Genomic DNA, 72,089 nt, shown 5'->3' with positions numbered 1-72,089 from the left:
CTTCAGAGCCATCGTCCAAAAGCAATGATGGAGGTAAAGATGTGACACGCCGTGGAGACGTCATTTCCGGAGTAATATGCCTTTTTTTTAGAGAGATACAGAGGACTGGAGTTGTTGACGACGTCGTTGACGGAGTCGTCGTCGATGGTAAAAGTCTTGTCGACGATGTCGTAGACGGAGTCGTCAACAAAGAGACTGCGCTCGTCGACGAAGGTTGGCTCGTCGACGGTGAGATGACTCTCGTCGACGAAGGTTGGATCGTCGTCGACGAGCTCGCCGCCATGATCATGGCAGCTGTCGACGTCGTCGACGTCGTTCTGGTCGTCATCATTGCCGTCGACACCAGCCTCTTCGTCATCATCGTTGACGTGGATGATGTAAGCTTCGTCGACGATGAACAAGAAGCAGGCACTTTAAACGTCGACGACGGTTTAGATGCCGTCGACGTAACCATCGTCGACGAGCCCGTCGACGAGGTTATTTTCAGAGATAAGTCTTTCCTGACAGGAATTGTCGACGTACCTGTGGTTTTCACAGTCGACGGACGCTGTTTTTTGTCCAAAGCAGTGTCCTGAGGAGCAGTAGAAGGCTTTTTGCCATTCTTTCCTTTCTGAAGGCGGAGAAGACCCAGAGACTACCTTCTTAGCTTTCTTTGCTGCCTGTGACTCCTCAAGCTGTCCCTGCCTCTCCCTTTCACCGCGGTGAGGAGATTTTAGGGAAGCAGGCCTATCAGACCTATCAGAGGTCCCAAGCAAGGCCTTAACAGGGGGCTCAGTAGACGTAGGAGCCCTCACTGTCAGAAGACAAACCTCCCTCTTGAATCTTCATTTTTTGTAACCAGGTCAGAAGGCGGCCTTCTCTGTCCCTCAAGGTTTTAGTGGAGAAGTTCCTGCAAATCTTGCACTCTGAGGCCTTGTGGTCCGGGTACAAACAATATATGGAATCTTGATGTTTGTCCTCCACAAACAGCCTCTTCTTCGAACAGGTAGCACAAGCTCTAAACAGAGCCTTCTTTTCTTTGTCAGACATAGTGTATAAACGAAGTAAAGTTGAGTTAAAGTGAAGAAAATTGAGCAGAGCTCAATGGAGACTCCCTAGCACAACGTGCAGTAGAAAATCTGAGGCTCTGAGGCTCTCTCAGGAAGGTTCTTTGTGGTGAGGCTGCTCTGATTGACTATTGCAAGAATTTGGTCTCTTTAACAAAAAGAGGTGGATAAGCTACAAAATGAGATGAGGCCTAGGCCTTTTTTTCACTTTTGTGCTTACTACTATGGTATTTTTTATTTACCGAGGCTCCCATTCCGACGACGGGGAATGATACAAAGCATGGGAATCTATGAAAGTTCCAATACTGGGGCAAGCATAATCATTGTGTTCACGTAATACATTAAGTGTTAACAACCTTGTATCAATGTGTGTTATGCTTATGTTTTACGTCTTACTTATGGAGAAATTTACATGTTATGATTCATGTCTTGTTAATGCAGAAATATGCGAAAGAATATTGGTTTCGGAGACACTTTAGAATTGAGGAGCATGAGCATTCGTGTTCACTGGCACAAGAAACTGCTGACCCTGGCTTCGTTGCACGTTGAGAGACGAATGCGTTCATATTTACTCAGGTGTGACCGGGCTATAAATAGCCACACGCGAGTTCTAGAAGGCGCTTGGCCTTCCGCCTTCATCTGGAAGATACGCCCGCTTACCTGCTAAATCACCGTGGCTCCGATCTGGTTTCTTAAAAGTCGGTTTCCCTGAAACCACACCCTGGAACTGCAAAGGTCATCTCGCCACTCCTAGAAGAAAGAAAAGAAAGCTAAGTGAACAATTTCTTTTTTTTTTTGAAAGTCAAAGAATTTTATTGGTTACTTTTTCAAACATAAAATAAATAAAAGACAGTACAAAGAATTGAGGTACATCAAGTCATCCATGTCACCATTGCTAGAGGACAGTGAAAGCTGTTTCAGGTTTTACATTGTAGACGGAAAGATGCATGAATATCCATTTAGTAAGGGTACATATTCTATAGTAATCGAACCATAGTGTCCAAGTCATCAAGGTATTAGCATGTTTGACACTGGTAGATCCGTGGTAGCCCAGAGGAAGAGAAGTTAGTTTGAAAAATGCATTTCTCGAATATGAATGGCTATGTCATATTGTCCTGGGTGTTATTGAAAGTCCATATTCTAGCATGGCTTGAGTCAAGAGAGATATAGAGACAAAAGTAAAAGGGGTAGAGGTGAGAGTAGGTAGGTAGAGAGTAGTAGTGGTACAAAAGGATTGAGAATAAGAAGAGAGAAGCTAGAGCTTGGGGTCACAGGAAAAGTCTAAACGTGGAGAAAGCTACTTTAAAAAGGGAACCTTGATTTAATCCCAAAGGGTCGGATTCATAAGTGATGGGGACCATGAGGAGGCGTGAAATGGGAGCCTCTGTGGCTGGTAACTCAGATGGGTCTAAAGACTTTAGATGTAGAATCAAGTGCTTTCCACAGTCTCCTTTGTCTGGGCTTCCAAGGGGAGGTATTTAAGGCGATATTGTCTGCACCTCTTAAAAAAGCTAGCCAGGTACCTCCTGTACACTTTCTTCCTTTTTCTCTGTTTGTTTCTCTCCTTTTCCTCTTTCTCTTCTTTCCTTTCCTTCTTCCTTCGCTCGGTGGTCAATGGGCTCCTAGGTTCCACCTATTCAAAAGGCAACTCATACATGATTCTACCTCCTTGCTACTAGATTTTTTAATGTGGAAGTCTATGCTAATACACCGTGGTGTATTTCAAGTATCAGAAATGAGGAAGACCATTCGATACCCTGCGATAGATTCCCACGAGATACTCTAAGAAACCCTAGACACACAATAATGAATTCCTGAATCAAACAGATTAAAACAGTCTCTCTAAGCCACCCAGTAAAAAGGAGGAAAATGATGGACTACATTGGCAAGCAAATAGCGGACATCGTTCTCCTGCAGGAGACAAAACTGGACAATAAGTTAGCAGACTCATTGAAAAGCAATCAATATACAGAGGTTCTTAGTTCCAGCGTGGTGGGGAAGAAGAATAGGGTAATAACTATGATCACAAAGAACTCTAGACTAGAATTAATTTCTCACACTACTGATAATCAAGGAAAGTGGATAATCGCAAAAAAATAGCTTGTTCTGGGAGGACCTAGAAAATAACTTTAGCACAATCCCAGACTCTGCATTCTTCATAGTTGCGGGAGACTTTAACCTGCTGATGGACCCTTGCCTAGACAGGAACTCCTCCTGTAAATTTAAAGTAAACAAATCACACATGGCACTTATTCACCTAGGTAAAAGATTCAACTTACTTGGTGCTTGGAGGTTGCAGAACCCCACTGAGAGGGAGTACACATTTTACTCGATTCCCCACAACTCATACTCACGGATAGATTACTTATTGATCTCAGGGATAGTCATTAGTAGGGTTGATCAATCAAACATTGAGCCAAGAGTAGTTTCCGACAACTCATGTATAACTTTAACCCTTACAGACTCATCCGCACAAAAAAAAGATGCTCTCTGGAGATTCAATGATGAATTCCTAGCCTCCCCAGAACACAAAAAAACTATAGAAGACGCTATCACTAAATACCTAACTGACAACAAAGAGAATGACTCCTCCCACCATATTAGATCGGAAGCTCTAAAATCTACTGTGAGAGGAGTACTTATAAAAATTAAATCTAAAATAAATAAAGAGACAAACTCAGAATTACAGAAACTAGAGGAAGATATATCAAAACTGGAAAAAACACATATCGTTAATAACGACTCTGATATGCTGACAGAAATCCTAAATAAAAAATATGGATACTACAAAATTATTAGCACGAGAGCGGGTATCTGGATACACACACACAAAAACCTTCGCCTATGTGAAGCAATCAAAGCTGGGAAATCGTGGCATCTTATTTAAAATTCAAAGCCCAGAGATACGCAATCAATGCAATCAAGGATGAAAAAGGATCGGTCCACACAAACGCTAATAAAATTGTAGAAACATTTAAGGGATTTTACAAAAATGTATATAGTCGTAACCCTGAGGTGAAATTCCACAAAATACAAGAGTATCTGGATAGGGTAAGATTGAAGTCACTAATTGTCCAAGAAAGAGACTCCATTATTGGACCAATTATGATGGATGAATTTAAAACGGCCATTAAAAATCTTAAAACTGGTAAGGCCCCGGGCCCTGACAGGTACAATGCATCCTTTTATAAGTCCTTTGAAGAACATCTCTTTGACCCTCTATTACTCCTCTATCATCAGTTCGCATCCACGGGACAAATAACTGGCACTCCATCTGAAGCTATAATTACTGTTATCCCAAAAGATGGGACAGACAATACACTGACAAAAAACTACTGGCCAATCTCTTTAATAAACCTAGATTGCAAATTATATGCGATGATTCTATCCTCCAGATTACAAAAACATATTATTAAACTCATACATTCATCACAAACTGGATTTCTAAAACATAGGCTGTTCGAGTGCTGAGAGGACGCCGACCTTTTACTCTCCACCGTTATTGAATTAAAGGGAGAAAAGGACCACGCTCACCTTTGGGGGCTGAGTTCCGGATTTTAAAGTTCTCCTCACTGGTATGAGAGGCGAGGCTGCTGGAAGGCACTCGAGATACAGTGTCTCTTGCAGTGGCATTTAAATTAAGTTGCCCTGAAGAAATTGCCTGATAAAAAACCATGGCAATGAAACATGTCGGCTGTAAGCAGGGTGTGAATCGATAGGTAGTATTCACACTTTCCTTTTTTAATGTATATGTGTTTACTGTTTGAAACATAGAAAGGAACGCGAGTAAAGTTGATTGTCCTGGTTGCACAGTAACTTGTATGTTAAGTGTTTAATGTTGTGAGTTTTGTCACATATAAGTTGTGTTCACTGCACCAATCACTGTCCTTTTCATTTTGGGTTAGAGACACGTTTACGTTATAGCTTGATGGCACCAATGATGAGAACAGGGCCAACCGGGTGAGTACCAGCCAGGGGTCCCATTGGTGGTGCGCCCGTGAGGTGCCATCTCGCTTTTCACACATTTTTTTGTCTTGTGAAAATCATTGTTAGTCTTGTGCTGTTATATATGTATAGATCAGAGAGGTTGTTTTTTTAAAGAGGCAATAGATCGAAACATTTGGGATTATCTCAAGATTAAAGGGACTCCCTGGGTGACTAAGTCTTTATCACTGATGTGTACAGATCAATACGTAAATATTGCCACGAGAACTAGGACTGTTGTTGTTTAATGACTTATAGAGTGGAGGGCGTCCTAGTTCTGTCTTCCCCTCTAGACTCCTATTTTTCGTTGTGTCCAGTGACAACACCAGAATCTTCTATCAAACATTTGGGAAAGCAAAACTAATAAAGTCCCCAACAGTTGCAATAACGCTTGACACAGAAAAAGCGTTTGACAAAGTCGACTGGTCATTCTTAAGAGCGTCACTTAGAAAATACAACCCTGGAGAGAATTTGATCACGATGATCATGGCACTACACTATGAACCTAGGGCTAGGGTGAGAGCCGGAGAAGCTCTTTCTGAATTTTTCCCGTTAAAACAGGGCACCAGGCAGGGTTGCCCATAATCCCTGCCTCTATTTATACTAGCCATTGAAGCTCTGCTCCAACACTTATGGGCCAACAAGGACATTCAGGGAATATAATTCAGGAAGAATATATTTAAAGTAGCAGCATATGCGGATGACATACTGATGGTGTCCAAAGAGACAAACATATCCATTCCAGCCCTTATTGAATTGATTCACGATTATGCGGAAGTCTCAGGTTACACACTCGACAGGGACAAGACTGAGGTAAAACTACTCAACAGTTGTGGCTCCAAGGAGAGCTTAGGCGATTCAGGACTGTCATGGCAACCGGGCTCAATAAAATACCTGGGCCTAGGATTCACGAACGATCTCATTTCTACTTTAGAAGAAAATGTAACCATTACATATAAAAAAATCTCTGACCTACTACAAGGTTGGTCACCCAAATTTTTATCGTGGTGGGGGAGAGTTGAAATGGTTAAGATGATGATCTCGCCTCTCATAAATTATCCCAATAGCATGCTGCCCATGATGCTCTCGGATAACTTTAAAAAAAAGGTAGATAAAGCTATTAGCAATTTCATATGGCAGGGGAGGAAAGCAAGGATCTCCACAAGTAAGTTGAGGCTAGGAAAAAACAATGGAGGGGTGGGCCCACCTAGGCCCACCTATCTTCAGAATTTATCAAATAGCATATCTTTGCAAACAAGGAACTGCATGGTTTATGAAAATTATAACCCCAACGGGTGAATGTAGAAATAAACCTCATTAAAGGGATTCCCCTCCAAGCAATCATGACAATGCAGACCACTAAACTGGATCACTCCAAATACATCATAGCAAACACTAAAAAAGCATTAACGCGTCTGGATACCCTCTCTACAACAAAAATGGGTGCCTTTGATTTACAAGCGATCTGGTACAACCCTGCTGTAAAAATAAACAAAGAAACCATTTTTTTGGAAAAAGTGGTCACACAAGGGTATTAACTTCTTCAAGGACTTATATAACAAGACTGCACCTATACCTTTCTCCATACTTAAAAATTATAAAGGTTTAACTGAATTAGACTTCTATGTAAATGTGTTTGTATTTATATAGCGCACTTCTACCCTGAGGTCTCGTAGCGCTGTATTCATACCCCTGTGGAACCCTTCCTGGCTTTCCTGTGAAATGTCCACTCCTGGGCACCCCCAAGGTGAAGCCAGGCCTCCAAGCGCTGCTGGGGCCGTTGTGGAGATTAAGCAAGCTATTGCCCAGAGTCACAGAGTGTGACCCATGATTATAGTAGGCACCAAGGCGAGAATTATCAGGTCAAGGGAGATTGAGTCCAAGAGCAGCCGAGGCGGGAATTGAACCCTGGTCCCAGGCCTGACCTCTGCATCAGGGTCTGCCGCTCTAACCATTGAGCCACGCTTCTCCATGACTTTCTGAAATTGAAAGTCCAGATCTCAAAGCTTAAATCTATTGTTAACCACTCCCCTCAAGACTCGCCCAACTAATGAGTACTGGTCACACAGTCTCAAAGATATACAAATTACTGCTCTCCTTACCGGGTAAGCAACATTTGAGTAATGTGACAAAGTGGGAGGCAGAACCAAAACAGCTAAATAATTTCTTTGGACTGGCAGTGAATTCATACAATGCCCTTCAAACACAAAATCTCCCCTACTCTGTCACAAACAAAACTCATGATCATAAACAGGACATACTGGACCCCTGCAAGACTATTTAAACTAAAGCTAACACAATCCCCACTGTGCTGAAACTGCAACTCTGATACAGGTGATTTAACACATATGCTTCTGTTATGTCCTATACTACAAAAGTTTTGGAATCAGATCTTTAGATTCATCTCACAGACATTCAACATCACATCAGTTAAAGAGCTATCATATGTATCAGCAGGCTTCTTAGATCCCGACCTGTCAGGGGAGAATTACCTTTTTTCTTGACTTAATGCTTACACTTGCGTGAACAATTTATTTTCTGATGTTATTTCAGAGATAAGGCGCCTATCCAAGAAAGCATCTCAGAACTAAAGACAATTTTGGGAACATTTTTTATTTATTTATTACATTTATAAAGCGCCTGACTCACCCCAAATGGGGTATCTCCGCGCTGAGGACAGATTTACATATAACACAAGGGGAGAGAAAGATTAGAAGAGCTGAGTCTTAAGTTTTTTTCTGAAAGACAGGTAGTTGACTTCCTGACGAAGATCTAATGACAGTTGATTCCATAATTTAGGAGCCAAATAAGAAAAAGATTTGCCTCCTAATCTAGTCTGCTTAATGCGGGAAATAGTGAGCAGGCATTTGCCTTCAGATCGAAGTGAGCGCATAGGGGTATATTTAACTAGTTTTTCTGTCAAATATGTTGGACCCATAGAGTTAAGGCCCTTAAACACCAAGCAACACACTTTGAAATGAATTCTCTTGTGGATTGGGAGCCAATGTAGGCTGTGCAAGAGAGGAAGGGAAGGGGCGCGATAAGGAGCACTAGTCACCAGGCGGGCAGCAGTATTCTGCACCACCTGTAGGCTTTGTAAGTCAGAGTCTTTAGTAACAGCAAAGCGTTGCTATAGTCCAATCGACTCAGGACCAGAGCATGAATTAGCGTGTTGCGTGTGCTCATCAGGAGAAAGTGAAAAATCTTCCAAATCAGACTCAAAGCATAGAAACAAGATCTTTTAACTGCTGCAATGTGACCCTCCAGGTTAAGGTCTCTGTTGACTAGCACTCCTAAGTTTTTGACCTCAGTCTTTGGGGTAGGAACTACACCCAATTCTTCAGGCCAACACCCAGGAGACCATCTCGAGATAGCATCCTTAAACAGCATAATCTCAGTTTTCCCTGTGTTTAATTGCAGAAAGTTTCTCTTCATCCAGAGGGTTATAGTTTTCATAACTTCAGAGAACACTTTCAGGACATCAGGGGTAAATTTGTTGTAAGTGAAGATCAGCTGTGTTTCATGTGCGTAGGAAATTGGGAAGAACCCAACTTTCCTAAGCAGAGCAGCCAATGGGGGGACGTCGACATTAAATAGAGATGGGCTAAGACAGGAGCCCTGTGGTACACCCTTCGTAACATGACTAAATTTTGATTGAAAAGGGCCTAGATTTACTATTTGGGTCCTGTCAGTTAGAAAGTCCTGTATCCAGTTCAAGGCTGAGTCCTGAACTCCTGTGAGACGAAGTCTGTCTACTAGGATTTGGTGAGATATAGTGTCGAACGCGGCGGACAGGTCAAGCAGTACCAAAATTACTGCCTGACCTGCATCCGCCAGCATTCTTATACCATCGGTTACCTTCACCAAGGCCAATCCAGTACTGTACTTTGGACAAAAGCCTGATTGAGAATAGTCCAGACAATTGGAGGATTCCAAAAAGGCCGACAGATGACTATTAACGTGTCTCTCCAAAAGTTTACTATATAGGGGTAGCAAAGAGATAGGGCGTTAGTTAGTAATAACATCAGAGGCTAGTTTTGCGTTTTTACGGATTGGCATGATTTGGGCAACCTTCCAAGCTTTACATTTTAGCAAGAAGTATTGTTAAAAGGAGAAAAAACTGCAACCAAGAAAAATATGTAAACAGAATATACAGAACTCTAGTAGTTGTATAGTTATAACTGTTTAGGATCAAAATTTCATATGTGTATATGTACCTTTACAATCTTCAAAAAGAGTATGTGATGGAGGAGACAGTCAGTGGAAATTCAAGTAAGTGATTGTTGAACCTTAAGGTGAATGTAAAGAAAACAAGCTGTTTATAGGTATAAGAAATGTAGTAACTTATTCAGGTTTATTCTAATTACCTCACAGAACTAAACCATCAAAATCACACATCAACATCTACACACCAATCAACCCGTCCACAATGACTGGTCGCCATCATGAGACTCCAAGGACGCTACGCTATGTTCCTAAATATCGCAGGTAGGAAATAATAGGAAAAAAGGTTGTCTTAAAGGTGAACAACACTTGTTGTAGAAACTAGTTTCAGTGCATCACTAGAGATTAAAGAATAGGGTACTAAATCTTAATCTTGTTGCCGCCCAGGTCGACAACAAGGAGACGTCAGTGTCCTGTATCCAGCCCTCCTCCCTAAACCTCACCCTGTAGCCTTAGTGAATTATTGAAAGCTCAGGTTATAAGGTAGGGTATTGGGAAGTTGGCTCATAGCGTCTCTGCGAAACTACTAGCAAGCATCCTATAGGTAAGAGTGCTTGTTTGATCCTTGACAACTTTAATGTCCCAGTAACCTTTCGTTTTTTCAGTGAATTTCTATGGTTTTTAATAATTCTATTTCCTAACTGTAACAGCCTTGTAACCTTTGTTTCTTTTAGTGAATTTCAAAGTTATTTTGAAAAACTATTTCCTAACTACAACTTCCCTGTAGCCCTTGGGTTTTAAAGTGGATTTCTATGTTTTTTTAGCCACTAGATGCATTGACAGAGTGGTAGAGAAAGGGATCGGGCTTCTGATGAGCTCTAAGCAATACTACTGGGTGGGACTTACTGGAGGTAACAGGAGGGGGTTCTGGCCCCCAAGAACCCTCAGCAGCCAAGGGGACTTCACCCCCAACCAGTAGAGTGCCAGGAGGTACGCTTGCAGAGTGGTGGAGATAAGGGGATGGGGGCTTCCGTGAGCTCCCAGCAATCCCACTGTGTGGAACTTTCTGGAAGTAACAGGAGGGATTGTTGTACCCCAGGGATGCTCAGCAGCCAAGGGGACTTCATCCCCCAACCAGTAGTACACCAGAAGACACGTTTGCAGAGTGTGTGAGAGAGAGGGCAGGGTCTCCCACAAACTCTGAGCAATCCTGCTCTGTGGGTCGTACTGGAGGTAACAAGAGGGGTTGTTGACCTGCAATGACCCTCATCAGCGAAGAGGACTTCTTCTCCCAAACAGTAGTGCACCAGGAGGTGCATTTGAAGAGTGGTGGAGAAAGGGGGCAGGCCTCCCACAAGCTCTCAGAAATCCTGTTGTGTGGGACTTTTTGACTGTAACAGGAAGGGTTGTTGGCCCCCAAGGACCCTCAGAAGCCAAGGGACTTCCCCCAACAAGGTGTGCACCAGGAGACCCCTTTGCAGAGTGTTTCAGAAAAGGGGGCGAGTGAGCATATTTTTATTACTTTTTTTATTAGGGGAGGGAGACCACTGGACCCCATTCTCCGGGCCGAATATATGACGTTACAACACATGTATTTACATCACAGTCTTTACATCCCAAATACCATTACATCGCATGATTTTACAATGCATGCAAATACAACACATTTTTATAAACTATCATTACAACGTATTCCATTACAACACATACCATTACAATGCATAAAACTTTTAGGGCAACAGTAGGGTCAGTGTTGGATAGTGTAGGGGTAAAAATTACCATTCCCACTCTAATGAGTGCAACCGTAGGGTAAGTGTTGAATAGTGTAGGGGTAAAAACTACTAAGTGTTGGATAGTGTAGGGGTAAAATTTACCATTCCCACTCCAGTGAGTGCAACAGTAGGGAAAGTGTTGGATAGTGGAGGAGTAAAAATGACTATTCCCATGTACCCCAAAACCCCACCCTAATACTAAAATATTCTCCAATACTTAACATTTAATGCGTTATGAAGGCATGCGTTGTAATGGTATGCGTTGTAATGGCATGTGTTGTAGTGACATGCATTGTAATGACATGCATTGTAATGGCATGCAATGTAAAGACAGCTGCATTGTAACAGTTGCGTTGTAAAGGTAGGTGATTGTACTGCGTTGTAATGGATGTTTCCCCCCGGGCCTAGCCTTTTAGCAAGGGAGGTGGGCGTGCGACTCCCCTTCCAGGTCTATTTTTGCCCCTGGGGACCCCAATCCCTGGGGCCTGCCATTACCTTTTCTTTTTTGTCCTTTATTTATAATGGAGAAGAGGGGCCGAGTGACCCCACCACCAGTCAATTTCAGCCCTGGGGACACTATCCCCTGGGGCCCGAACTACAGTGTGAGTGCCCTGGTCCCACCCATGGCACCCAGTGATGTCCGTTGGGGACCATGGGGGTACCTCCAGGCCTTCGAGCTCCCTGCCGGCTCCCCACCTCCTGCAGGGGCTGGTATTATTTTCAGAAACAGGGAGCTCCTAAGCATGCAGCTCTTTGTGTCTGAAAGTCTGAAAGCAATTTGTCTGTTTCCCTGCCCACTTGACAGCAGGCAGGGAAACTTCTACCAAATGAGATAATTTCTCCTTTCTCCCTTGCTGGAAGTGGAGTTTTGCTGTGACTTGGCGGAAGCAGTAAAGCTCCCGCCAAGCCATGGCTAACCACCGTGTCCTGGGGGTGGGCACTACCGGACATAGCAGGAACCAGCATTGGAGTGTGGCAGTACCCAGGGCCATGTATGGCTCCAGGAGGGGGAGCACATAGCCCCCTCCTTTGTTGTAGTAGGGCCTGCCCCATGAAGATGGTGTCTCTAGGGTCGAGAAAGGCCCTGGAGAGGGGCGGCGTGGCCCCCTCCTTTTTACAAACTGCATTCAGCCCTGGGGAGGTAGTGGTCCCCAGGGTCCGAGGGGGTTCATGAGGCCCCCATAACAAATAAATTAGCCCCAGGGAGGTTGCGGTACCCAGGGAACAAGGAGGGATCCCCGTGCACCCCCACCTTACTTTAATTTAAGCCTGATTGCCCAGTGGAAAAGCGTGGCTCAATGGTTAGAGCGGCAGACTCTGATGCAGAGGTCTGGCCTGGGACCAGGATTCAATTCCTGCCTCAGCGGCTCTTGGGCTCAATCTCCCTGGACCTGATAATTCTTGCCGCAGTGCCTAGTCTAATCATGGGTCCCACTCTGTGACTCTGGGCAATAGCTTGCTCAATTTCCACAACGTCCCCAGCAGTGCTTGGGTGCCTGGCTTCACCTTGGGGTGCCCAGGAGTGGACATCTCACAGGAAAGCCAGAAAGGGTTCCACAGCGGTATGAATACAGCGCTACGAGACCTCTGGGTAGAAGGCACTATATAAATACAAACACATTTACATTCACATTTACTTGGCCCACCCGGGGGCTATAAAATAGAAATGCGCTGGAGCCCACGCTTCTCTTTTTATTTTTCATCAGGAGCCGCAGCCAACGCACGGCTCCCATCAAAATATTTGTCTGTCCTGGTGGGGTCCCTCTAGGACCCCCCCCCAAGAGGCTTAGGGGGTCAGGATATTCCTACCCTTTCCCTTTTCCCCTTCTCATTTTTTAATGTTTTTTGTGAGACTGTCTCAAGCCGAGTACCAAGATGGCTGCCAACACTTTCAGTTTATATATATATATATATATATTGATTAAAAAAACAAAGGTTGCAGGGACATTATAGTTAGGGTCAGATTTTACATAAAGCCATAGAAATTCAGCAGTTATAGTTAGCGTTCTCAAGAAATCATAACTCATGCCCTAAGGTAATGATGACTCACACCCCCATCATACACAATTTTTTCATCAATAATTTTATTGAAAATGTTGCAGTGATATTATCTATGATGTCATGACTGATGTAATCTGTGGGGTACTTAGCAATGCATGGTCAGTGCACACGTTATAGTTACCTTAGGTCACAATTTGTAGGGTCTTGAGATAACTATAACTGCTGAATGTCTATGGTTTTGTCTGAACCTAACTATAACGTCCTTGAAACCTCTTTTTTTTTTTGGCAAATGTCTAAGGTTTTTTTAAGTCTATTTCCCAACTATAATGTCTGTGCAACCTTTGCTTTTTTAGTGAACTTTGACGTTTTTTAATGCTATTTCTTAACTAAAACACCCTTGTAAGTTTGTTTTTTTCAGTGAATTTCGAGTTTTTTTTACATAAAGTAATATTTACTAACCACATGTTATTCCAACTGCCACCACACAGGTCCTAGCCTGCAGCTAGGCCCTGCACCAAACTCATTGCATGCAGCCAACCGGTGTAGGCCCTCTCCATGGGCCAATTTTAGCCCAGGGACCCATCCCCCGGGGCCCAGCACATTTTATGGGGTATTTGTCCCTCTCCCTATGTTGGCACCGGGACCCCATCCCCTGGGAATGAGTGTATTTTATTTGGGGAGGGTCTACCTGGCCCCCCCCACCCGCCTGTTCTGGCCCCAGGTACCCCATACCCATACCCTGGGTCTCACCACTGTATTTATGGGGGAGGGGGGCGTGCATCCCCCTCCACAGGAATTTGGCTGCGGGGCCCAGCACCCTTTGTAAATGAGAGTTGGGCAAGCAGCCCTCCTCCTCGGACCAATTCAGGCTCCAGGGACCCCATACACCGGGTTCTGGCCAATTAGTAAATGGAGACTGAGGCATGCAGCCCACCTCCCAGGGAATTCCATCTCCTGGAGCCTGGCACTTTTTAATTGGGGAGGGGGCATGGAACCCCCAACCAGGTAGATTTTGGCCCCAGGGACCCCATTCCCCTGGGGTCCAGCCAATCATTAAGGGGGATCAGGCTAGTCACCCAGCCTAACTGGGCCTGTTTGGCCCAGGGAAAATACCCTGGGGTCAGGCCACTAAGGGACGGTGCCTTGGTGCCCACTCAGGGCACCCAACAAGTTCTTATTGGGATTCATGGGCCCCATTACCATTACTAATCTGGCCTGGCCTTGGGGGATGTGGTCCCAAGTGCCGAATTGGCCCTGGAGGGGTCTGCATGCCCCGTCCCAATTAACTATAAGGCTGGTCCCCAGGGCTGAAATCAGCTTAGGAGGGGGGCCACGACCCCCTCCCAATAAAATATACGGCCAGGTCCCCAGGGCCAAAATTGACCAGGAGAGGGGTGCCTGTTCCACCTTCCCTTATGAATTTGGTCTGGGCCCCAGGGGATTGAGTACCCTGGGTCAAGATCAGTCCAGGGAGGGAGGCCACCTGCACCACCCTCCCCCAATTGTACTGCCAACTATCCCACTGGGACATTTCCCACCTAGGCAGCATTAAAAAAAAACAAGCGCGGGAGCCTACATTTTTGGTTTTTTATTTTACCATGAATTTTTGGAACATCTGTGTATTTGTGGTAAAAAAACTTTTAAAATGTTTTTGGCCCTAGGTGGGGTCCCTGTAAGACCCCACCACCAGGTTTAGGGGGTCAGGGTATTCCTACCCTGCCCCCTTCTGTTTTTTTGTCCTGTTTTTTTGGGACTCAGGCTGACTACTGAGTCCCAAGATGACTGCCACCACTTCCTGGTTGAAGTGGTGGAAGCCAATCAGATCGCTTTCCTAGATATACATCAATCTTATTTCGTAAATAACTCCAAAACTACTGAATGGATGTACATCAAAATAATAAAAAGGGATCTTTCTGGACCAAGATCTACCTTTCTGCCAAATTTGGTGTAATTCTGTTCTCTAGTTTGGGCTGTAGTCATGTCTAAAATCACTATGGGAAATTGCATGGGGAAAAAGTAATTTTGGACCCACACTTTTTATCACCCCCGCTTTGTGAATGATCCCAAACCTTTCCAGACAGCAGCTGAAGTGAGTGGCAAACTTGTTTTGGAAATGTTGTGAAGATTTGTCAAAAAGCACCAAAGTTATTAATAAACAAAAAAGCTTTTATTATTGAAACTAGGTCCTAACTATAACGACCTACTGGTGACCGATCAGTGATGTCATTTGAGATATCATTAGTGATGTCATCAATGAAGTCACTGACCATGTCATCGGTGATATAATAGGCAAGATCATAAGCAGTTCATTGCGTCGACATAAGCTATAGTTAGCTCAGGAAAATATAACTGCAGAATTTCACTAGTTTTGTACACATGAAATGTGACTTTAACTATAATGTCTCTGTAACCTTTGCTTTTCTCAGTGAATTCTTAACGTTTTTTTTTAATTCTATTTCCTAACTATAACGTCTCTGTAACCTTTGGTTTTAGTATTGAATGAATATATATAATTATATAAACATATAACTTGCCTATATCTTGGGCGTCATATGACCAATCTTCATGAAATATTCCCAAAAAAGGTGTCAAAGTAGGTTCTGTGTGTCATGGAAAGTTTGGGTGTGATCTGTGCAGTGGAGACCAAAAATAGGGGTGCGAAATAAGGGTGCATTTTTAATGTTAATTCCCATAGGAACGAGTTGTCAAACCTATAGTACAAATCGCTTGATGGAATTACACCAAATGTGGCAGAAAGGTAGATGTTGTTACGCATATTGTGTTTTTGTTATTTGGTGCAAATCCATTCAGTAGTTTTTGAGAAATTAGAACTAAACAATTCAGTGATATCTCTGGTTGTGGATATTTCGCAGCGGTTTCACAGTGATCGCAGTTAAATTGTGATGATTCTGCATTATATCGCTAATTTGTGCACTAGCGGGAATGCTGCGATTGGCTTGATGCAACCTGAATAGAAAGTTGTGGCCACTATTTTATTGATCGAAAATGGGTCTTGGGGCTGACAATTCCTTTCAAAGCTAACATAAGGGGTCAGGGTGGAGGAAGTCTAATCCCATGTTTGAGAAATGTAGGTGTTAGTGACACAAGTTATGTGTTCAAAATGTACTTTTTTTAATTGTGCCTGATATTTGCGACAATGCTGCGATCGCCAGAGCACCCCCTGTGTATCATTGTGGGGACATCGCGACTATCAGGGCAACAGTGCAAATATTGGTGGAAATATAAAACAAAAAGTATCTAGAGCCATATACACACCTTCGCTTGTCACTGTCACAGACTCATGTCTGCACTCTCAAACTCCCTCAGACATGTATACAACCATTCACATACCCATTCACACACTTATCCATTCAGTCACATACCCAGGCAGATACTCATGCACCCACTCACATACCCATTCAAGTACTTATACACCCACTTACAGACTCACTTGGAGAGTGACACACATCTACAGACCCAATCAGAGACTCACACACCTACTTAGAGACTCACTCATAGACATATGCGCACAGTCTCATACCCATTTAAAGACTCTTACAACTGCTCAGAGACCCACCTGGGCACCCATGCACCCACTCAGATACTCATGCACCCACTTCCAGATTTACTTGGATAGTCAGGCACCCATGTACAGACACACTTAGAGATCCACACACCAACTTACAGACCCATTCACACACTCACATATGTACTCACACACCCACTGAGACACTCACACACCCACTGAGACACTCATAGGTCCACTCAGACACTTATGCACCTACTCACACACCCATACAGATACTCATACACTCAGTCACAGACCCTCTTAGAGACTTATGCACTTAGTCACTCACTCATACACTCAGAGACTCACAAATGCACTCAAGGACTCAGTCAGATATACACACGCCCACTCACTCATCCATTCAAAGACTCATGCATTCACTCACAGACCCACCCAGAGCTCACCCTTTCAGTCACAGACCCATTCAGACACTCAAGCATGCACCCATTCACCCACCCACACGGAGACTTATGCTATCACTCTCGGACCCATTGACACAGTCATATACCTACTCACAGATACACTCAGATACTCACATACCTCTACAGACTCTCACACACCCACTCACAGAACCACTCAGAGACCTATGCACCCAGTCACTGATACACTCAAGAGACTCATACACCCACTCACAGTCTCACTCAGAGACCTATGCACCCACTCACAGAACCATTCGAACACTCATGTTTCCAGTCAATGACCAACTGAGCGACTCATGTACTCTCTCACAGACCCACTCAGACAGTCATGCACCCACTTACTCACCTACTCAGACACCCACTTAGACACTCATGTATCCACTCTCAGACCAAGTCAGACAGACATATACTTACTTTCAAATGCACAAAGGCAGTCATGCACCTACTCATTGATCGACTGAGAGACCCATGCAACCAATCACAGACCCATTGAGACACTGATGCACCCAGTCATAGATGCACTGAGACAGTCACATAGTTCATTACAGACCCACTGATGCACTGTCTCACAGATCCACTGAAATCCTTATACAGTGAATGAGAGACCTACTGATAAAATGATGTATGCAGTCACATGTTCCACTGAAAAAGTTATACACTGTGTTATAGAGGTATTAAGGGAGTTATACATTCAATTATAGAGTCTTTTAGAAAGTAAAGTGTTTAGTGTGTTGGTTATAATCTATTTTGCAGTTATAAGTTTTGCATGTGGTGGTGGCTATTGAATGTCTGCTGTTGTTTTGTCATTTTGCGACATATTCACAGTGATCTTAATTACTGGCATAATAGTGATGCCCTATGTCACCACAAAAACAGAAAATCAGTTTAAAAGATTGTGTTTCTACAGACTCCTATAAAAAAATATGGCTTTAAACAACGCAGTAATAAACCCCTAATGTCTAAAATAGTATAAAATGTGTGCATATATGTGTTTACACCTCATAAAAAAGGCGCGATTGTCGCACGTATTAAAGTCATAGCGACTATTGGCGTCATTGCGAAGACGGAAAGTAGGGCTCAAACACAGTTCTTTAAAACACTTACTAGAAAAATATGTGTACAAACAAGTTTTTAAGCAATAATGAAGTTAGTAATAAGTGTATTGTAATACTAAGAATGAATTTGTAATTTTTTTTATGTGGTGGTAGTTGAATGTCTGCTTTTATTTTGCGACGTGATCACGAACATCGCGACGTCATCACAAATTTCAGAAATTCTAAAAAAACTATTGTTTAACAAGAAAATAAACAACATTTTGGGCTCTTCTGACAAGAACCTTTGTGTTGTGAGTGTATATAAGACAGTTACAGATAAGACTACATGCAGAGTTTCAGGTTGCTTAGAAACACCATGTTCTCTTCGTCTCTAAAGTGAACTCCATCACTTCCATACATTCCACGCATGTTAAAACACAGGTTGTTGTTGTAGATTGAGGCCATGTTATGGTCTCTTATGAAAGCAGAAACAGTTTTATTAACATGGTTCCTGGGTTTTTCAATCAGTGGACAGAACTGATTAGACCACTCATTTCTGTCTTTGGCATATGTTAGAGTACCAAAAAGGACCTAGACTTTATAGGCACTTGTAAATTTATCTTTATTTGGGGTATAACATTTGTTGCAATATCTTTGCAAACCTTACTCCCCTTCCACTGATTAATGGGGTAGTTAGTATATCCTAAGATTGTGCCTCCTTTGAACAATCGCCTGGTTCCCAATAAATAAAAATCAGTTGTGGGACAACACATAACACACACACTTTAGTGTCAAATTGTGATGTGCAAAAATGAAAAAAGTGTGTGAGAGCAAGATGACACCTCACGGGCGCACCATCAACGGGAACCTGGCAGGTACTCACCAGGATAGACCTGTTCTCATCATTGGCACCAGGCGAAAGTTAGCTGAGATAGCTATAACTCATGCCCCCACAATGCACTGCTTATGACCTCACATATTACGTCACTCATAACATAGTCAGTGACATCACTGGTGACATCTCACATGACATCACTGATGACATCATCCACAGAATCTCTGACTCTCCCACTCACATCCCCATATAATCTTTCATATACCAGCTCCAACTTCCACACTACCATTCACAAACCCATTCACAGACCCATACCAGTACTTACATAACCACTCCCTGATTTGTAGCTTTGTACACACATCCACTCACTCATCCATACAGCCAATCATACACCCATTCCCTTACTAATATAGCCACTGACATATCCACTCATACACCCATACAGCCACTCACACATTGAGTTAGTCACCCATAGAGCTACTCACACTCCAAGTCACTCACCCATACAGTCAATTACACAGCCACTTACTCACCCATACAGTTACACACACTCCCACGTACTTAGTCATGCATATACTAACACATACTCACTCATCTATATAGTCACTGGAACAAGCACACCCTCACCTGTACAGCCATTCTCATTCACTCCCTCACCCATACAGTCACTCATATACCCCATCACTCACCTAAACTGCCTTTCACATACCCAGTCACTCACCCATATACCACTGACACATCCACTCACTCACTCACTCACTCACACAGCCATACACACACATTGATTCACCCATACAGCCCCTCACACACTCACTAACCCATGCAGAAACTGACTCATCTATTCACAAATTCCTACAGGCCTTCACACATCCCCTCACCAACCCAAACAGATACACAGACACCCATGCAGGTACTCAGACAACCAATCAATCACTCATACAGCCAATCACGTACTCACTTACACAACCATACAGCCACTTAGACACCAACTGACAGACTGATACTAGCATTCACTCAACAAGCCACTCACCCATACATCCACTGAGACACATAATCACTCACTTATATTGTCAGTCACTCACCCACTGAATCATCTATACAGGCACTCATATACCCACTAATTCACCAATACACCTTGGTATATATATTTAACAAATGCAAAAGAAACAATTGATGGACGGATTGCTGAACAATGCAAACATTCACCCCCAGTCCCAAGGATCTGGGTTTAATCCATCATTCTTTTGCTCAACGCGCCACCCCTGTTTGGACTAAGCCATATGCAAATCAGTCTTGACCCTGTTCCTTATGGGAACAGTCCAGCCCATACTGCTAAGCCATGTCTTCCCAGGACCCGAAATAAGCATCCTGGGACAAGTTTTGGGGTATCACCCCTCATCAGCCAGGCTTGCTTGAATCCAGTGGCGCAGTGAGCACGGGACACACGTCTAGGCATACCCTTCCCACTTAGGGCGGCAAATGCAAAAGAAACAATTGATGGACGGAATGCTAAAGAATGCAAACATTCACCCCGTCACAAGGATCTGGGTTTAATCCGTCATTCTTTTGGTTCACCACGCCACCCCAGTAAGGACCCGCCATATGCAAATTAGTCTTGACCCTATTCCTTATGGAGCAGTCCAGCCCGAACTGCCAATCCAGGTCATTCCTGGACTGGAAACAAGCATCCTGGGACCGGTTTTGAGGCATCAGCCAGGATAGCTTGAATCCAGTGGTGCAGTGAGCATTGGACCCATATCTGGGCATACCCTTCTCACTTAGAGTGACAAATGCATAAGAAACAATTGTTGGACGCAATGCTGAACAATGCAAACGTTCACCCCAGTCACAAAGATCTGTGGTTAATCCATCATTCTTTTGCTCACCACGCCACATAAATATTTAACACACATCAACTTTTTTTTAAACAGTCACAGTCACTAGATGATGTCATCAGTGATGTCATTTGAGATGTCATTAGGGATGTCACTGACCATGTTATGAGTGATGTAATATGTGAGGTCATCAGCAGTGCATTGTTGGGGTATGAGTTAAAGTTAGCTCAGATAATTATAACTGCGAAATATCTCTGGTTTTGGACGAGTGAAATGTCGGCCTATCTGTAAAGTCCCTGTAACCTTTGCTTTTTTCATTGAGTATATATCGAATGGTTGAGATATAAGATATATCCAATGTCACTCCAAGATGGCGCGCACTTTGAGTAATGTGATGCTAGTCCTTTGTCAATGTTCATGAGCATTGGAAAACTTTAATAGATTGACGGTGATGCTAATTGTGTAACACACACTGCTGAAGGCAGTACACCGAAACACGTCTGTGTGAGCCCTTTCCGCAAAATAAATCTAGCGTTACTGACAAGTACCCTTCGAATGCTGTTTTGTCTTCTTCGTGAATGAGGGGGAATTGGAGCGTAATATATATATATATATATGCTTGCAATCTTCAATCCAGCCACTGGATCCCTCGTCACCGTATCCCAATCGTAGAAAAGAGCGGAATACCCAATTTGCAGGTGAGCATTCAATTTTATTGTTTAGTGGAAGCGCACCTATATATCAACACAGCAGCTTCAGTTATCAGGATTGCGCCAAGCCAGCTCACGGGCGGTCCGAGGTAGGACCACCGGTCACCCAAATATATCCAGAAAATACTCCGTTACCAGAAACAGATGTACTCGGACACCTCCAGTTGCTAGTGTGCAAGATAATTTATTAGCAGGAAACAACGCGTTTCACCTTACGGCTTGATCAGGTTTCAGCCATTGTAATGTTATGTGCCCATATTTATCCTACATCAGAAATCGACATAGGACTTTCCCCCAATACGTGTGGATATAGTCAGTAATCATGGTGGCCCTTTTACAAAGATCTGATAACCATAAATACATACAGCAATTCGAACTCAATATGAACTAATACATATTGTACATCGATATTATATGTTGTATTGAATTAATTCAAAATATCATCTAATTAGAGTTAGCATATATGCGCAAACTCCACCAGACTTATAAAATTTCATGGCTAAAAAAAAATAATGCAAATCATATATTTTCGCCAATGGATATAAATGGCAATTCGTATCTCACATTGGTTTAGCAATATAAACACCAAAGGACATCAGAAATATTCTGAGGTTTTCCGCCTTCTATTAAATGAAGTTCTCACATTTTGAACAGTATTGGAAGTGAAGCATCCGTATGCCCCAACATATAATTCAATCTATTATTGCAAAATGCCAAAAAATTAGAAAGCGAAAGAATGTCCAAGCCTAAGTGGGCTTATACACGAAGACATCCATTTTACAAACTACCCAATCCTGCCCAAGTGGGCCATAGTTCATGATTTCAGCCTTCCAAATCAACGCTGTATATTCAAATAATTTCCATGATTAGACTTTTGCCAGATTTAACCTAAAAATAAAAAACAATAAAATCAGAAAGCAAACCATAGATAACTTCACATGATAAATATTTTCATTCAATGAGGTGCACTGCCAATTCCTCACTTGAATTTAAACCATTAGGGGTCATGCAGTCAAAGTCAATTATATATCGTGACTCCATTTTACACAAAGCTAACTCTCCGTTACCCCCTCTGATTCCCATGTCAACCATATCTATGACCACCATCCTCAGTAAGTTCTCATTATGGAAATGGCAGTCAAAGAAATGACGTGCCACAGGGTACTGTTGATTGTTCTTTTTAATTGCATGTACATGCTCCATCACTTGTTTCTTTGCTCGATGTATTGTGCTGCCACGTACCATTTGTTACATGGACAGATCAATACATAGACGCAATACATGGTGTTACAAGTCAGTGATTTGCGAATTACAAACTCTCTGCCGGATTTAGGGATACTCAAGATTTCACAATCTACACTCTTGGGGCATGCTTTGCAGCTTCTACAGCACTTGAAGCCCGCTTTGCCTTTGCTTTTGTTTTTGCTGGTCACAAGATTACAGCTCAGATCATCTCTCAAAGATTTACATTTTCGGAAAGTGATCTGTGGATTTTCATTTATTTATGGTTTCAAATGTTCATCTATCAAAAGAACATGCCAATGTTTATTTAAAATCCTTCTAATTTGATGGGCTTGTCCTGAGAAAGTGGTTATAAACCTTACCTTTTCATCATTTTCTTCTATTTTGTTTAGATTAAGCAGCTCATTGCTGACAGTAGCATCTACTCTATTACATGCCTGTTTGATTGTGATGTTTTATACCCTCGCTCCCTGAAGCGAGTATACATCACTTATTTTTCATGTTCATAGGCAGATTCAGTGCTACAGTTCCTCTTGGCCCATAACAACTTCCCATAAGGTATGCTTTCTAACAGGTTACGAGGATGAGCACTTTTTGCACTTAAAATGCTATTGTCTGATGTTTTTTACGGAATAAGCTAGCTGTTACCACCTGTCTCTGGATTTCCACTTGGACATCAGGAAATTCAATTGATTTTTTATGGATATGCTTAGTAAATACCAAGTTAAAGTTGTTCTTCTTCAGTTAAACCACAAATTTCTTCGCTGTCACTATGCTGCCATTCCAAACCATAAAAACATCATTGATGTACCTAAGCCTCGTTGTTAAACGCCTTCATTTGCATGGACACCTGCCCCTCCCACCAGCCCATAAATAAGTTGACATAACTGGGGGCGAAGCCGTTGCCCATCGCAGTGCACTGTGACTGTTGGTACACTGTATCATCAAAGATGAAAAAATTATTGGTAAGACAGAACTGAATCATTTCTACCAACATTTTAGAGTGGTGAAGTAATGAAATGGATCTGGTTTTCAAATAATGCTCTACTGCATGTATCCCGAATTCATGGCGAATACTTGTGTATAAGCTACTCACGTCTAACGTGACTAGCGTATATGTAGTTTCCCACTGGATACCATCAATGATGGTTAAAGAATTAGTGGTATCCTTGAGATAGGCAGGGAGAGAAAATACAAATGGTCTTAAATAATTATCTGTGAAGTGTTTTCTAACAGGGAACCCATTGATGACACTATGGGTCTTCCTGGAGGATCTACAGCATTTTTGTGGAGCTTAGGTAAGAGATATAAGATAGGTATTTTGGGATGTGTACACTTCAAATAATTGTACTCCTCCCATTCAAGTAAACCTTTGTCTTTGCATTCCATTAGCAAATTACCAAATTTAGTGTTGGATTCTTTGATCTCAATAAAGGTCGAGACACAGTAACAGGTGGTAATCAATCAATCAATCAATCATCGTATTTATATAGCACACTACTTACCCAGAGGGACTCAATGCGCTGGGGGGGGTCGCTACTGCTCGAACAACCAGGTCTTGAGTTGCTTCCTAAAGGCAAGGTGGACCAGGGTCAGGCGGAGGTGGGTGGGGAGGGAGTTCCATGTCTTGGCGGCGAGGTAGGAGAAGGACCGTCCCCCTGTAGTGGCTCTGCGGATGCGGGGGACGGCGGCGAGGGCGTGGCTGGTCAAACGAAGCTGGCGTTTGGGAGCGTAGAAGTTGAGGTATCTCCCAATTGTCTCATACCTTCTGCTAGATACTTCTCCTTGTCTAGCACCACCACATTTCCACCCTTATATGAGTGGTGTATCACTATTTGGTTATCATTTTTCAAATCCTCTATAGCCTGTATTTGCTCAGAGGAAAGATTTTTCTTTTTGCCTGGAATTTTCTTGTTCCTTAGTTTTTTAACATCACCCAACACTCCCTTTTCAAATATTTCAACTGGCTCACACATGATATTGGGCAGAATCTGGATTTTGGTTTGAAATTACTTCCTGGATTTGATTCCACATTAATGCCACATTCATCAAGTAACTCATCTCCCACAACATCGCCTGAAGAGATAATCTCAAGTAGTTGCACATCATTAGTGTTAAGGTTGCTAATAACATCTGACCTTCTATTAGTCACTGCATTTTTTGGATGCAATTCAAACCATTTCTTTAATTTCAACTTCCTAGCAATATAAAACAAATCAATTCTGGTCTGAGTGTAGTTAAGGTTCATCGAGGAACAAAAGGATAAACCTAATGCATGTACATCAGTCTCTGAACGGAAAGTGATCTTTGTGAGAGATTAATTACCGCCATACTCGGGGCTTGCTGCCCCTTGTAATCACTAGGGGTGGGCGGACATCTCTGTTCCGCCCACGGAATGTGCGGAGATTTGCCCTTCCGCCCTTGAGCAAAGAAGGCGGAAATTTGCGGCTCTGTGACGCTTACTGGAGGTACCTAGTGGGCTAGTTGGACCCTAGGGACCCTCAGGATTCAAGGGGACTTAATCTCCCAAATTAAAACGGCCACAGAGCGTGTTTACACAGTGGTGAAGAGAGGGGACGAGGCTTGAGGTTACTTGGGCAAACACGCCCTGTGGCGCACTTTAAGGTGGGAAAATATTTACCTTCAATCTTGAGGGCCCCTGGGAGCCAACTAACCCACCAGGTGCTTCCAGCAAGCGCCACTGCGCTGCGTTGCAGAGAGGTGGTCTAGGCTGTGCCCCTTTTTACACCTCTCTGCAACACAGCTCTTTGGCGTTTATTAGAGGTACCTAGTGTGCTAGTTAGACCCTTGGGACCCTCAGGTCTCCCAAATTATAATGGCCACAGAGGGTGTTTACACAGTGGTGAAGGGAGGGGACGGTGCCTGAGTTGATGTGTGTAGACACACCCTGTGGCTCATTTTAAGTTGGGCTAAGTCCTGTTTATTCCAGAGAGTTCCTGGGTCCAACTAGTCCACCATGTACCTCCAGTAAGCACCACAGACCTGCGTTGCAGAGAGGTGGTCCGAGGCCATGCCCCATTTTACACCTCTCTGCAATGCAAGTCCGAGGCACTTATTGGACATACCTGGTGGGTTAGTTGGCCCCCAGAGACTCTTAGGATTCACGGGGACTTTATCCCCAACTTAAAACGCCCACAGGTGGTGTTTGCACACATGTCATCTCAGGCCCCCCCTTCCCTTCACCAGTGTGCTAATGCGCCCGTGGTGCATTTTAGGAGGTAGTTTTAATCCCCCTGTCCTATTATATACTAGGGGCTTACAGAGGAGGTCATGCTAATCACAGGGGAACCCCAACGCATAGTGTTCCCTAGTGTATGTAGGTGTTTTCACTGTATTCTAAGTGTCTTTTAACATAGCACTGGCTCTAGCACTATTTAGTCAGACTCAGTTACCACCAGTACCCATCTGAAAAAGTTGAGGGTAGAGGATGATTTTGCAAGAAGGCTTCTTTCTGCTCCTCTGTATGTTCTTTCTGCACGTCTTGTTTCTTCCTGCACTTTTCTTCATCTTTGAGGACTTCTTTTGCTTCTTTCTAAATTTCATTTGCTTCTTTCTGTGTGTTTTTTCTTCTTTCTTCACATGTCCTACCTCTGTAGGCAAAGTTAAAAACTAGCATTTAAAAAACCTTTGAAATTCACTGAATTAAACAAAGGTTTCAGACACGTTATAGTTAGGAATTAGCATTTAAAAAACCTTAGAACTTCACTGAAAACAACATAGGTTTCAGGGGCGTTATAGTTAGCTGGACATTTCACTCCTACAAAACCATAGAAATTCCCCCATTATAGTTAGTTCAGCTAACTATAACTCGCGCACTCGCAATGCACTGCCGATGACGTCACATATTACATCACTCATGACATGGGCAGTGACATCACTCATGACATCACTGATGACATCTCAAATGACATCACTGATGACATCATCCTTGTGATAGAGTGACAGACCTCCTCTCACCCTAATATAACCTTTGATACACACATTCAAAAATAGAAACTAACATTTTCAAAAAATATACCAGTACTAGTTACAACAACCTATTCAGTAATTCCAAGATCTACATATACATCCACTCATTCACCAACAGTCCTATATAGTCACTCATGCATGTACTCACTCATCATATGTACTCATACACCTATACATCCTGTTACACATCACCACTCATTCGTAGAGTTACTCACACACATAGTCACTCATGCTAATAAAGAATCAAACATCCATTTACTTGCATACACAGTTATACACACAACCACACTTCTACAGAAACTTACACATACTTACTCTCTTAAGCAATCACTTATAGAAACACATACTAACTTATACAGAAACTCTTCCAATCTCTCACTCTCAAGTATACTCACTTTAAATACACTGATACTCACATATACTAGGTTACAACATATGTAGCTACTCATAAAGACACTAGTGAGACAGTCATTCACTCACTAACACACCCATAGACACACTCATCTACCCATACAGTCCTGCACATAAGCTGTCTTCAACACATACAAACAGTGAGTCACTCATTCATGCATCTATGCACTACGTAATACCCACACCGAACCATACAGACACTCAGACACTCATACTGATACTTAAAAAACCAAGTAATAACCCATTTAGACACTCATGTAGCTACTCACCAACCCATGCAGTCACTTAAACACAATGTGAGAGACTGATACAGATATCTACGTATTTAAACATTACTCACTAACACATGTATTCACTACAATACACTTAATCAGTGAGTTATACAATCAATTTTTCATTAAAAAAACAACCATTTCGACACTTATATACCCATTTATTCTTCCATCGACGAGATATACATATATAAAACATATTTAATTTTCAGAAAAAACATACATTCACTGGATTATGTCATCAATGATGTCATTTGAGATGACATCATTGATGTCATGAGTGATGTCACTGACCATGTCATGAGTGATGTAATATGCGGTGTCATCAGCAGTGCATTGCGGGCGCATGAGTTATAGTTAGCTGACCTAATGGGGGAATTTCTATGGTTTTGTACGAGTGAAATGTCCAGTTAACTATAACGCCCCTGAAACCTAAGTCTTTTTCAGTGAATATATATATATATATATATATATATATATATATATATATATATATATGTATGTATGTATATATATATATATATATATATATATATATATATATATATATATATATATATATATATATATACATATATATATATGTCGCTCAAAGCCCTCCTCAGTTATACAGGAAAGAGGCAGCACTCGCAGACCAAGAGTTTATCCAGGTGATTTATTCTTGTGGGAACAGAAAAAGCACAGACGCGTTTCGGCGTTAGCCTTCGTCAGTGTGTCACTTGTTGATTAACAAACATCCCATTAAATGAAAAAGTGATTAGGCATTAACACAAACATAGGACTTCACCCCTGTGTGCCACAATGGGCGCCATCTTGGAAAGGTGTTATGTCCAAGCAGGGATATAATGTAATACATTCGTAGGGATTTCACGTTTGAATTTAGCCGTGGATCGGCTAGTGTCCTATGATAAACTGTGCAATGCCATACATACACACAAATATAAATGAACAGCAAAAGCTCAAGGACATGGACTAAGAGTAATTTGACATAACTTCAAAATGCATCAAGCAATTCATCCTATATATTCTTCGAAATTAGGCGAGAAAACTCATTCCATAAGAAAAAATCTATCAAATGTCAAGAGATTAGTCCAAATTTTACTCTAGCAAGGGGATAGCCCTTCTAAAGAAAAGAAAAGGAAAAAGAAAAGAGGAAGGGAGGGGGAAGGAAAGGAAAAGAGGGAGGATAGGGTTAGAGGAAGGGGAGGAAGGAGAGGGGAGGGAATGGAACATGACGTGTAGCATATGTCGATGGAATGTCCAAATCAGACATATATATGAAAACCAGACGCTCACTTACATCAAAATGAGCCCGACCCACTAGGAAAATTCAAAATTGGATTTATTTCAGAGAGTCTTAGCAGCACGTGGTTGTAGGTATTTAGAAACGCTGTGGCAGACGCGTTTCAACATAAGCTTTCTTCAGTGCCTCGTTTCTGTTGCAGTTCTCACACCACGGGCTTTGCATCATTTCAGAATGGTTCCTTAGCCACTCCCACGGCAAGATTATTATCAGGTGCGCTGCATGCGTTCTCACGCTGGCCTGGGTTTCGTTGCATTCTGGTGACCGTAGTGCAATGTGGTAACCCATACAGTGAAGGGTATTACCAAACACCCAGTGGCATTATCACAACTTCTTTCACCTTCGGCTCGGGTCCCAGGAGAACAGTTTTTAGCTTGAAGCCAGTTGTTTTCCACAGTAGACAATCTACATCACTCTCTCCCCAAAGTAGGCGACGACGCACAGTGGCTATGTCTCCGCTTGGGGGGGTGACACGCTGTACCTTCTAAGTACGCAGTCCACAGAGTTGCTGGTTGGCTGTGTCACTCCAGACCGAGAGGGGGTGTCGGTGACCAAGAATCCAGCTACTTGGTCTAAACATGAACACCAGACGCTCACTTACATCAAAATGAGCCCGACACACCAGGAAAATTCAAAACTGGATTTATTTCAGAGAGTCTTAGCAGCGCGTGGTTGCAGGTATTTAGAAACGCTGTGGCAGATGCGTTTCAGCATAGGCTTTCTTCAGTGCCTCGTTTCTGTTGCATTCTCACACCACAGGCTTTGCATCTTTTCAGAATGGTTCCTTAGCCACTCCCACGGCAAGATTATTATCAGGTGCGCTGCATGCGTTCTCGCGCTGGCCTGGGTTCCGTTGCATTCTGGTGACCGTAGTGCAATGTGGTAACCCATACAGTGAAGGGTATTACCAAACACCCAGTGGCATTATCACAACTTCTTTCACCTTCAGCTTCGGGTCCCAGGAGAACAGTTTTTAGCTTGAAGCCAGTTGTTTTCCCCAGTAGACAATCTACATTACTCTCTCCCCAAAGTAGGCGACGACGCACAGTGGCTATGTCTCCGCTTGGGGGGGTGACACGCTGTACCTTCTATGTACGCAGTCCACAGAGTTGCTGGTTGGCTGTGTCACTCCAGACCGAGAGGGGGTGTCGGTGACCAAGAATCCAGCTACTTGGTCTAAACATGAACACCAGACGCTTATTTACATCAAAATGAACCCGACACACCAGGAAAATTCAAAACTGGATTTATTTCAGAGAGTCTTAGCAACGCGTGCTTGCAGGTATTTAGAAACGCTGTGGCAGACGCGTTTCAGCATAGGCTTTCTTCAGTGACTCGTTTCTGTTGCAGTTCTCACACCACGGGCTTTGCATCTTTTCAGAATGGTTCCTTAGCCACTCCCACGGCAAGATTATTATCAGGTGCGCTGCATGCGTTCTCGCGCTGGCCTGGGTTCCGTTGCATTCTGGTGACCGTAGTGCAATGTGGTTGGCTGTGTCACTCCAGACCGAGAGGGGGTGTCGGTGACCAAGAATCCAGCTACTTGGTCTAAACATGAACACCAGATGCTCACTTACATCAAAATGAGCCCGACACACCAGGAAAATTCAAAACTGGATTTATTTCAGAGTCTTAGCAGCGCGTGGTTGCAGGTATTTAGAAACGCTGTGGCAGACGCGTTTCATATATATATATATATATATATATATATATATTGTTCCTATATCGTTAGTTGTACTAACTATATTTCGCGCACCCGCAATCCACTGCTGATGATGTCACATATTACATCATTCATGACATGGTCAGTGGCATCACTGATGACATCTCAAATGACATCAATGATGACATCACTGATGGCATCATGCACGTGACAAACACATACACCTTTTCATACACTAGTAAAATCTTTCATCACTCTTTGTAAAATACAGAGTATCATATTTTAATCCATTGACACAGCAATACAAGTATTTAAAAACCCACTCATTGATTCCTAGATGTATACACACATCTAATCACTTACCTGTAGTACCTGTAGTTTGGAGGGATGCTGGAGATTCAGAGCTCGGAGGTGCTTTGGACCTTAATCACTCATTAAAGTCTCTGCTGAAGTAGTCCAAGAGATGACCCTATTGCTTGGTGAAGGTTTTCTCCTCTCCCCATGCTAGTTTCGGCAGCATCTCCATACTAAGAATCCACCACAGTCTTTCAACCCATTTATGTCCAGATGGTAGAGTTTGTTGTCCCCAAAGACTTACAATGGTTTGCTTGGCTGCCAGCAGGAGATGGGATATCCGTTTGCCTAGTGAACAAAAGAGAGGGAGTCTCTGTACATAACCTTCCTTCATTGCTAATTCAATTGTTATTCCTTTTAGCATCGTTATTCAGCAAGGCACTGTTATAGCGAATGTCTGACATAATATCGACAGACAGAATATCTACATACAAAAATATCGGCACAAAAATATCGAAATCAAAAATATCGGAGTCATATCTTCATAAAGGTAAGTACAAAAATATCGAAAAATTAATATCGTAGTACAAAAATATCGAAATTAAAAATATCGTTTTTTTAAATGTATTAATAATAATGTAAAAATAATTTTAAAATACATATAATTTTACAAATATTAAATAAAAATATTAAAACATAATAAAAAAAATTAAAACTAATACATATACATTTAAAATAAATTAAACACTTAATAATTTAATGTAATTTTTTTTTTATTTCATTTAATTGATTTAATTTAAATTTATTTTATTTTTACCCTGTACGCCTGTACCCCAAAAACCCAAAACTGACCCTGAACCCTAAAAATATCCCTGTACCCCAAAAACCCAAAACTGACCCTGAACCCTAAAAATACCCCTTTACCCAAAAACCCAAAACTGACCCTGAACCCTAAAAATACCCCTTTACCCAAAAACTGAAAACTGACCCTGAACCCAAAAAATACCCCTTTACCCAAGAACTGAAAACTGACCCTGAACCCAAAAAATACCCCTTTACCCAAGAACTGAAAACTGACCCTGAACCCTAAAAATACCCCTTTACCCAAGAACTGAAAACTGACCCTGAACCCTAAAAATACCCCTTTACCCAAAAATCCAAAACTGACCCTGAACCCTAAAAATACCCCTTTACCCAAAAACCCAAAACTGACCCTGAACCCTAAAAATACTCCTTTACCCAATATTAATTAATATTATTTAATTACCAAATAATTATTAATTAACAATAACAATAAAGTAAATATATTAGCACATTAGCTGTAATTAATTTAATGTAATAATTAATATTATTTTTTGCCAATTAATTAATTAAGAATAACAAAAAATTATATATATAAAAAAATTACTCTAATTAATGTAATTAACTAATTAATATTAATTAATTACCAACTAATTAATAATGAAAAATATGTACAAAATATATTAATTAATTAACTAATTAATATTAATTAATTACCAATTAATTATTAATTAAAAATATTTACAAACATATATTAATTAATTAATTATTATTAAATTACTTCCCACCCTATTCCCCTATAAACCCATAACCCGCTACAGAACATATTTATCAATTAATCAATTAATTAAAATTAATTAAAAATTAATTCTCAATTAATTAATTAATAATTCCTACTAATTAATAATTAATTTAACATAATTAAATTACTTCCCACCCTATTCCCCTATAAACCCACAACCCGCTACAGTACTAAAAGACAATATTTAATTAAATTACATTAAAAATAAATAATAAAACATAATAAATACAATATAATATACACAAAATGTATTTAAAAATTGATATTAGTAACATCGAAATTATTTATTTTGATATTATTGACATCGATATTTAAAACTTCGATATTACTAATATCATACTAATATCGATATTAAGACTGTCGATATTACTTACCTTCTATATTATGTCCCATCGATATTTAAACTTCGATATAATTGTATATCGAAATTTAAAACTCGATATTTTGTCTGTGTACCGTTATAGCCTTTAAAAGCTGCTACTCATATTGCCACCTGGATAGCTGCGCTGGTCTCCACCTGGATTTCCCGGATACTGGGATTACTCTCTTTTTGTGTATCATCTGCAGACCTATGTCATCCCTCTGGGTATGTTAGACCCTTGCAGATGCCTGTAAGCAAGTGAAAATGTTAGACACAGCCTCCCACACAAATCAAACTCTGCAGAGATACAAACTGGCTATGAATTTGTGCCCTAAAGTGCCTGCCACCAAGAAATACCACACACAATCATCCAAGAGAACACTTTAGTGAAAACTGCTCAGAACAATGGCATAACTCAAAGATGGCACAGAACCTGCAACACTAGGCACAGACTATGTCTAGTGAGTAGCGGTCGGTGGTGGGGGTAGCTGCCGGGCGGTGACATGGGAAGGGGCAGGGAAGGGGGTAGTAATCTATGGATTACGGAGGATTACAGGTAAGTAAACATATAAATAAATAAAACGAATTTAGTTGCGCGCACTGCATCCCCAAATTCAGAGGTGCCTGGTTAATTTACAGTCTGCTTCGCTGACTTTCAGAAATGTCTGAACTCAGGGCCTGAATTTGAGCACTCCCAGCTGCAGAGACCTTAATGTTAACCCAGGTTGATGGCTGTCACGAGATTGGGTCTGATTCGGATACGTTTTTACACACATACAGCATGCCTAATTTAAGAGCTTGGAGGAAAGCAATTTTTCATTTCAAATTCCACATCCTGATACACAGAATCCAGATCAGTGTTTTCTTCGGAAATGTAAGGTGTACCTGTTGCCTTTGAAACCAGCTAGCTTTCCACAGAGGTTAGTACATGGGGAATGGAGGAGAGAAGGGGCAGCAACAGTTATCCATTCCTCTTGGGACTGACAACACACTAGACCTGGCATGGCTGATCATGAAGGGGTAGCAGGGAGGTTACAGTTATAGATACAGGAGAAGAACAATAAAGAGTACTGTAGAAGGACGTGTGAACTATGCAGCAGCCAGGAACAGGCCCTTTTGACATATATGCAAATATTTTTAAAATGGCAACTCGTATTTTTCCAATTTGTACTACTGTTTAGTGCCAGGTGTGCTCCACTATGAGGCAAGGTGAACGCTGGGGGTCAAGGTGACCTCAGACACATCCATTCTGTTGGACATTGTGTCTGTTCTGTGGGGGGGCTCTTCCAGTGGACGCAGGAGACAGCACCTTCTGAATCAGGTTGTGAATGGGTTACATAAAAATGAATTGAATTTTGATTGCTGCAATGTGTTTATCAGCTACCTTGCTATATTTTAGGTTGGTGGGTATTATACCTTACATGTTTATATTATATGTGAAGTTTATGTATAGTGCACAATTATTTACATTAACTGTAACAATACATTATGGTATTGTATGTACTGCTGTAGTAGGTACATTTAGGAGTCTTTCTATGGGTTATCGATTGCATTGCATACAGTAGAGTGGCAGGGGCGCCTCCTTAGTTATGGGAAAGGAGCATCACCCCCCCCCCCCCACCACCACCACCCCCTCCTGAAAGCAAGCAGAGGCAAAGGACAAAAAGAAAATGATAATAAAACATTTTGATCATTTTATTTTTCATCCTGCAGGCTGCGAGTGAGGGAGGGGCGTGGCCACCATGCTGATGCTGCAGCACCAGGGATGAGATTAGTGGGGGCACTGCCAAGTTCGCATGACTGTTTGGCCAGCCCTCTGGGGCCGACCACTCCATCATGCGCACTTAGCATTTCTCCACCCGAGCTGCGTTGTACTGCTGAATGGAGAAACAAACACAGGCACACAGTCTATGTCTGAGTGCCAAGCCGAGGTGCTCAGACCAATCCCAGCACTGGTCACATGCTCGGAATAGTAGTCCCAACATGTGAGCAGCACTTGGATTGGGATCCTGTGCAGTGTGCAGCAGTTCCTGGACAGGACGCGAGGATCGAGTGGCCGCTACTGTAGGGTGGTGGAGGTTTTGTCAAATTGAATAAGGGTACTGGGATGGGCTTCAATGTCGCACTTCTTCACAGTTGCTGATAAAAGTGCCTCAGCACGCAAATGGTTTGATTTTTGCACTGAGATGCATATGCTGCATCTTTAAAAAGCCACTTTACTTTAGAATAGAATTCAAAACAGTTTATTTACACAGGTTTGTATTCACAGATTGCATGCTGTTGCAAAAATCTACCTGCTATATTTCTTGAAATAAAGCATGACCTTGAATTACTATTTCCCTCCCTTATTTTCAATGCACCTCGGCTTACTTTATATGCCTCCATAAACTACTCTTAAATCTCAAGCCTGTCTTCAAGTTTTTTGTTGTTGTTTTTTTTTTAAATCATTTGCTTCTCTCCTAACCCCTCTACAGAACACACCAAATATACTAATGTACCCAGATAGCATGCTACTCATAGTAAAGTCATTCAATGCCTCGTTAGGGGTAGAAAGTAATATAAAAATGCAATTTGTAAATTCAATTTTGGTAGGGCAAGCGAGGTGAAATAAAATGACCCAAGGGCCAGAACACCTGATCTAGCTAGGGTTGCCACCAGGCTGGTTTTTCACTAGCATGATGGATATTTTAATATCCTGGCCAGTAGGAAATTGGAAGAAAATCGCTCAAATCTGGAATTCGTCTCCTGATCAGTATGTACTGTAAACAGTAAACGTACGGCAAGAGCACTTTAAAATGAGTTCTAAAGCTACCTTGCTAATCCCCGACTGATTGTTAAACTAAACAAAGGGAGAAAAGCCTTGTTAAAAAGGAATAAGGGTGTTTTATATATATATAGATACCTCTTTAATTATCATGCTCTGGCCTTTGCAGAATTTTAAAACATTAACAACGGATGGCTATTTTTTAAATCACTTTTTGTTGTGTTAATATAGCATGAACTCAGCTCATGAGCATTGGAGCGATTTACATGAGCACCAGTTATATTAGAGGAGATAAAATTAGTTTTTATTTAAGCCTTTGGGAGATTAAGTGATTTGCCCAGAATGAGAGGATGTTCATTCGATGTCAGGTCTCAAACTCCTGAGTTCCAAACTTGGCAGCTCTGGTAAAGGTGGCCTCATAGCAAAACCTATGCATACACAGCCCTGCCAAACCCCCCACCGCCCCAACTCCCTTCACCAAGCCCTGAAAGACACTGGAGCCAAGGTGACAACATCTGGTCCCCAGAGAAGCCGCTTCTCACCCACACAAGTGGGCTTGCAAACCTGTCTCATGCCTGCCATTGCAGGGCCTGTGTGTGCCGTTTACTGCCACCTCGACTTGGCATTTGAAACCAATTGCCAAGCCTTAATCTCCCGTTTCTTACACTTAGGTCTCTCCTAAGGTAGTAGGCCCTAAGTAACCTTAAGGGCAGGGTGCTGTGTGACTAGAAAGCAGGACATGTACTTTTAAGTTGTACATGTCCTAGAAGTGACAAACAGCCACATTTATTTTCACTACTATGAGGCCTACTTCTCTCATAGGCTAGCGTTGGGAATTCCTTAAAATACTTTTTGAGCTGTCATTCCTGAACCGAAAGGAGTAGCTACATTATGTTTCATATCTTTGGAATGGTAGTGATAAATCCTCTTCAGTGATAAAGTTGGATTTGACTAAGCCTGGGCGGTCATTTTGTCATTTTGTGCATGTTGTACCGTCCAAATTTCATCCATAGGTTTGGTTTTGTAACAGTGCCCATGTACTTTTACGCTCTCATTTTGAAGTGTTTGTATATCCAACTTTTCTTGGCCTTATAATAAATATACAAAAATTTGGATGAGGAGTTTGCATTTCTTCAGACTCATGGGTAAGGGTAATGTATAATTGGCTAATGGTTTTCCCTCCCCTCCACACTTACAAGCAGGTAACAAAGACCCATTGGCCCGGGGCTCCAGAGTAAGGCTAGAACGTGGAACCCGGCTCCGTCAGATTGCTGGCAGAGGTCCATCCTTGAGAGTCAGAGAATCAATCAATTCATGTTGATCATACTTTCGGACCACATTCTTACATGCCTCTTTTCTACGTCTATGTCGCCGCCTTCAGGACTAGCAGTACTAAGAACTTGACAAGGCAATAAGGGCCTTAGGTTCTAATCCATAGACTTGTTGCTGGGTATAGAACTGGATAGAGCTTTGAATTTACATGACTCCATTTGCCCTGGATACACAGTCATCTATAATTAAGTGATACAAAAGGGGATGATGTACGGAGCATTTGAGCAAATCAAACACTCACCCCCAGTCAACTGATCTGGGTTTAATCCATCACCATTCTTTAGCTCACTCAGCCACCCCAGTACAGACAGGGCCATATGCAAATCAGTCTGACCCTCTGCCTCATGGGAACAGTCCAGCCCGAACTGCCAAGCCATGTCTTCCTGGACCGGAAACAAGCCTCCTGAGACCGGTTTCGGATTCATAGTCCTCATCAGCCAGGCCATCTTGAATCCAGTGGCCAAGTGAGCAAGGGACTCACGTCTGAGCATACCCTGCCAACTTAGGGCGAACAAAGCGATACAAAAGGGGATGATGGACGGAGCGTTTGAGCAAATCAAACACTCACCCCCAGTGAGTATCGCTTTGTTCGCCCTAAATTGGCAGGGTATGCTCAGATGTGAGTCCCTTGCTCACTTGGCCACTGGATTCAAGATAGCCTGGCTGATGATGGCTGATTAGCCAGAAACCGGTCCCAGGATGCTTGTTTCCGGTCCAAGAAGACATGGCTTGGCAGTTCGGGCTGGACTGTTCCCATGAGGCACAGGGTCAGACTGATTTGCATATGGCCATGTCTGAACTGGGGTGGCTGAGTGAGCTAAAGAACGGTGATGGATTAAACCCAGATCAGTTGACTGGGGGTGAGTGTTTGATTTGCTCAAACGCTCCGTCCATCATCCCCTTTTGTATCGATCTATAATTAAGTGACATCCCTAGAGGGGAGATTCAAAATGGGGTATGGCATTGCCTCTTTACCTTATCTATATTACACTTACAGCTGTGCTATAAATATGCGTTCTTGCAGGATGCTTTATTAATCGCTGCTTTAATAGAATATTTGCAAAACTCCCACTGGGGCTATTTCATCACCTTTAGTTTCCCACTACAGCTTCATTTTCGTGGAAAATTCCCATCTCCACACCCACCACCAAGTACATCCGCGAACTGCACTGGCTGAAAATCGAGAATCGGGTGAAATTTAAATCTTTATGCTTTATGCATAAGATCTCAACCAATAATGCACCCAAGTATCTACAAAATCTAATACATCCCTACCGCCCATCTCGAACCATTCGTTCAGCCACAGCCAACCACTTTGTGATTCCTAAAATCAGGCTGGCGCGAATGGGTGGAAAATCCTTCTCATATCTCGGACCCTCACTTTGGAACACTCTTCCGGTGACACTTAGGCAGGAAACCAACTATATGAAATTCAGGAAGGCCTTAAAAACCTGGTTGTTTAACATCTAGAACCTGAACCAATCAAAGCACTGGATCACTAGCGCCGGGAAACCCTTTGTTGGGTAGCTGTTTGCGCTATATAAATGAAATAAATAAATAAATGTGGTGGTGTGGGGTGTGAGCGTGTGTTTACTGTTTGCTCCTGGAGTGCTTGCTGGCGATACTGTGTCTTAATTGGCTTTTTGGTACTTTTCTGGCAATGATACAATAGAGTTCAATGCTGGATTACTGCTGTCTGGTGGTACGACTTTTTCCTGAGTCTAGGCATTACAAGGAAGACTTTCCAGCCTTGGTGCATCCTCATGATGCAAGAAATGGAAAAAGGAAACAAACAAGTACGTATTGGCTGAATTACTTCTGGACAATCTTCATTGCTCGGATTCTCCCTGCATCGTCCCAGCCTTACATTCCCATTTTCATGGACAGAGGTACTTTGTAGATGACACTGGGGCTCTAAAAATTACCAGCAAAGAATCCAGCCATTAAATATATACTTGCCAATCCCACCTATTTGGGTAGGTGGCTTCCACTTTTTTGGCAGCACCACTTCCTACTAATTAATCAGGTTCATGCAGAGGCGTAGTGTGGGCAGTCAGCGTCCGGGGCACGGCAAGTACTATCCTTTCACTTTCCTTTTAAAATCGTGCACGCCTATTAAACTTTTGCGACCCTAAGAATACACCTAAGAATGTTGCGCCCGGAGCTACACCACTGGGTTTCTTTTACCGTTTTTACGGGACAATTACACAGGCCACGGCACCACTTGAGATGACAAATTTGAAAAGAGATTGCACTGCATGAAAGAGGTCCGTGTGACGTGACGGTGACAGACACTCCAGGTTGGTCTGTGCCCCTGGTGCTCCAGTCTAGGCGGCCGCTGCCTCCTGCTAGGGGTGTGGCAGGATGACTGAGTCCAGCAGCCAGAAAGGTCAGCACATGGGATGCTTTGCAGGGAGGGGATGTAGGTTTGTGTGTCAGCTGTCACAGTCATGTCACTTGTCAGCATTCCACTGTTACAGGATCTGCTGTCACCTTGGCATTCATGCAGCAGCCCGTGTTGTGTGCGTGAGCCGAGGTTTCATTTCTGTTCTGCGCATGCTCGCCCTTCGGCCCATGTTAAAGAGTGACGAGCTGTCAATCATGGATCCCATTGCGTCAAACCTTTTCAAGTGGCACCTGCTACACAGGCCTTGGTCTACGCCTCTTGTGCTATTGCAGACTCCTGTTAGAACATTAGCTTGCTCTCAGTGAACGCTTTTGTTCACTTTTCCGATTCAAAATAGCAATACGGAGAAGCCGAGGGCCTAATGGCAAGTTAGATGGAGCAGTTACCAGGTACAGGAACACCGGGGCCGATTTTACCAATAGTGCAGTCTAGACAGGGAGGACTGCGGAGCCTATTGCAAGGGGCAAACTGGCACACTCTTGCCTGCCTATCAACTGTTTCGGCCTGCCTCAGGCACCCTCGCCAACCCCGACCGCCAGTGAACCCCATTGCTCCCGAGTGCCACCTGCTCAAAGCGGTTCGGTAAATAAGAAAGGGAAAGTTCTCCCTTTCAGCCCATTATAGAGATCCGTATGCGGATTTTGACCCAGCAATGCCACCTCCACGTGTTATTCCCCATTTCTGTCGAAATAATTTATAAATGCAGTGCAGCGTTGCTAATGGCAGGATCTGACGAAAGTATTGTATTTGTTCATTGTTGCTCTTGCGTTCTTGATGGGGATTGAAAGGTTCCACATGCCACCATGTGGCCAGTTGCAGGTGCAGCAACTTGATGCAGGTACTCTTAAAGACATTTAATAAATCATGCTTCAACAAGGCCCAGCGGTGCAGCACTTGCGGTACAGCCAATGCGGCTAAACGGGTTATCAACTTGTTTGCAGACGAGCAATGTTTTGAGAGATATGAATGCTTGTCAAACGCATTATCTTTTAACAGGCAGCCAAGTCAGCGCTCTCTCTATGCTTAGGACATACAAGCCATCCAGTGCACTGGACTTAAGTGTTACTATGGAGGCCGTCGCAGGGGCTGCCGCTAAATACTAGGGCCCTTATTTATGAAGGCCTTGCGCCGCCGGTGCGTCACTTTTTCCCATGTTAAAAGTGACGCACTGGTGGCGCAAGGCCTTCATAAATAAGGCCCTAGGGGCCTCATTTATGAGGCTGTGCGTCACTTTTACGCCGCCGGTGCGTCACTTTTTGTGACGCACCAGTGGCGTAAAAAATGGGCGTATTGACGTAAGGGTCATAGAAGTGACGCAGTGAAATCTATGAGATTTCACTGCGTCACTTTTAGGATGCTGTTGCGTCAAAATCTTGCGCCTGCCTCACAGCAGGCGTAAGACTGATGCAGGCCCTTTCACAAAGGGCTTGCCCCATGTGAAAGGACGCATTGCTGGAGTTGCGTCACTTTTGTGACACACTCCAGCAATGTGTCACTTTTGCGCTTACAGATACGTCAGAAATACTGACGTATCTGTAACTCCTTGCGACATGATGCGTCATACATTAAATATGACGCATCAGGAATGTTGCAAGGAGTGCGCACTGAGAAGTGACACATCGCTGCTTTCACGCAGCAATGCGTCATTTCTCATAAATGAGGCCCTAGGGTTGTCTACTTTATCCATTCGGTATTTCCTCGGTAATCTTGAACATTAAAGGCCAGATTTGAAGGCCCAGGGGTGCTGCTGGCGCATTTTTCCAACAACCCGCCAATGATTACCGCAGACAAAGCAAGGGTTCAGGAGCAAGACTTAGTTCAGTGACGGAGAGACAGAGAAAGGAGAAGGAGAGTAACAGGAAATAGATCAGTCCTAAAAAAAGAAGTGGGGGGGCTCTCCAAGTTAGGTGATATCACAGGAAGTGACATCATGGTGTGACATCACAGGAAGTGAAATCACAGGAGAGGGAAATATGACATTAATTTGAGCGGTGGGCATGTTAGTTTGTTATTTGGATTAAAAAAGAATAGTGGGTGGGATATAATAGGGGAAAAATCTAGGAAGGTTTTTTTTGTGGGGGTCCATAGCAGTAGGGGGGAGTTACCCGTTACCAAGGCACCTACTTGGAACCCCTTCTGTCACCCTAAACAGCGGAACCTGCAGCAATACAAGAGCAAGGCCACGCTTGCTGAGTGTCACCAGTAAAAGCACGCTCTACACATTGTACACACACACTAGCTACATAACCTACCTATGTGGCACATGCAAGGCTGTGGAAATACCTTTACATTCACTGTAGCTGCTCTTGCTAGAATATGAAATGGTATATTATATTATATGGAAAGGCAACAATTCCAGCCACTGCCATACTGTTTTGGAAGCCATGTTCTTTGAGAGGCAGCCACACAAGACGTCTACTTTTGTGGGCGCCACCACCAGGGCTGGATTGACCGAACTAGGCACCAGGCATTTCCCCTTAGAACCCGCGAGGTGGGGGCTGGTATTGTGGCCGCAGGGCCGCTTTTCTTACAGGGGGGCGCTTTTGCAGCAGTGCTGTAATATCACCCCCCTTGTAAGAAAAGCGGGAGCGGTGCTTCGTGGCTACCACCCACCTTATCCCTCCTTTAGGGCAGGTCGAGCAGCAACCTGCCAGGGCTGGTTGTTGTTCCCTGGCCACCACCATTTAGCAACTGTACTACAAATCTAGCAGCGTTCGAATGTCAGGCTTCTTGGCATCAACAACAAACAGGAAGTCACTCTATGGGGCTTCTCGGTAAAACAGGCTGAACTGTCAGTAGTGCTTCTCTGCTTCACGAACAAATGCTGCACTCTTCACTGTGTAAAATAGAAGGGTCTCCGGTATGTGTACAGAAATTGACACAGAACATCACAGCATGCATTTGCCACTCACGAAAGATTCAGGACAGGCCTGTGTTATCTGAGTCTTTCATTCTGACACCAGCAGAATTGAACTCGAGATAGAATATAAACACCAAACAAGCCATCCATTGCTTCCAATATCTTGATTGACAGATAGTATGGTCCAATATCTTGATTAACAGATAGTATGGTGAAGTTTATCTCTTTAAACGCAAATGGCCTGAATAACATTCGCAAAAGGAACGCTATTGAGTGCTGGCTAAAAAACCTCATCCCAGACGTCATCTATTTGCAAGAAACCCACCACAAAGATCAGGCTGAGTCAGATAAACTCTTCAAAAGCTGGGCGGGCCATAATATATCTGCTACTGCCGGGATGGCTCCGAGAGGAGTTTCCATATTAATAGGGAGACATGTAGTTTTTTTTTGGAAGGGACGTTCACAGACCCCAGAGGTAGATGGGCAGTTGCACATGGTAAATTAAACAACGTTAATGTCATTCTTGCCACAATTTATGCACCAATTCTGGATGACCCTCTACCAATTCTACAGGTCAAGCAGGCATTAACAGGTCTTGCTGGGCCAATAATTTGGGGGGGGACTTTAATCTATTACAAAACCCCCGCTTGGACTCTTCCAAGAAAGACCGCCGACAGAACAAACCCCAAGTTGCCTTGGCTGTCCTAAGTTGTAAAACAGACCTTGATGTTATTGATCACTGGCGAATTTTAAATCCCATTAAGTGTGATTATACATGCCACTCAGCAAAATATAATTCTGCATCAAGGCTAGATTTCTTTCTATCATCCCACGATGTAGAGCTTTACAACTATGTCCATCTACCTAACGCTTTTTCAGACCACGCAGCACTCTGCATGGAGGTTAACTTGGGGGATTATGAAGCAAGGCCTCCAAGAAGATGGTTTTTCAACAAACTTAACCTCCAAGACCAGCAATGGTGCACAGATATTGAGGAAAAGATAGAGCAGTTTTTTACACAGAATAGAGGTACAGCCCCATTAAATATAACCTGGGATGCATTTAAAGCCACTCTGCGCGGGATAATTACATCTAAAGAAATACCTAAACAGAAGGCAAGAAGGGAGGAGAAAACCAAACTCCAAACTGAACTCTCTCATGCAACCCAAGAGCACTATAGTGTCAGATCTATGATCTCTGGGCATAAGCTCTCCGAGGCGAAGCGCAAAATGAAGGATTTTTATTATGACCTAGGTGAGACACATAGCAACCTTTACGCCCAAAAGATATATGAGGAGAGTGAGTATACAGGAAAGCTACTGGCCTGGCAAACTAAAGAAAAGCAGACCCGAAATAGAATAGACCAGTTAATAGACCCCATTACTAAAATACAAGCTAAGACCACTACCTCCATCGGTGAGATGTTTCTGAAACATTACGAGGGGATATACCAAGCGACTGAGGGGGCTACACCTGACTCCATCATGGAATTCCTACAGCCACTTGAAATACCTAAAATAGATGCTGAGGGTAAGAATTATCTTATACAGGATTTCACTCTACTAGAACTAGATGAAGTGATTGAGTCCTTCCCCAACGGCAAGGCCAATGGCGATGATGGCCTTCTGATTGAATTTTTTAAAAAATTTGGGGGAACTCTGCGCAAAGAACTTTTGATATTAGTTAATTATTTACTTCAAGGAAATCCCCCACCGGATTCTTTTCATACAGCGGTGGTGGTCAGCCTTTTAAAAAAGGGAAAGGAGAAGGAAAATATAAATTCATACCGACCGATAAGTCTCCTGAATACAGACCATAACATTTTTACAAAACTTTTAGCAAACCGATTAAATAAAATAGTAGGATTACTGGTAGCTCATGGTCAGTGTGGTTTTATTGCAGGCAGGCATCTCCATTCCAATACTACATTTTTAATAGAGGCTCTAGATTATTTTAAAACTAACAAGGTAAAGGCTCAAATTTGGTTTTTAGATGCGGAGAAAGCCTTCGATCTAGTGTCTTGGGATTGCCTGTTTGCAATTCTGTCTAGTTTTAATTTCCCGAATGCTTTTATCTCTCTTTTACAACAACTGTATATGAACTCTAGGGCACATATTATCGTCAATAATACTAATATTGGGTCTTGTCAGGTTACTAGAGGATGTCTTTTGTCGCCAATTTCATTTGCACTATTTATTGAACTTCTAGCGATCGCTATCACTAGACCGACACTGCCCCAGCATTAGGAATGACAAATATAAAATTATACACTGACGATGTCGCCCTTTTCATAGACTCTAAACCCTCAAGTCAACTGAAGATTTTAAAAATCCCCTCTGACTTCCAAAAGCTAGGGGGTTACAAAATTAACGTTAACAAAATGCAAATTATTTAAGTCAACTGCACTGTAAACACTTTAGCACCAGAATTCAGGCGGACTTACAATACGGATCCAAAGAGATATCTTGGAATATTTATATCGGATAGTCTGGACGACCTTTTTTCACTTAAATTTCTACCTCTTCTAAAGAAGGTGGGCTCACTTTTAGATCGCTGGAATTTATTACCCCTGTCTCTCATGGGACGGGCATCGTTAATTCGTATGTCGGTGCTACCCCTTTTTAATTTCCTTTTTAGCGCAATACCTAGCGCAATTCAGGCTTCCTATTTTTAAAAAGTAAATGCATTGATCTCCTCTTTCTTATGGGCAAAAAAATCCCCCAGACTTGCACTGAGCACTTTATATTTATCATCCACACAAGGAGGGCTGTCTCTTCCCAATATCAGAGAATATTATTTTGCGTCTTTTGCACAATATAGTTACAGGTTTTTAGGTCTCGCGACCTATCAATGCGTGCATGCGTATTGAGCGGAGCGAGAATTCAAGTGCTCAAAATGCTCCTCAAACCAAGGGCTTTTTGGTGCGTTTTTCTTTGAGTTCACGTGAATCACGTGACCAAACAAGAACGCGCATCAGCCTCCCCCCCTCCCTCCTAATTGCATTTTTTCACGGCCGCACAGCACATCAAAGGGCTTCTCCCAGCATGTGCTGTGCGGCTTCTCCTCCCCTAATTATTCATGGCTGGCCGGTGGCCGGCCGTACTTTCAGTTTCCCGGCCGCTCTGCATTATCAGGTACGTATTGGTGACGATTTACACAGAACGCTTGTTTGTACTACTTGCCACTTGCATTAAAAATAAAATTCCATTATTTCACTTTGTCTCCGTGCGTGCATTTATTTAATGTTTCTTTATTTCACCTTTCTTTCGCAATTTGCTTGTCTTCTTTAGCGTTGCAGGGGTTTTGAACCAGCCCTGCATTGTGTTTTAGTAGCTTAAGTTTCTTAAACATTTTATACAGCATTGGGTTTGCTATTTTATAAACGCCCATATGTGTCAAAATACGAGAAAAGTGCCACGGCATATTGTGCGAAAGTTAATCCTTTATCGCATAATATGCTGTATTGTTTGTCTACCTGTGTGCTATAATTCAGACGGCTGCTCCAAGCCCGCAGATGTCTACATAACGAAAACAAAATGGCAATCAGCCTGATGCTTCAAACCGTTATCAAATGGGGAAAAGCACGATGCTCCTAATTGACAAGTACACATTTGATTCGTAATTTAAGGTACCTAGGGACTTAAGTTGTTTGGCTTGTGAACAGTTCTCGTTGTTGGCACCCTAATGATAATACCCCCAAAAAATCGTTCTAACCTTGTTTGAAATGTAGGGTGTTTCCGTTCTATATCATTTTACCTGAAAGGTAACCATATGTTCAGACCTGTGGGAAGGGACATTCAGTTACCTACCATGTTCGTGCCCAGGTTAACACACGGAAGCAAAGGTAACTATTCCATTGGAGAAAAGGAGAGGCATGTAGGGTCTAACTTGCTGTGAACTTATTTAAAGTGGCATCTAACGTCTTTATGTTTTCTGAGAGCACCCAGTATGCATTTAACAGTGTGTGTACATGCGGATATTCTTTCCTGTTACGTACATGGTCATTGGAAATACTCCTGCCGTTCAATCTGCGTAGGATATTTAAAAGCTAGCAATGCTACAGGCTAAAAGGAGGGCGCTGGTTAACAATGCATGTGACCCTCACGATGTCCCTGGCTCGGACATTTTGTCAGAATGTCTGGTGGTCCGGGATGTAAATAGAGCAGTGCTTCCTGCTGAGATGCAATAAGCGCCTCTGCCCGCACTTTTACAAGTGCTATTTCATGGTGCACTGTTTTATTCCAGCCTCCCTTGTTTTTGTAGATGCTCGTGGTGGCAGAAGGAGGCACGACCCCCCGCGAGACCATTATTTTTCTATTCAGAGGAACACATCAATTCGGATCAAAGAGGGGGGGTGTTTGTAGCACGCGATATCAGCGGCACAATGAGCGGCGTGTTTGCTTTGGGAATTCCGAATAATTAAGGAGGGACAGTAAACTGAGGGATATACTGGGAGGGACAGTCCAGGTAAAATACCACACCAAGGACCACTGCAGTTGTTCCCTTCAAAGTCATTGTGTACCGCCTCAGAGGCCATAGCTTTGACCTTGGCGTGAATCGACAATTTAAGTTAGGAAAAAACACACAGGTCTAGGTCCTGCTGTGAACTGTCTCAACAACGTGTGCCAAGCCCGCTGCTCTTCAATGTAAAGTTCACACTACGAGAACTCTAGCTACACTTTGAAAGGCGGACAATTTAGAAGCTTACATACACTGTACGTGACGGCAACTGTAAAGGCAAACGGTTACTGTGTGGTCTGTCACAAGATTCAATTATGATCCATGTTGTGCGCCTGCACTCGCACTGATACCGAATGGAGGTTTTATGATGGGGATCGGACATCCAGCGCCTCTACCACAAGTACTGAAGGTCGTCTGTGGGTGCGCATTTACTAACCTGTTAGGTTTTTTTTTTTAACAAAAGTCCTCTGGAAACGCTGATCTGGCTTGAGCTGTGCGCCGGAAACACATTGCTCTAGATCAATACATACAACCGGCAGCTTCCTACATCATCGTCTTCATCACTTATTGCACGAGGCGGGAAATGTGTCGGTCGCTTGCAAAACTTCGGCGAGTACACCCCTGCAAAGCCCAGAGGATTAATAAACAAATACATAGATCTATCTACCCCATGGCACGTAAGGGATATTTACATTTGCATTTATAGTCAGTACATGGATTTATACAGTCTATAAGTCCAATCCATATGGGACATTTTTTCAATATGTGAAGTGTTTTTGCTGTACTCTGGGCATAAGAGCACTGTACAAACAAGCTTAATCAAGCAGTGGCAAAGCGTCCATGTCATTTTGTCGACTGTTATTTGTAATATCAATACATCTAAGTCACGTAAATACAAAACATGTTCCATTACAAATGCTATAGGTGTCACATTTGCGAAAGTTATAACTATTGGCATTGTAAATGGCAAAGCTATTAATTAAGCGATTTTCAAAACGAACACATAAATAAAAAAAATTGTCATTTACAAGACCAACAGCTCAAACTTTCCTAATGCGAGACCTATTGGCAACGCCAGTGCTTGTTCTTCTTAGATGTTCATGAGGCAGATAATTTTTTTATGAAGAAGATGTTGTTGGATTAAAAAAATTTTGATCCTGTAAGAATCACGAAAGGTCCAAAGAAAGTACGTTATAAATCCCTACAGTGGATTTTTACGTTGAAAACTCAGTTTTTTAAATTTTATGACTTACCTAATTTAAGCAATAAGACAAATTTTATTAATTTTAGCTTGGGAGATACTGGTTGTATGGACAAAAATATATTAACTCTTTGGGAGGAGAATGGCTTTGAGAAAATTGAAGATTTCCTGACGGTAAATAGGTGGAAATCTTGGGATGACATTTCTAGCCAGTTAAATCATTCGCACTTAAATCTGAACAGGTCCTTCATTATGCTAAACTCAAAACTTAGAGAGCTCGATATAGGATATTTATTTAATAAAGAAAATATTTCTACTACCCTTAATAACAAAACACAAAAGAAAATGAGTATCTGGATTAAAATATTAAAAGAAAGTAAAGACCAGGACTTTTCCAGCAAGATAATTGAGAGATGGAAAAAGAGGGAAGATATTGTAATTAACCAACAGGTATGGGATAAAATAAATAAATTCAATAAAACCATATTCCAAGGAGCAAATTTTAAGCGTATGCAAGTTTTTTAATACATGGTTAATATACAGAACCCCTTCCTTTCTACATAATATTTTCCCCCAAGTAGCTGATAAATGCTTCCGGTGTGAATCAAAAGGCACTTGGAAACACATTGTCTGGGATTGTCCCAAAATCCAGGTATTTTGAAAGGAAATAGAAAAATATCTCTCAATCGAGTTCAAAACCAATATAGTATTTGAGGACCTAATCCCCGTTTTAGGCTGTTCTCCCTGCCACACCCCACATGATGAGTCCCTTTTTATAGCTTCCCTAATAGCTAAATCCCTAATATTACAGTCCTGGAAAACAGACCTTGTACCAACCTTTCAGGCATGGAAGGCAAAATTGCTTCGAATCCAGGGAAGGGAAAGAAAGTATGCTTTAAGATCAGGGGCTCTCAAAAAATATGACAAATATTGAAGTGTCTTTGACTATTAATTTCCCTGTTATCATTTATTCCAACCCAGATTTTCCTGAAAATATTTATTTGTCTGCTAAGATTGTCTTGATTTTGCACGTTGCACTTTACATCCAAGCTATGAAATGTTAACTGAGAAGACGCTTATTGTATTTAATGGTACGTACTGTATTAATTATAACAAGATAGATTGTTTTCTCACGAACTTGGCACTTTATAATTCAAGCGTTAAAATGTTAAATCGTGAAAACGTCTATAATATTCTTCTGCCTCGTACTGTATTAATTTGATTTCAATTGTGTTTTTTTTCTTATATGCTTTATTTGAACTCTCAATAAAAAGAATTTAAAAAAAAACATCCATTGCTTCATAGCCGTCAACCTGCTGCTGCCTTGGAGATGGCCGGCAGGCCCTATTCTGCTCTACCTGGTACTGGCAGCTCTCCTGGTGCACCATCCCAGTGCATTATATAGGGTGCAGCCACCAACAGGCAGGAGGGATCAGGCCGACCGCGGGGGAACAAAAAATGATGGCAGAAGGGGGGAGAGGGAACGAAGCACACCCCAGTGAGCAGCAGCAGCCCGGCAAGGATACGAGGGGATTGGGGCAGGTTCAAAGGTCAAGGCAAGAACTGTGATAGATAGTGCAGACAGATGGGCATGCAAGTCAACTTCTCGATCTAAGAAAGTTAAGTGAATGGGCGTGGTAACTGGCAGACCGAGAAATTCCGGATTCAGCCGCAATCACCTGGAAATGCTTGGTTGGTGCACTCTTTTTTGAGTATCCAGCTTTTGATGAGCAGGGTGGCTGGCGTCCACTCTGTAAAAAAAGTGGGGGGAAGCTGTCCACCTGCGTGTACCCCCAACTTGTGCCCTGAAATGGATAGATGGAAAAAGAGAGAGAGAGAGAGAGAGAGAGAGAGAGAGAGAAAGAAGGGATCAGGGGGGGTTTGAACATTTTTACTACGGCTGGATTTAATTCCCAGTCCGCCCCTTTGGTTATAATACCAAGACATTCAAGTTTTTTTCCACCTCATGCATCTTTCTTCCACTACTCAACACTTCCTACCTCTTTGTCAATCTTTGTGGTTCTTTCTTTTATGTTTCCTCACCTTTTCACTGCTGTACTATCTTTCTATTAATCCTCTTTTCTACATCTTCTGTCTTTCTCTCTTGTGTCCCGGGTCAAAGAATGAGGATGAAAAATAGGTACTGATCCACAAACGTGTCATAGTGAGTCTTAATATGCATAGAACTTTTTGGAGTTATCCGTCAAATGGGGTCTGAGAAAAACAGGCAGGGGAGTTAAAAAAAGTGTGTTTCCCCTGTTAGTTCCTCTCGGAGCTTTAGACATGACTCCGCTTTCAGTTATCCAATGTAAATCCATTTAGTAGTTGTTGAGAAACTGTCAGAAATCCAAATGTATCTATCTGCAATCACGGCAAACTTGCAAATATTAACAAGCTGATGCTGGGAAATGCAGATCTCCGATCGGCTGCCACAACCAGGGAGTGTTGGCAACCATCTTAGGAATCATGTGGGAAAAAAGAAAAGGGGGCAGCGTTGAAATACGTGACCCCCAAGCCTTGGTCTTTCGTGTCCTAAAGGAGTGACCCCAACAGGGCAAAAAAGCATTTAAAAAAAAAAAGCTGCAGCAAATTCCAATATTCACTGCAAAAATAATTTTAAAAAAACAAGCGGAGACTCCCATCCTTGTTTTGAAAAGGGCCCCCGGGAGGGGCAGGTCTTGGGGGCATTTTGTAAAAAAGAAGGGGGGGCACGCAGCCCTCCTCCTGAGGCTTTTTGAGTGCTTGGGACCAACACCTCCCTGGGAGCTTTATTTAAATTCATGGAGGACAGCTGCACAGAACCCCCTACATGGGCTCAAATAAACCCCGGGGACCACCATTTCCCTGGGGTTGTATTTAATTATTGGATGGGGCCAAATTGACCCTCATGCTGGGCTGTTACAAACCCCAGGAACAACCACCTCCCCCTGTCTTCTTCATCAACCATCCCCCTGTTCCCTAGGGACCACCACCTCCATTGGGCCCATTGCAAGCCATATGCAGCTCCGGGGACCATTACCTCCATGGGGCCGGCACATGCAGATCAAAGGGTGTGACCCCCCCTCCTCCTGGAGCCATATGTGGGCCTGGGGACAGCCACACCCCAGCACCGGTTCCTGCTATGTACCGGGGTGCCCTCCCGGGAACATAGTTATTTGCTTTTGCAGCTCCTGCCAAGCAAAAGCAAACACTCCACTTCCAGTGCACAGTCTCTGCTTTCTGAGCGCAGCGGTCTAGCAGACATGCAGGCAGGGAAAGAGATGAAAGTATTGCTCTTGCCCACAAGGAGATGCATTTCCAGCAGCTCCCTTCATGTGAAAGCAATGCTGGCTCCCGCAGGAGGGGGGACAAAATAAAGGCTAGAAACGAGCAGAAAGAGGCAAGATAAAGGTGCGAAATGAGCAGGAAGAGGCAAATTAACAGGGAGAAAAAGGAACAATAAAGGTAGTAAATAAGCAGAAAGAGGCAGGATAAAGGTCAGAAGCGAGCAGAAAGAGGCAGAATAAAGGTCAGAAATGAGCAGCAGGAGTCCGAGTAAAGGTCAGAAGGCAAGTAGAAAGAGGCAAGATGAAGGTGAGAAACTAGCAGAAAGAGGCAAACTAAAGGTTAGCAACGAGCAGAAAGAGGCAAAATAAAGGTGACAAGCAAGAGGCAATATAGTGGTCAGAAATTAGCATCAAGAAGCAAAATATGGGTCAGATCTGAGCCAAAAGAGGCAAAATAAAGGTCCGCAATGAGCTCAAAGAGGCAAAATAGAGGTAAGGACCAAGCACAAAGAGACAGAATAAAGGTCAGAAACTAGCAGCAGGAGGCAAAATAAGGTGAGAAATTAGCAGAACGAGGCAGAATAAAGGTCAGAAGGGAGCAGAGTAAAGATCAGAAACAAGCAGGAGGAGGTAAAATAAAGGTCAGAAACCCTGGTTAATAAAGACTATTAAACACAATGCAAAATTGGAGTAAGGATGTTGAAACTACAAAGAATATGACATATTCATCCCTCATTTACGTGCACATTTCAGAAAGAAGATGCAAAAATATTTAAGCGACATTCATCATATCACTCCTGGTGCAGTTTTGAAGGCATTATTTGAATAACATTATTTTTATTCATCAATTAATTTCCTTTAGGTTGCAGACTTGCCCTATAAGGCCATGGATTTATTTTCCAGTGTTTTTTAAATAGCATAAAGGCCCAACTATGGGTGTGTGTGGCCTTTCACCAGTGGCATGTGAAGTAACAGTAGATATTGTAGTACCCAACATAATGTGCTGCATGGCTAAACACTATAGAGGACCAAAATGCGAGACCTATTGGCTATGCCAATGCTTGTTAATAAAACAGCTTTTTTTTAAATGCAGCCTTTTCCTTAAAAGAAAAGGTGATGCAGTTAAAAAAAAATTAACATTTTCATTTCATTTTTTAAGGGCAGGCAGTGGTCGCTGGGACCACTGCCTGCCCTTTAAAAATTATTTTGCATGCATTTGCAAAGGGGAATGGGTACCCTGGGGACCCTGTCCCATTTGCGAATGCATTACCACCTACTTGAAGTAGGTGGTAATTGCAAGTGTTTTGAAACCACAATTGCAGTCGCAAAACATTAGTACCTGGTTTTGAGACTCGCTATTTGGAAGGGAACGCCCCTTCCAAATAGCGAGTTGCAAAACCTATTTAGCGAGTAGGATATGTACATGACGCAATATATTTTTGCATGTGCAAGCGGGTTCGCAGACCCGTTTGCGCATGCAAAAACGGGTCGTACATCTGGCTCCTAGTTTCTAGGCGATAGAAGGCTGTTTTGTTTCTAGGACCTGCTGGACACAGGTAAGGAGAGGTGGGTGAGGTGTGGAGGGAGCAGCCAGATCAACTGGCTTTTGTTAAACTTTGCATCACCGATACCAAAGATTTTATTTATGGGAATGTGCATTTAAAATGTATGTAGAACTGCCATGGTAGGGCAGTATTTTGCGAATTGCCGAATTGCCTCATTACTGCTGCAAGGCCCAGGGGAGAGGGCCGCCCTTCCCTGGGTCTCGAAGCACTGGAGTAAACTGCAAGGTCCAGGTGTGGGGGCCACCTTCCCTGGGCCTTGTAGCCAATATGCAGTACTGTGAGGTCCAGGGCAGGTGGGCCCCAATTATGTCAAGCTGGCCTGTAGATTAACTTAGAAAAATGTTGTCTTTAAGTATCATGTCTAGAGTCATGGGGGCATGCCCCATACTCCTTTAATTTAATATATTTTGTTTCCCTACTTTTTCATTTTAAACACATCTCCCAGGATGGCAGAAATCGCCAAGGCTTATATATAAGGCTGTTCTGGGCAGCGCGGGCAGCAACGGAAAAGGACTCTGTCTTTTCCTTATTCCCCAGAGAGGACAAGGACAGGGTCCACTTCTCAAGCTCTGCCGATGTCATCCGCCCCCCCACCTCCCTCTTTCTTACTCTTCCTCCCTCTCTTTATGTCTTGCTCCTCCTAACTTACTGAAAACCGTGACTTCAAGAAATGGTTCTTACTACATTTTCCTCTCCTTTCCTTTATTTGTTCCTCCGTGAAATGAATCCAAAAAGAAAAACACTATTGCTGGAAATATCGTCCTTTTCAGACATTTTTATATTCCAAAGTGCAGTCTCAGGATGGAGAGAAATAAAAGGTTCAAGATGTGAAAAAGAACTAAATAAAGCAAGACAGAGTGGGTCACACAGTGGCCAGATATATTGTATTCAAACACAAACTCATTAGCATCACTTTACAGAGTTTGCCAGTGACGCGCTACTTTTGCTTTCTTGTCTTTCTTTGAACAACATTGTTTTCCCCGGTGGGGAAGTGCACCTTTCTTGAATGTACTGCAATTCCTGCAGACTGGCCGTAGCGGGCACCGGGCATTTCCCCAGTGGGCCACCAGGGTGGGGGCCAGTTTTGGGCCCGGGGGCCGTTTTTGTAGCATAGCTGCAATATTGGCCCCTGGAACACAAATGGCCGAAACCAGCCCGGCAAACAGGCTCGGCCACACCCCCCAATGCCCCGGGGGGGGGGGGGGGGGGGGGGGGCAGCCGAGCACTTTGCCAGGGCCGGTTTTGGTTCCCAGTCCGGCCCTGAATGCCTGATTGTTGGGCGAATTGAAAAACAAAATGCGTACCGCGCCTCTGTGTTCATGGATGTGGTCTTTTTAAACCATACTACTTACATTTTGTAAAGATATACGTAATAGAGATTGAAACAGGTCCCTTCTGGGCCTTGTAGTCTTGTTCTTAACTTTTCAGGCAAAAGCACTCACTGATTTCTGAATAATAAGTGCAAAAGCGTTAAGATAACTATATTGTTCCTTCTTACATTTCCACATGCATTACTTAATCTTTCATTCCCTTGGGTGTTTGCTCTTTCCAGGATTTTGTTACTTTTTTTTCAGGCAGCAGCTTACTCTTGTCTAGTGCATAGTTTAAATTGAGTCACAACCAGGTGTTTCTAGCTGGGCATAATTGGGTTGGTGCTGAAGGCAGTACAAGTTTCTCTCAGTGGGGGAGAGGATGTGCCACTATGGCCACAACTGCTGAATTTGGAACTAAGGACCCAGGTTCAGCATTCATTACCAGTCCACCAGACCACTCTCCTGAAGTAACACATTCCCGTACTAGAACTTCGAAGGCCCGCACGTTCTTATAAGCCCTGGTGTTTTAGCACCAGCAGGTGGACCCTAGCAGTGGCAAGTGTGGGATAACCTTGAAGGTCTGTCCATCACAATCCATACTGAAGTTCACCTCTAGTCTTGCAGGAGGCCCACGAAGCCGCAAACCCTAGAGCGACAGGGACTCTGTCACTAAGGTCACAGGACCCTTGAACAGGGAGGCTCTAGGGCGGTGTGACCGGTGCGATTGCACCAGGTGCTGGCTTCAGGTGGGGGCATCATATTTGCAATTATAATATATTTTTAAAGCACTTACTGCCTCCTTCCTGGTCTACAGCAATTTTCGGCAACAATAAAAATGTCAAAAATGATCAATGTTCTTCCTAGAGAGAGATGGAGTTTAGTCAGGTGGAAGTTTTGGCTTGTGGAAAGGTAGCGCAGAGGGTTAATGTGCCTGCTGCAAAGAACATGTACCATGCAGATCACAAAGTGCACATAATGTAAATAGGTCCGTGGGTTACTTCTTTGGTCAGTGAGAGCCTTTTGTTACTTGCAGTTTATAAGTCAAAATCCTAACATAGAACAGTGAGCTATTAACTGTCATCTTGAAGATGGATGCAAACTGCTTGGTATAAATGAGAGTGTTATGGTTTTTTCCCCAGTCTTGGATTATACTAACATTGCAAAAAGAGTTCATTTAGATCGAAATCAATTCTGGTTATTACAGAGAACCTACATGGTGTTACGTTCTAAATTCAGAGTTTGTGTTTCTCCCGACCACTCACTATTAAACTATACTTCCTTCTAGTATGGTTGTCATGTGACTCCTACATCTTGTAGTCCTTTGCCTTATGTAAAATTTCCTACACAGTGATTTACACGTGTATGATTGATTGTCTCTGTGTAATGTGTGTGATGTAAAGAGCTTTGACACCCTACACTGGTATCAGTAGTGTTATAAATCAAGCTACATGCATCCGTTAAAGAGCGTGTTTATGGAGACTTGAGGGACACTGTTAAAGAGTGTTTGTGAGGGAATCCATAGCGGAGGGAGTCATTGGAGGTCACCAACAAACTTTGTCACACAGGGCTCCACCAGCGCTAAAGCCGGCCAGTACCACTTACTACAATTCTAACACCAAATCAAAAACGTTGATTAGAAAACCCATTGAATCTGCAGCATTCCTTCACTTTAAACACACCCATATACTAGACCTCCCTAATGAATCAATACCAGCCACTCAACAAGAATAATCTAGAACGTTGAAGTTACTCTATTTATGTTTTACTGGAATTGTGGGGCATATTACCAAGCAATAGAGATAATTATTGCTATTGCTTGGTTAGAGACAAAAATTTATCGCCGACCTGCGGCGATTTTTATCGCAGATAAACCTTGGCATTACCAAGGTTTATCGCAAATGCGATAAAAATCAGCCGCAATGCATGAATATCTCTGAAAAGTCCGCGGTATTCATGCATTACCGAGCTAATGCTCTTAGCCATGTTATCCACCTTCCATTGGATAACATGGCTAAGAACTGCTCAGGGCAGGTGTTAGCTTTTGAAGATATTCGCGCTTAGTGCGAATATCTCCAAAAGTTGGTAATAGGAGATAGCGATGTTAGCGACTGTTTCCAGTCGCTAACATCTTGGCACGGCCACTTTGCACGTCATTAGTGATAAATATCACTGACATGCAAAGTGAGGCCCAAGATGGTCGCTATCTCCTACTAGCTGTCGCTAACTGGTGTTAGCGACAGCTAGGTAATAGGGAGATAATTTTATGTCTGCTTTCTTGGCTTTTAAAGCCAGAAATGCGGAGATAAACCCCCTTGATAATATGCCCCTGTATTTTTATATGTGTTCATTCGCTCCTCTTTGTTTGATTGCAATCTTTCCTTTTATCTGCTTCTTTTTTTTTTTTCTTTTTTTTTTCTTGGTAATCCTCATATATCACAGATGGAACTCTTGATGGGACACTGGCTCCTCCATGCACTGCTGGCCGTTCTGCACTGACCCTCGTTGGTTTTGGCCTGATGCAAGTTGGTTTTATCTGCTTCTTATAAGAAATGTATATTTGCTCACCTGTCTCCCATTCCCTCAAGCCTTGTGAGAAAAATTTAATAATTCTGTATTCTAAATCCAAAAGCACTGATTCTTTGTTCTCAGCAGCCCTTTTTTGTTCTGGTCAGTGAGTTACATAGCTTTCAAACTAAAATTAAAAATACATGTATCTGAACTAAAATTCATCTTGCTATATTCCCTTTTGCATCATTTTTCCAAGTGATGCCATTCAATTTATTTAGCATAATGCTCTGCAATTTTTATCATGCACTCCTCTGGAAACAATCAGTTAACTTGGAGTAAAGAATATCCATCTTGTGAGATCTGCACCTAGCTTTTCCATCCAATGTGACAAATGTAATCCATTGAATACAGCTTTAAAATATATGAACTTATTTCATTAGTATATTCATCTTTTTGTCCATGTTACTGATGTCCACATTAGGTCTCTTCAATGACGCCAAATAAGACCAATAGTCCTGTGATGTCAATCCTTGTGATGTTACATTCAAATTAGAGGGAACTCACATCTTCCCATTCGCCTGGGAGCCCAGACCGGCCCTGGCTGCGTCCTGCAAGACGAGTGTGGCCAAACTTTAGGCGACTGTGTTGATACATTGCAGTTCCTTTGCGCTAGCGCCGGAGAGAGAGGTCGAGCTGGCACCCATGACCAGCACAGGGGCTGGTGGTGGGGGATTGCAACATCAGTCACCTCGGAGGCCAACAAGGTCATTACCCTGAGCAGATGAGGGATGCCTGGGGCAAAATTGCCCGGTGCTAAGCATATCACGAGGCTGACGGAAGGGTGCCATGATTGACCGATTATAATATGACTCTAGGGCACAAACAAACACTATGCCATATGTCATTGTGTACTATGGATTCTCCCCAAACTGTAGGTGTGACGAAGAACTGGGGGCCCGGTGACAACACGCTAACCATGTAAGGCAAAAGGGTGATTGTCCTATGGCATGGCCCATTGCCATGTGCCTGGCATTCTTGTTCATCCCCTGTAAGAGAGATGCACACCAAGTGCCACTAGCTGGGCCGGACTGGGAGCAAAAACCAGCCCTAGCAAAGTGCTCGACCGCCCCCCGGGGAGTGGGGGGGCCATTGGGGGTGCGATCGAGCTCTTTGCAGGGGCAGGTTTTTGGCCGATATTTTACAGGTATGCTGCAAAAACGGTCCTGTAACAAAAACGGCCCCCAGGGGCCCAAAACCAGCCTCCACCCTTGTGGCGCACCAAGGGATTGCCTGGTGCCCGCAATGGCCAGTCCTGCCCTGGACACTAGAAAGGGACTGGTTGCCCGGCAACCTGTGCAGACACAGAGTCAGGGCCACTGAGAGGTTCCTCAGACCTTCAAGGCATGCATATTGCGAGGTGCATTCATGACTCCTATGGGCAGCTGAGGTGTCGCACCTGAGCGGGAGGTACAGAGGTCAACTGTGTTGGCGCTAACAATGAAACAAGTGCCCATACTGTCTGGGCAGGCTTCCCACAAGCTCCCCTGAAGAACAATAGAATGCTAGGGCTGAAGATAGGTGCAGAAGCAGATTGGTTGCTGCTACTTGGGAGTGCTGTGTGGTGCCGGGTACTCCCCCCTTCACCCACTTGCATTTCCCCAGGGAATCCCTGGCCTGGTGCCTAGAGGCTGTATGTCCTTGTCTTGGACCCCAGTCACCATGGATGATGGCCAACGGGGGCATGGATACACCAACATTTTCCAAACCTCTGCCCGCTCTCTCAGAAATCAATAATGGTTATGCTGGCTGCCTTCTCCATGCCTTTGGCCCCAATCCGCCATCTGCCAAGTATTCTCTAGGGGTCGAAGGAAAGGTAGAAGCCTGACATATCAGGTGTCTAAGTTCTGGAATGAAGACATGAAGTACCAGACAACATCAGAAAAAAACCCTCCAGACCTTGGTTCAGGAAATTGCTCAAGACATGGCTATTAACCAGGCAGAAGTAAGGCACTCCTACTTTGCTAAACCAGTCTTCTTCTAAAGTGCCAAGAGGCCTCGGCATTCGTGCACTCTATAAGCCCACTACTACTTACTTACTTACTTACTTACTTGCTCTCGAAAAGCACACTGGAATGTTCAACAGGGTGTTGCAGGCCATCCAGGACTCTAAAAGTGCTACTGAGGTTCACCTTGGGTCCAAGCACATGAAAACTGGACTTCTGCAGGCAGATCATGCCAAGCTCACAGAGAGAGTAAATGATGCGGAGTCCTCCTTGACCTTAATGTGACCCTCACTGGTTTCTGTACAAGATCAACTAAAAATCCTGCAAACTGAAGTGTGAGGCATCAAGGTGAGAGCCGAGAAGGTGGTAGGGTACTCAAGGAGCAACAACATTCACTTCTTGGGCTTCCCCAAGAGAGCAGAAGGCCCAAACATGGAACTCTTTCTCTAAAATCGGTTATTACAAGTGGTTCTGGCCAATCATATCTGTACGTTTTCCTCCATGGAAAGAGTGCACCGCATCCCTGGCCGTTCACCTGTTCAGGGGTCCTCCTCCATGCCCATTGATTGAGTGTCTGCTCAACTACATCTTACAGATGTTTTGTTCCAAGGGCCCCTGGTTTTATAATGGGAATACCATCTCAGCATACCCTGACTATAAAGCAGAGGTCCAAAGGGGTCACAATACGTCTGGAGCTGTGAAGGTGCAATTGGTGTTCTTGGGACTGACATATGCCCTGCTCTTCCCCACGAGGCTCAAGGTTGGTTGACGCAGATGCAACTCACTTCTTCTCTTCCCTGGATGAAGCCTGGATGTGGTTGTGCACCAAAGGAGCTCAGGACCAGTCAGGAGCAGTAAAAGATGACCTGCGAGGCTGGTTCAATGGGAGATCCAAATGCCCCTTCTGCTCGGACAGAACTCAATCACATCCATCTAACAACAAGAAGTAAAAGAACGAGCACAGGTAGTGGGAGAGGTCTCGCTTTATGGTATTAATCGATTTTAAGCATTGGCACCTGAAACTGACCAGTCAACTGTGCTGGGTGCACCTGAGTCAGTGACCTCGGAAGGGGAGTCCATCATTGCCTCAGTGAGGTCGCCTCAGAGTGCTTCTAGACAAGTGACTCCAATTATACAGGTGAATGAACTGATTTGTGCTTGCGCTGAAGAGAAGAAAATAGTGAGGTGGTCACTTCAGGGGCACTTGGAGGTCAGGTTTAACTGTGTGAAAAATCTGGGGCCTGTATGCTCTGTACAGGGGCCCGGGATGCTTGGGGCCACATTGGGCCTTACTGCACCTGTCTATTGGCCCGACCCTCAAGGACTTCCGCAAGGACTGTTCAGCATTAAAGTCACATTCAGCATTAAAATCATGTTTTAGTTACTGAATGCCTAATTGGGGAAATTGTGGCATGATGGCTATTGGTGTCCAACCTAAGTGAGTGGGTGTTAATATTTTATTTTTGTAATTTGTTCTTAGCTGGGACTGGGTGAGGTGATGGGAGGACAGGAGGGGGGGATGTTTCTTATGTTGCATAAATGTATTACAGAGCCTCCATGGTAGGGCATTTCACATGCTCTATGGCTACCACATACAACATACTAACATGGAACATCAGGGGTATGGCAGCTCATATACGCTGTCCTAGGATATATGAGTTCCACGGGCAGAGACACATGCAAATACCATGCCTGCAAGAGACCCACCTCACTGCCACTGAATTAGATAATGTATCCTGGCACTGGAGTGGGCAGATGTTTGGCACTGGGTACTCTACGTTTGCAAGAGGGGTTATGATTTGGATTGCCCCGGGTGTCCCATTTGTACAGAACTGTGGTTGACGGAGACAGCGGCTCTATATTATTAGAGGGTGCATTAGATGGACGCTCATTGTCAATCATCTTGCGCTACATGCACAACACAATCCAGGGTGATTTCCTGCCCACATTACCCCAGCTCCACTAACTGATCCCCAAGCCCCTAGTCTCAGAGGAGGTAGTTTCAATTGAATGAATGAATGAATGAAATTATTTGTAGAGCGCACGATGGCCAAACGGCTTCCTGGCGCTGAGAGCTCTAAAGAACAGAACAGACAGGGCCAGGAGGTTTAGCGGGGGTAGGCCAGGGCAAACAAGAAAGTTTTGAGCGCTTTACGGAAGTGTGAAAAAATAGGGATCGAACGCATAGAAAGAGGAAGGGAGTTCCAGAACCGGGGTGCAAGAACAGAAAATCGGGTTCCACCAGTGCGAGATTTGTGGAAACGGGGAACAGTGAGGAGGGCAGAAGAAGATGAACGGAGAGTGCGGGCAGGGGTGTGAAGGGAAATCAGAGAATTGATGAAAGCTGGTGCAGAGTGATCAAGGGACCGATAGACAAGGCACCCTAGTTTGAACAAAGATCTCTGCAGGATGGGTAACCAGTCTAGGGATTTGAGGACGGGAGTGATGTGATGGGTTTTGGGCAAGTGAAAGATGAGACGGGCAGCCTGATTCTGGATAGCTTGAAGGCGGCGGGTTTCGTAGGCAGGAATGCCTGCGAACAAGCTATTGCCATAATCAAGGCGGGAGGTGATAAGGGCGGAAATAATGATTTTGAGGGAGTCAAGAGAAAAGAAGCGGGAGATTTTCCGGATCATCCGGAGGGAGAGGAAGCAGGAGGACACCACGGCACTGACCTGGCCGTGCATGGACAGGTTCTGACTGACCTTGATGCCCAGTGTTTTAACGGAGGGAACAGGGGTGGGAGGGGGGCCAAGAATGGGGGGCCAGAAGGCAGGGGACCAAGGGCTGGATGAGCCGCCAGTCAGGACAAGCTCAGTCTTATCTGGATTGAGCTTGAGATGGTTGGCGCTCATCCACCCAGAAATAAAGACCATGGTGGAGTGGAAGAAAGATAGGGAGTGAGAAGGAGAGGAAAGATCAAAGACGAGCTGGAGGTCATCTGCGTAGTTATACACAGAGACCCCCAGCTCAAGGAGGGAAGAGATAAGTGGATGGATGTAAAGATTGAAAAGAAGGGGAGAAAGGGAGGAACCTTGGGGGACCCCACAGGGCACCGGGAGGGGGGGAGCAGAAAAGCCGGGGAGGTGAACAGCTTGAGAACGTCCTGTCAAAAAGGACGTGATCCAGGAGAGGGCAGGGCCTTGTATGCCCGCTGCGCTGACACGGTCCAAAAGAATGTTATGGTCGACCGTGTCAAACGCAGCGGACAGATCGAGGAGGATCAAAGCTTGGGGAGAGTTGACGTCGGCCTTGGCTTTGAGCTCGTCAAGGACGGCTAGCACCACGGTTTCGGTCGAATGACCCGAGCGGAAACCTGCTTGGTGAGAAGCAAGAAGTTGGTTCTGTTCAACATAAGCAGAGAGACAGGAGGTAACGTAAGATTCCAGAATTTTAGCAAGATAGGGAAGAAGAGAGATAGGTCTAAAGTTAGAAGGGAGAGAAGAATGAAGACCAGGTTTTTTAAGAATAGGGGAAACAATAGCAGATTTAAATGAAGAAGAGACCAATCCGGTGGAAAGAGAGGCATTAAGGAGGGAGAGAGGGGTAGCACGACAGGAAGAAAAAAGAGTTTTAAGAATGCGGGCAGGGGCACAATCAGTGGGGGAGCCAGACTTGGTTTTAGTGAGCAGAGCTAGGAAAGAGTCCAAGGAGAGGGGGGAAAAGAAGAAAAGGAAGCTTTAGGCGCAGAGGGGACAGATTGAAGTGGAGTAAAAGGAGTGACCGAGATGTTGGATTTAATTTTAACAATCTTCTCGATAAAGAAGTTGTTAAGTGAAGAGCAAAGAGCCTGGGAGGGAGTGAAGTGAGGGCAAGCACGGTCAGAGGTGGCCAAATTATTGACCAAGGAGAAGATTTCTTTAGATTTGTTGGCCGAAAGAGCCACTTGTTTGGAGAAATACTTGGTCTTTATGGCCAGAATGGCCTTCTTGTACTCCTTAAGAAGAGATTTATATTTGGCCTTGAGGTCGGGGCAGTAGCTACGGCGCCAAAGGCGCTCCGAGCGTCTAAGCTCCAGTTTGAGGGTCTTGAGCTCCGAGTTGAACCAACGGTGAGCCTCATGAGGGCGAATGGACTTGACTAACTTGAGGGGGGCTACTAAATCACATGCGGAAGAAAGCCAGTTGCCAACTGCAGCGGCCTGTGAGTCAAGGGAAATGCCAGTGAGGTCTGGGGGAGAAGAAGCAAGGGAGTGAGAGAGGGAGGACAAGTCAGCACGATTCCAGCTACGAGAAAAAACATTCTTGGGACGAGGGGGTTTGTGAGGGGAACCAATGTTGCTAGTGAAGGAGATGAGAGAATGGTCAGACCATGTACAAGGGAGGATTCTGGGGGGGGGGACTATGTCTTGGGATGACCAGACTTGGTCCAGAATGTGTCCAAGATTGTGGGTAGGGACCAATACGTGGGACTTAAGGTTGAGACATAGGAGAGTGGCGGTGAAGTCCTTGGACGCTGAGTCCTCCCTGGGGTCGCCAGGCCAGTAGTTAAAGTCACCAAGCAGGAGAACAGAGGAGTTATTAACTACAAGCGTGGCGAGGAGTTCCTGCAGGGAGGCCACAAACAGGGGCATGTTCAGGGGAGGGCGGTAGACAAGGACGACAGTGAGAGGTGCGGAAAGATTAGAGGAGCGGGCGACCAGAAAGTCCACCCCAGCTATGGATGCTTGGGGGAGAAGCTGGAATTGAATAGTAGATCGAACAATCATAGCGACACCCCCCCCGGTCTTGCCCACGGGGCGGTCAGCCCGGAGGGCATAATAAGAGTCGGGGAGGATGGCAAGAATGTCGGGAAGAGAAGCCTCAGAAAACCAAGTTTCCGTTAGGAACAGAAAATCTGGGGAGTCTGTGGTTAGAAGGTTAAACAGGTCAAGTTGGTGCTTGCCTGCCGAGCGAGTGTTGAGGAGATAGGCAGAAGCAGTGTGAGGGGGTGATGAGGATCCTATGGGGGGAGACCCGGTGTCCATCGTAGGCAGGGGAGGAATTGGGCGTGGAGACACAACACGGTCTGAATGGGGGACATAGATATCTAATGCAACAAGATGCTGCATGAGGGAAAGGGAAAGAGGCACTTCAGCAGTGCAGGCGAGGAGTTGTGCAGGCGAGTATGACAACAAGGGGGCAGGGTGTGAGGCCCCTGGTCCCGGCCCGTCGCGGACGGGCGCAGACGGGCTTAACTTAGGCGCAACCTCGGCGCGCCTTCGTCGCGCCCGCTGCGCTCGTCCGCTGCGCGGCCGGGATAGTAGTGCCATAAGTAGGGAACCGGAAGTAGTAGGGCGTGGCAGGGGGTGGAGGGACAGAGGAGCTGCCCCGCCAACCAGAGAGCAGCCCAAGATGTTAGGCACGCTATGGACAGATTGATGTCCCCCCTGCCTGGGACATAGGGCCTATAGGTGACCCAACATTTCATACTGTAGACATCCACAAAACCACTGCATGATATTTGGCGACTGGGTCACCCAAACGATACAGAATACTCCTACTAAGCTCCAGAACACCAAATCAGGGCCGGCTTTAGGGCAGTACGACTGGTGCGGCCACACTGGTCGCTGACCTGTGTAGGGGGCACTGTGACCTCAGGGGGCCCTGTGTTTAGCAATATCTTATGATAGGAGAGATAAGGGGCACTTTTGCAGGTCGTAGGGAGAGAACCCATGGAGGCGAGCATGGGACGTGGGGGCACCAAAATGATTGTCGCACTGGACCCCACGAGCTCTAAAGCCAGCTGTGCACCAAGCACACACAAGACTAGATTATATTTTATGAAATGCAGAGTTCTGGCTCTGTGTGCAGACCTCAGAATACTTGGGCAGACGTCTGACCACGGCTCCCATAAGGATACCTCTCAATGGGTAGAGGACAGGGCCCCAATACTGACCTGACAATTACGGACTTGGGCCCAATTAGATGCGATATACAGAGATACCATCAGCATGCACCTGCTTCACTATGAAGACTCTGCAAAATTAAGGGAGAAGAGTGGGATTCATTGAAGGCGGTTATGATGGGACATTGCATTAAGATTTCCCTGGGGGGACCAGGAAGCATCTCTCCTTTGTAGTGTGCTAGCGGTGGACGCACGACTACATGCCACTGAACTAGTAGCAGTGATAGTGGCTGAGGCCGTCAATATAGGAAGGAAACACGCCACCTTAACAACATCATTTATAAGGCGTCCCTGGCTCAGCAACACACAGATGGGGATAAACCAGGCCGCACACCTGCATTGCTCCTGTGCTTCGCTTTCCCTAGAGCTATTATTGAGGCAATTTGCACTCCCACTGGAGTGGTCGTGATCGTGAACCCAAAGGCAGATATATGCAAGGTATTCAGTCAGTATTATGAAATGCTGTATTCTCCCCCCGGACCCTCCCCTTGACAGCCTCCTGAATTACATGAATTGCTAGGGCTGCCCTCCCCGCCTCAACCCCCTGAAATTCCAGGAACTTACACAACCCATACAACTTGAGGAAATACAGGTAGCTATACACCAGATGGCCCGTAATAAAGTCCAGATGGATTCCCAGTAGAATACTATGCAGTGTTTAGGGCCACCCTTGCACACAAACTGCTCGAAATGTATCAAGAGGCACACCAGCGGGGTAGACTACTGGACTTTCTATGCAAAGCCCTTATAGTGGTGTTACCCAAGGTTGACAGAGACCCTCTGTAGGTGCCATTTGTCAATCTTAAACATCGACTATAAAATATTAAGCAAAATGTTTGTGAATCAATTGCTCCTGATGCTCCACACACTGGTTCACCCCGACCAATAACGGTTCATTCCTATATGACCACCACATATAACACGTGTCGGCCATGCCACATTATGGGTACAGTCAAGGGATCCTTGGACCTTCCAGTGGCAGTCTCCTTGGACTTGGAAAAAGCTTTTGACACTGTACTGTGATCATACTTATTGCCTGTCCTGCAAGACCTGTGGATGGGTCCCAAGCTCCCGGGATGGGTTAAGCTACTTTACCACGAGCAAGAATGCAGCAGGACGGCAGATATCTCGTCAGTTTGACATATGCAGTCGTACACAACAGGGCATTTACCCTTGTTTGCTCAAGGAAACATTTTCATTCATTTACTCCAGTTTCATTGAAGTAGATTAAATTAATATGGATCAGTTGTGCTCATTAGTAGAGAATTTACTGGTTCTTGTAAATGGTTTGTGGAATGAATAGAAAGGTTAGAGGAGATTAGGTGTTGGTACATTGTAGGGAAATAGCTTGGAAGAAGGTGAGATTGTTATGTATGAAATTAGGTTTTGGCAAATTGCATTAATATGATAAAATAGATTAGGACAGACTGGGATGCAAGTTGGAGTTGGCTATACTCATAGAGAGACAGCTTGGAGAGAATGGAAATAAGAAGGGGCCCATTCAAAAGATGGAAGGGAGAGGCAACAATTAAAAGTTTTACGACAGATTCAGTTTTCCATGCAGGGTTTTAGGCATATAGTAGGAGGTGGCTCTTTAGAATAGATTAAATCTGAATATATAACATTGTAGAAACAAATCATGTTATTTACATGTCAGATAGTGCTATATTAAGTAATTATAACAACCACTAAAATCAAATGAATGGTCTGCCTGAGACGAGGATTGACTGCATTCTTTCATACGTCTATGGCAAGTTGGACTGGCCATCTGTTAAGTGGACTTCATGTTGCATATCCAGTTTTAATGATTATGGTGAAGAACAATTGCTACTTACCTGTAAACGGTGGTTCTCCAGTATTGGTGTATTTCATAGATTCACATGCTTGAATATTCCACGTCGTCGAAGTGGGAGCCCCACTGTAAATAAAATAACAATAAAACTAATAATATATGTATATAAAAACATAATTACATACATTCCAAAACCATAAATACTTATAAGTACCAAGGTTAGCATTAACACATAGAATACATTAAAAGAAAAAGAACACTTTTATAGCATATCCATGTCATTATGTTAGTCCAAACTACAGCCAATCAGGCGCAAGCACCCCTCTAGAACCTTCTCCTCAGAGGCTCAGGCCCTCAGATTTTCGTAGCACAAGAGTGACAAAACAGTCTAGAAAGAGAAGCGAGCCTCAGAGGGAGGTGGGAGGGTTGCATGCAAATCTATGAAATACACCAATACTGGAGAACCCCCGTTTACAGTTAAGTAACAATTGTTCTTCTCCAGTATTGGGGTGTCTTTCATAGATTCACATGCTTGAATAGAATAGTGAGCAGTAATAGCTGGCCGCAAGACAAAATAGCAGTGCATTAGCATGAAAATGCAATGAAATGACATAAAGCTGCCAGACAGATAATAGTAAAAACAATACAGGCGGAAGGAAGGAAAGAGGCTCATCTTATTTAAAAAGATTGCGAAGCACCGCTTGGCCCACTGATGTATCAGCTTCGTTGATCGTCTCAAGACAGTAGTGCTTTGTGAAAGTGTGCCTGCTGGACCACGTGGCTGCTCGACATATTTGGTGAATCGGCACACCAGCAAACAGGGCAGTAGAGGATGACATCACCCTGGTGGAGAGAGCTCTTACTGTAGATTGAAGAGGCCTGCCGGCCTTCTGATGACAGAATAAAATTGTTGAGGAAATCCAGCGTGCAATAGTTGGCTTGGTAACAGAACGCCCCTTGCGCATGCGTCCGTAAGTAACTAACAGTTGATCAGACCTACGAAAGGGCGCTGTCCTGTCGATGTAGGATTTAAGGCATCTTTTAACGTCCAATGAATGCAAACGTTGCTCCGCCGGAGATTGGGGATTAGCGAAGAAAGTCTTTAAGAACACTGATTCATTGAGAAGAAAATCAGTTGGCACCTTAGGCATGAATGCCAGGTTGGTGCGAAGTACAACATAGTCCGATTTGAATGGAAGGAAAGGAGGCTGAATGGTAAAGGCGTGGATATCACTCATGCGACGTGAGGAGGTCAAAGCAAGAAGAAGGGCCACCTTCCAGGTCAAAAATGTCAAATCCGCTTTGTGGATGGGCTCAAAAGGCGCCTTCATCAATTGCGCCAAAACAACATTGAGATGCCAGGTTGGAGGAGGATGCCGAATGGGCGGGAACATCCTGAACAGCCCCTTGAAAAACTGCCGAATGACTATGGAAGAGTGGAGAGAGGAAGACCCATCCTGCCGAAAACAAGATATTGCCGCTAGGAAGACCTTCAAATTGGAGTGGGAAAGTCCTGATTGAGCCAACTGCAGAACGAAAGGCAGAAGCTGAGCAGGAGAGGAGTGCACGGGATGGATGTTGGCAGATGCACACCAGTGACAGAACCTTTTCCACTTTAGCTTGTAAGTCTTTCCTGTGGACGTAGCTCTCGCATGAGCAAAAACGTCTCTACATGCTGATGAAATATTCAAGTGGGCAAATTCAATGCGCTCAGGTTCCAGGCTGATAATTTGAGAGAGGAGGGGTCCGGATGACAGATCTGACCCTTGTCCATTTTGAGGAGATCCGTTCGAGGACAAAGGAGGATGGGTTCGCTCTGTGAGAGAAGCAGCAGTTCCGAGAACCACGCTTGTCGAGGCCATCTGGGAGCAATCAGGAGAATGTGGCACAGCTGTCTCCGCATTTTCCACAACACTCGAGGAACCAGCGGAATCGGAGGAAAAGCGTAGACGAATAGATTGCACCAGTCCATTAAAAGGGCATTCCTGCATGACCCTTAATGGGGAAGCCAGCTTGCATAAGACTGGCATTTCCGGCTTACAGAGCTCGGAAAAAGATCCATGTCCGGGCGACCCCAAAGCCGAAAGATGAAGTCCAGAGTCGGCTGATGCAACTCCCACTCGTGGGTCGAGGACCCGGATCTGCTGAGGGAATCCGCTAGGATGTTGGAGATGCCTGGTAGGTGAACCGCTGTCAGGGTAATTTGGCGACAGAGTGCCTAGTCCCAGATACTCTGTGCCAGCTAAAAAAAGGTGGTTGGTGGCTTGGTGCCGCCCTGTTTGTTTACATAGTGCATACTGGTGGTATTTTCGGTTTGAATGAGCACTGATTCTCCCTGGAGTAGAAGATGGAAAGACGTGAGCACCAGGAAAATGGCCATTAGCTCCAGTCTGTTGATGTGCCAGGAACGTTGAGACAGGGTCCACTTGCCCTTTATGGATAGCCCCTTAAGATGTGCGCCCCAGCCTTCCAGGGAGGCATCTGTGGTAAGGACGAGCTCCGGATGGATGGTAAGAAAAGAAGTACCGGCAGCGATGTTTGACGGTTGAGCTCACCATTGGAGAGCGGGCCTCATCCGAGCGGTCACCAGGACCAGATTGTTGAAAGAGGCGGTGACCTGACGCCACTGTTTGTCCAGTTCCTCCTGAATTTGGCAAATCGTGAGCCTGCAATTTGGGATCAGGGAGATGCAGGAGGATGCCATCCCAAGAAAGGACTTCAATACATGAACTGAAACGGACCCTTTTGAACGGACGAGAGCCACTAGGCGTAGAATCTGCAGCTGATGCTCATGGGACACGAATGTCTTCACCAGCGAAGTATTCAGAGTGGCGCCTAGAAAGGTCCTGCAGGGAGCTGGATCAACCTGAGACTTTTCGGTGTTGATGGAGAGTCTGAGGGAGTGGAATAGAGTCTGACAGAATCGAGCGTCCAGAGACGCCTGATGGCGAGAATGCGACTTGATGAGACAGTCGTCCAGGTAGGGAAAGATTTGAACGCCCTTCAAACGTAGATATGCCACCACTGGGGCCAGGACTTTCATGAAGACTTGAGGGGCGTAGCGAAGGCCGAAAGGCAGAACCTTGAATTGAAAGTCTCTGCGCCCTACCCGGAAGCACAAGCACTTCCGGTGTTTTGGAAGTATCCGCACATGGAGATAAGCGTCTTGGAGATCGATGGTGGTCATGAAGTCGTCATTCGAGAGAAGGCGGACAATTTCCACGAGCGTGAGCATGCAGAAGTATTGGCACTTCAGGTACTTGTTCAGGGCTTTAAAGTTGAGGGGCGGACGCCATTCGCCGGACCTCTTGAGGACGAGGAAAAACGGGGAACGGAATCCCATCCCCTTCTGAGACTTGGGAACCACTTCGATGGCACCATTCTGAATCATGAGTCGAATTTGTTGAAAGAGCTCCTTGAGGTGAGCCGGAGATGGACCAGTTGTAGGAGTGTTTTGAGGGAACTTGACAAACTCCAAAGCATGGCCTTTTGATACAATGTCCAGCACCCAACGGTCCGAGGTGATTGAAGACCAATTGGAAAAGAAAAGGGAGATTCGACATCCAACTTTGAGCGGGGAAGGCAAGTCATTGCTTCTTAGAAGCGGAGCCTCTATAGGAAGACCTTCCTCTGTAAGACTTGGTAGACTGTTTCCGATAGGACTGCTGTGACTGGGAGGAATATCTCTGATTTCCTTGGCCGTAGGAGCGGTACTGGTTGGATCCGCCGTGAAAAGAAGAGGAGGTGCCGCATCCGCACGCACCACGAAAAGGCTGCTTGGCAAAGTGCCTACGGCACGAGCCGTTTCAGTTTCCTTTTTGATGGTTTGAAGTGCGTCGTCCACATGCTGGCCAAAGAGCGATTTGCCGTCATAGGGCATGTCGAGGATTTTCACCTGAACCTCCTGGTGGTAAGAGGTGGAACGAAGCCAGCCCTGATGACGCAAAATGGCTGACCCCGCAAGCGGACGAAAACCAGTGCACGCAATATCCACAGAGCAGTCGATAATCTCTGATGACGCTCTCTCTCCCTCCTGAAGAATCTTGAGAGCCTCTGCTCTGGAGGGCTCAGGAATGAGGTCGATAAAAGAAGACATATCCGACCACGTATGGCGGTCGTAGCGCCCCAGAATGGCCAGAGAATTCAGAATTCACAGCCCTCACAGTGGTAGATGCCATAGTGGTACAATATTTGGAATTGGATAAATGCACAGCGATTTGTTATCTCTCAAAGTTCAACAGTTATTCGTTTTTTTGGTGCACCGTAAGGTGGCGTCGAGGGTCCTGCGGCGTCGAGATACACAGCACTGATGTGGCACTAGAGGATCTCTAGTGTCATCCCTTACCGGGCACACAAATATTTGTCTTCCCACACAAAGAAGACTTTCAATCCAGTGTTTCAATTGTTCATGAAATTTATTTTATATTTGTAGAAAAATTTATCATCATCATTTTATGTTGTTCGTTCAATATGATTCTCATGTTTGTAAATCAGACATTGTCATAATAAGGCATCCAATGCATTTCGGGCATTATATAGCATGCCCTTCATCAGGGAAATAGACACTGTAAAACAAGGAATAATAAAATCATATCATCAAAAAGGTTCTGTGTGAGTCTTATTAACATCAATCATAACATAAACAATACAAGGTCTGCTTGATGTGTGCTTATAAATCAATATGAACTGTGTGTGAATCACATGCTGTGGTTAGTATTAGTGAAAAAACAGAAAGAATCTTCTCAAAGAAAAATGCTCTAACTCACATGGCTGGGTCTCTAACAATACTTGTAGTTCTGCAAATCAAAAATGAAGCAGTGTTACAAAAACAGCCTCAAATGGTGGGGCAGTTCATAAGGCAAAAACATTCTAACATCCAGGCTGATGGTCTATAAAGTCCCTCACAACTAACCTTGCTCAAGAATAGGCGCGCGGTTACGTCCTTCTCTCCTCGTGCTCCGCGATGGCTCAATGAAGTGCCAATCGCGTTCACCTATTTAACCTGAATTCTGGTCATGTGACTAGTCACATGGCATGGCCATAGAAGAAAGACTCATTATCGAGGGTAGCAGAGTATGCTGTCTTAAGTAATACCCGAGACATTGATCTAAATGCTGGTTATCATGATGAGTGGCCTAGAGAGCCGGTTGTGAAAAAATTCTAGAAAATGATTGAAAAGGATATGTATAAGCTAACGAGATTAAAAAAATATATTAGGTTAAAAAAATGGAAAATGGTTAGAAAGAAATACCGGGAATCGAACTAATCACTACTGAGATGTTAGATGAGCTGTTCTATGGTTAGTGCTATTGTAGAAAGTGAAGAAATGGAAAAGAATATAAGAGGTGTAAGTGTCAGATGTGTATATGAACTCACATAGTATACACAAGGAACAGTCAGGGGAGCAATTAATTATAGGTAACATGCAAATTCAATTCTTTCATTTAACCCCAATGGTTTCTGGCAGGATAAATTTTGTATCCAATAGTTCTCTCTCTGCAGAAGGTATTTGGAATTGTCTCTGCCTTCTACTTTCTGGACCGTTTCAAGGATGATGAATTTGATCTGGGAGATGTTATGATGTTCTTCAACAAAATGGGAGGATAATGCAGATTTCATATTTTTCAAACGAATGTTGGACTTGTGTTCAGTTAAACGTACTTTGATTCGACGTTCCGTCTTACCAACATACATTTTGCCACAAGGACATCTGATTCCATAAATGACATTACTCGATTCACAGGTGGCATTCACCTTTAGTTTAATGGGGTAACCTTTTGAAGGATGACAGAATGTGTTACCACGGATTACATTGTTGCAACTTCCACAGTTAAGGCAAGGTTTCGTACCAGAGAATTTCGTTGCAGATGTTGAGGTTGTACATATTTTGTATTGGAGAATTTCTCCAAGATTCTTTGATCTAGTGTAAGCAAAGATGGGAGGTTGATTAAACGACTGTTTGAAATCGGGTTCAAGATTCAGTATAGACCAATGTTTTAAAATGGTTTGTTTGTATTTCCTGCTGGATGTAGAATATCTAGATACCACCACTGTCCGTGTTTGTTCAGATTTAGTTTTGATGGTTAGAAGTTTCTCTCTATCCAATGTTTCAACCTTTTTCCTTGATTCCTCTAGTAGAGATTCAGGGTAACCTCTATCCAAGAATTTCTTTTTGACTTCTCTTAGTTTGCCACCTAATGCATTCTCATCTGAGGTAATTCTCT

This window comes from Lissotriton vulgaris, chromosome 5, assembly GCF_964263255.1.
Source record: "Lissotriton vulgaris chromosome 5, aLisVul1.2, whole genome shotgun sequence".
NCBI classification, from domain to species: Eukaryota; Metazoa; Chordata; class Amphibia; order Caudata; family Salamandridae; genus Lissotriton; species Lissotriton vulgaris.
The sequence above is the reverse complement of the archived record's forward strand: the minus strand, read 5'-3'. Positions refer to the sequence as shown.